Here is a 72089-nt window from a genome sequence, read left to right as displayed (position 1 = left end):
CGGCCACTATGAAAGATTTTCTCCTCCAATAATGGAACCAAGGGGAAGTGGAGGGGTCCCTGATGAGAATCTCTGGTTAAAGTGGATGAAGTACCCCTCTAGGGCCTTGGGGGAGACCAATTGTTATGTATGCTCCATTGGGCGACCGACAATGTTGACCGCCCAATGCCAAAGGCAATGTTTCCTGTGTATTTGACCTGGGGGTCCAATCAAAAAGAGCCCAATTTCACAGGGATTGGGCTGGCAAAGTTGACTTACCGCCAGCCCACCTAGATTCACTTTAACTCCTGGCGACCAGTGTTACAGACATAGAAATGGCACCCGTATCTTGGGTGATTTTGATGGCTGTAAGGAGATAATTAATGTGACTGATTTAGATAAGGAAGGGAGGGGAAAAAAGTATGAACCTTTACCATCCCTCTGACTGATGTGTGGTGGGCATGTACTAACAAAGGGAGCATTCGAACAGACATTACCAGAAGGATGGGTGGGTACTTTCCCAGTATTGTTGGTCCAAACCTGCTAAGAATTAGTCATCAAAGACCAGTGACAGGAAGAATAATCAGGAGGAGGAGAAATATAGGTCAGGAAGGAAATAGCCCAATTTGGATAGATGGTATAGGCATCCCCAGGGGTGTTCCAGACGAATACAAAGCTATGAATCAAATATGGGGAGGGTTTTACCACAACATTTTTTCTGGTGGGTGACAATAAACAAGAATGTGGATTGGATAAATTATATCTATTACAACCAACAACGATTTATTAACCAGACTAGAGATGCAGTAAAGGGGATCCTCCCGAGCGATTATCCGCCATTCCGCCATAACTTAGTAGAGGTTGGTTCTAGATCAGCAGAAAGGGCCGGTGTCTATAGAATGATAAGCCATTGTTACACATTTATCCCTAACAACACCACACTGGATGGGACAGTCACCAGAGCTCTTACAGAATTAACTGCACTAATGAAGAATGAACTAAAAACTCAGAAGTTAGTACATCGTGGATAGGGTGGTTTGATGAAATGTTTGGTAAATGGAAAACCATAGCAGCCACCATTTTAGGAGTGGTCAGTGTTGGTATGGGTATTCTTGTATTATGTGGTTGTTGTCTTGTTCCCTGTGTCCGAGGATTGGTGAGTCAGGCGTTGGTGAAATGCAGTATCTAAACAATGATGAGAGATGGACTGACTCCGGACTCTGACCAGGGGAATGTGAAAAACGATCCTCCAGGTTTGGTGGATGACGAGGATTTGGACCCTGAAAGACCGCAATTGGATGAAATGTTTATTAGTTCTGACGTAATCTCTGAGATTAATCATGCTTGTAAAATACATTTATCCTGAATGTGAAAACATTTAGTCAAAGGGGTGGATTGTTAGATTAATTAGTATTTTAAGAATAATGACTAAAGGATTTCACCCCAAATACAGTATAAATGTGTGAACGGTGTTAGAGTTATAATGTAGTGGCAACCCACTAACAGAGGGGGGCGGGACTAAACATTCCAGGGTGAAGGGGACTGAGAAAACGGGTTAAAAAAAGCCTCCTAAAGGTGGGCGGAGCAAAGTGCCTTTGTGTGTCAAGGGGTATAAAACAGTATGTATGGGTTTTTGGCACCAGAGCTCTCCATGAATAAAAATACAGATCATTCTTGCTGGTTGTGGACCTTGAATCATTTATGATTAAAACCAGAACCTTACAACCTCTGGTAATGATTCAAGCTTAGGTTGAATTAGAGATAGAAATTCTCGTGACAGTGACGCTTGGCATTCAGGCCAAGAGTTCAATCTTGGTTTCATCAGACCAGAGAATCTTGTTCCTCATGGTCTGAGAGTCCTTTAGGTGCCTTTTTACAGCCCAAATAAATGCTTCACAGAGTTCAAGTAACATACAGATCTCAACATCAACTGTTCAGAGGAGACTGTGTGAATCAGGCCTTCATGGTCGAATTGCTGCAAAGAAGACACTAATAAAGGACGCCAATAAGAAGAGACTTGCTTGGGCCAAGAAACACGAGCAATGGACATTAAACCGTTGGAAATGTGTCCTTTGGTCTGGAGTCGTGTCGTTGTGAGACGCTGTGTGGGAGAACGGATGATCTCCACATGTGTTTTTCCCATCGTAAAGCATGGAGGAGGTGGTGTTATGGTGTGGGGGTGCTTTTGGTGACACTATCTGTGATTTATTTAGAATTCAAGGCACACTTAACCAGCATGGTTACCACAGCATTCTGCAGTGATACGCCATCCCATCGGATTTAGGCTTAGTGGGACTATCAGTTGTTTTTCAACAGGACAATGACCCAACACACCTCCAGGCTGTGTAAGGGCTATTTTAACAAGAAGGAGAGTGAGAGAGTGCTGCATCAGATGACCTGGCTTCCACAACCCCCGACCTCAACCCAATTGAGATGGTTTGGGATGAGTCGGACCGCAGGAGTGAAGGAAAAGCAGCCAAGTGCTCAGCATATGTGGGAACTCCTTCAAGACTGTTGGAAAATTATTCCAGATTAGCTGGTTGAGAGAATGCCAAGAGTGTGCAAAGCTGTCATCAACGCTGTCAGAACGCTGAGTGTGGATGTGGTGCAGGGAATCAAGCGCAGAAAAGGGTGTTCGCCAACAGACTTTAGTAATCCAAAATAGTAACCCCAAACAGGTGAATAGCCAACCCAACCGGGAGGCAAGAACAGCTCACGCACACACACAACAGCGCGTAAAACAAGAAAAGGCGCATCGCAGCGCGGACTCTCGACACAAACAACACGAGAGAAAACCATCAACAGCAACAGCTGACATACCAATCACAGCAAACACCTGCCCCAACACACGATAACTAAATAGGAAACAAAATCAAACACTAACAAGGGACAGGTGTACAAACAGACAAAACCAAACAAACATGAAGCATCGAACGGGGCAGCTAGTACTCCGGGGACGACACGAAGCCTGCCCGAACAAGGAGGAGGAGCAGCCCCGGCCGAAACCGCGACAGCACCCCCCTTGGGGGACGACTCAGGACGACGCGGGAGCAGGGCGCGAGGATGACCCCATGGAACCCGGCCAGCAGGGACTGGTCTAATATGTCCCTCCTCGGCACCCAGCACCGGCCCCGACCTCCCACTCCACGAGATATTGGAGACCCCCATCCGGCGTCAATCAAGATGGACCTCAAGCAGTGACGCCGAGCCCCCTCGATGTCCAACGGGGGCGGAGGAGTCTCTTCTATCTCATAGTCCTGGAGGGACCAGCTACCACCGGCCTGAGGAGAGAATGAACGAGGGGCTCCTATTCCTGTAATCAGCGAGGCAGTTCAACCTGTAACACACCTCGTTCAACCTCCCCAGGACTTTGAATGGCCCCCACAAACCGCCGACCCAGCTTCCGGCAGGGGCAGGCGGAAGGGCAGGTTTTGGTCGAGAGCCAGACTCGACTCCAGGTGCGACACAGGCCCCTCACTGCGGTGGAGACGGCGCCTCGTATGCCGGCGGATGGCCCGCTGCAGGTGAACGCGGGCAGCCCCCATGTCTCCTCCCGAGCGCCGCACCCACTCATCCACCGCAGGGGCCTCGATCTGGCTCTCGTGCCAAGGTGCCAGAACCGGCTGGGTACCTAACACACATGGAAAGAGGGTTAGTTGCGGGAGGAGTGGCGGAGAGAGTTCTGTGCCATCTCGGCCCAAGGAAACGTATCTCGCCCACTCTCCGCCGGCTCCTGGCACTAAGACCTCAGAAACTACCCACATCCTGACACCGTTCAACCTGCCCATTACTTCCGGGTGGTAACCCGAGGTAAGGCTCACCGAAACCCCAACCCTCCAACAAACGCTCTCCACACTCTGGAGGTGAACTGGGGGCCTCGATCAGACACTATATCTCGGTACTACGCCGGAAGACATGGGTAAACAGAGCCTCAGCGGTCTGTAGGGCAGCAGGTAGACCCATGGGAAGGAGACGAAGGCCTCGAGAACCGATCCACAACGCACCAGGATGGTAGTATTCCTGAGGGGGGAAGGTCTGTAACAAAATCCACCGAGAGGTGGGACCAGGGTCCTAGGAACGGGCGGGGTTGTAGCCTACCCTGGGCAAGAAATGTCTGGGCGCCTTACACTGGGCACACACCGAACAGGAGGAAGACATAAACCCTCACATCCCTGGCTAACGCGGGCCACCAGTACTTAGTGCTAAGGGCAGTGAACTGTCCGGCCGATACTGGATGTCCAGAGGAGGGGGGACTATGAGCCCAATAAATGAGGCGATCGCAACCGAGCGGAACGCACGTCCGACCCACGGAAGTGGAGGACTTGGGTCGGACCGAACGCCCGCCCGATTCGGCATCGACCTCCCAGACCACCGGTGCAACCAGACAAGACTTTGGTAATGGGGAGTGGGCTCACCTGACCTCTCCTCCGTGTCATACCGCCGAACAGGGCATCTGCCTTCCCGTTCTGGGACCCAGGGATGGAAGTGATTTTAAAACACAAAACCGGGCTAGAAACATAGTCCAGCCGGCCTGGCGAGGATTCAGTCTCCTAGCTGCCCGGATGTATTCCAGGTTACGGTGGTCAGTGAGGAAAGGGTGTTGAGCCCCTCACATGCCCACACCTTTAGGCCCACCACGGCTAACAGCTCCCTGTCCCCACGCCTAATTCCGCTCCGCCTGACTGAGCTTCTTAGAATAAAATGCACAGGGCGCGGAGCGTGGGGTGGTGTGCCAGACCGTTGTGAGAGAACCCCCCACTACCGCCCTCGGGACGCGTCTACCTACCTGGAAAGGTAAAGCGGATCCGGATGCGCCAACACCGGCGCTGAGGCAAACAGGTCCTTCTGTTTCCCAAAAGCCCTGTCCGCTCAGCTGACCACCGCAAGCGCACCGACCCCTTCAACAGAGACGCTATGGGAGCCGCCACCTGTCCAAAACCCCGGATAAACCTCCCGTAATAATTCCCAAAACCCCAAGAACTGGTACACCTCTTTCGCAGGTGGTTGGGGTTTGCCACCACCACGCACAGCTGACACCCGGTCAACCTCCATCTTCACCCTGACGCAAAACAACTGATAACCCAAAAAGGAGACTGACTTCCGAAAGAACAGACATTTCTCTGCCCTGACATATAGGTCAATGCTCCAACAGCCCCAACACTCGGCGCACCAGGGCCGATGCTCTGCTCGGCGCAGAACTGCACACCAGAATATCGGGCTACGCACACGACTACTCCCTGTCCTGCATGTCCCGGAAAATCTCATCGACGAAGGATTGGAAGACTGAGGGGAGACATTCATTAACCCATATGGCATGACGAGATACTGTAATGTCCGGAGGTCGCACTAAACGCCGTTTCCATTCATCGCCCTCCCAACGCGCGACTAGGCAATATGCGCTCCCGAGATCCAATCTTGTGAAGAACTGAGCACCGTGTAATGACTCCTGGCCATAAGTCGCAATCAGAGGGAGTGGATAGCTGTACTTCACCGTAATCTGATTGAGACCGCGGTAATCAACACACGGGCGCAGACCTCCATCTTTTTTCTTCACAAAAAAAGAATCTTGAGGAAGCGGGTGAAGTGGAGGTCCCGCATGTATCCTGTCTCAGAGACTCGCGATGTAAGTTTCCCTGCCTTCCTCTTTTGAGACGGGGGATACACATGGTCTGCGCGGGAGGGTGCTCTGACTGGAGATCGCACAACCCCTTGTCTATGAGAGGGCAGCTGCGCCCCCTAGTCTTACTAAACACCACTTCAAATCCTCATACTCGGGGAATATGCAGTGCTGGGCATTAGATTCGGACTTCCACCGAGGTCGCCTTATGGAAACACCCAGACACAGCCCCTCACACTGAGCAGACCACCTTAAGAGCTTTCTCGCCAGAAATAGTAGGGTCATGGGTAATCAACCAGGGAAGCCCCAGCACCACCGGATACAGGAGAGCCAACCAGATAGAGCTGAATCGCCTCCTCATGACCCCCTGGCGCCACCATCTAAGGGGCCTGTGACCCCTAATCAACCCAGATCCAACTGGACGGCTATCAGTAGGGCATGCACAGGGAAAGGCTTATCAACGGGAAGGAGAGGAATCCCTAACTCTACACAGAACTGGCGATCTACAAAATCCCCAGCTGCGCCTGAATCTACTGAGCGCCTTATGCTGGGAACGAGGTGCAACCTGTGGGGAAACAAACAGGCAAGGTTATGTGAATGACAGAAAAGCTCTGGCTAAGTAGGGCGCCCCCACTCACCTGGGGGGACTCCCAATGCGTGGAGCCTGCCTTCACTTCCACCGGGGACCTTCCCCAACACCTAGCCGCGGTGGTGCCCTCCACGGCCACAGTTAGTGCAGGGAACGGCCCCCCTCGGGTTCCTACTCCTCCTTAGCGCGACCCCGAGCTCCATAGGGTCGGCCGGTGCTGGAGGGCGAAATGGGCGACCCCCACCCGGGACGCCCCACGGGTGGCGAGCAGGGTGTCCAGCCGAATGGCCATGTCGACCAGCTGGTCAAACGACAACCGTGGTGCATCCCTGCACGCCAACTCTCTTGGACGCCCCTCCCGGAGGCTGCAGCGGAATTGGTCTATGAGGGCCCGGCCCATCCACCTGCATCTGCCACTAACAACCCAGAGCAAAACCCTGGGCGCTCCTCATCCCCTGGTCGGAGGTGGGAACAGACGCTCCCCCGCCGCCTTCCCTGGTGGATGGTCAAACACGGCACGGAAGCGGCGGAGAACTCCGCATGGTAACGAGCGGCGCCCATTCTCCTCCATTCGGGCGGCCCACTCCACCGCTTCCGGAGACAGGAGATGAGGGCGGAGACGCCTGTTCCCAGGGGCCGGGTGTACGGTGGCGAGGCGAGCGGCAGGAACCTGACACCCCAGCGAGCGTGCCGGGAGCGAGAGCCGAACCCCACTGGTTTCCGGGAAGGTGGACGGAGACTGACCGATGGGGATGGTCCCGCAGGGTGGGGGGCGTGGGCACCCTGCTGCTTTCCCAATGGGTGGAGAGTGTTCATCACCACGATCCAGGCGTGGACCGACCTGGTTGATCCTGTCCTCCTGCCTACAAGACGGTCCTCCATAATCTCTGCTGGCGCGGTTGCTCCGCTGATCCATGGTGGAAGATGTGTGATTCTGTCAGAACGCTGAGTGTGGATGTGGTGCACGGAATCAAGCGCAGGAATGCGAGGGTGTTCGCCAACAGACTTTAGTAATCCAAAGTAGTAACTCCAAACAGGTGAATAGCCAACCCAACCGGGGAGGCAAGAACAAATTACGCACACACACAAACAGTGCTAAAACAAGAAAACCGCACGGGACTCTCGACACAAACAACACGAGAGAGAAAAAACCATCAACAGCAACAGCTGACATAACAATCACACAAACACCTGCCCCAACACACGAAAACTAAATAGGAAACAAAATCAAACACTAAGGCAAGGGACGGGTGTACAAACAGACAAAACCAAACAAACATGAAACATCGAACGGTGAAGCAGCTAGTACTCGGGGACGACGCGCTCTCGAAGCCTGCCCGAACAAGGAGGAGGAGCAGCCTCGGCCACGAAAACCGCGACAAACACAATTGGTGGCTGACTAAATACTTTTTTCCCCCACTGTATTTTGATTCCATATGTGTTATTTCATAGTTTTGATGTCTTCACTATTATTCTACAATGTAGAAAAAAGTAAAAATAAAGAAAAACCATTGAATGAGTAGGTGTGTCCAAACTTTTGACTGGTATTGTAGACAGGTGTGTGCCTTTCCAAATCATGTCCAATCAATTGAATTTACCACAGGTGGACTCCAATCAAATTGTATAAACATCTCAAGGGTGATCAATGGAAACAGGATGCACCTGAGCTAAATTTGAAGTCTCATAGCAAAGGGTCTGAATTCTTATGTAAATAAGGTATTTATGTTTTGTATTTTTTTAAATAAATTTGCAAAAAATTATAAAAACCTGTTTTTGCTTTGTCATTATGGGGTATTGTGTATTTGATGAGGAAAAAAATATTTAATCAATTTTAGAATAAGGCTCTAACGTAACAAAATGTGGAAAAAGTCAAGGGTTCTGAATACTTTCCGAATGCTCTGTATGTGGAGATTTTTTTATTTCTGGTGGATCTATGTACTTTTGAAGAGTTTTGCCTGTCTGTGATTTGAACCCTTCACAGGGGAAAACACACACAAAGCAGTTTACAGTATGTGAACAAGAACAACATACACTACAGTTGCAAAGCCTTGTATTGATGTTAACACAGCATGCTTTCAGATATCTTTGCTGTACTGTAAGTGACATTATTTATCACATGAAACACACCCAGTCTCCCAGAATGCGGATTATCCTGACAATCAATGGCATGGAATGTGAGCATCTTCACGAGTTAGAGACTGACAATCCAATGTCAGAGAGGACAGGTGGTGACGAATGTCAGGTAATGTCACAAGTTAAAAATGCATTGATACCATCATTACCACCCTTCTGCTCCACAAACCCTCATCTCAATCCTAATCTCGATCTGTTGCATTGTCTTGACTGTCACATTTGAGAAGTAGAGCATAACACTAGTAGTCTGGCTGACACCTACTGTAACTTGAAGTCCTCCTGACTTCAGAGTCTGGAGAGGCTATTTAGATGTTGTTGGCACGATGCGTCGATAATAAATGGGATGCGCTTTTTTACTTATTGTTTCTCCTCTGTGTCTTTCCCACTCAAACACCCACATGGACAGCCACACACAGCCCCCGAGCGCTTCCCACTTCCAATACAACGAGAGATCTCAACACCCCAGGAAAAAAATAAACTTTTCAGAGAACAAATCAAAGCTGAAGCCAAATTTTGTGCGTATACTGCACTAACAACAGACTCCTGTCCAGACCAGTGTGTCACAGCTTTCCCTCACTGTGTACCATGTGAGTTGCATCAGCCAGGCTACAACACGAGCACACGAGCAGTCACTATAACCAATGTAATAACAAAAATATAAACGCAACATGCAACAATTTCAAAGATTTGACTGAGTTACAGTTCATACAAGGAAATCAGTCAATTGAAATACATTCATTAGGCTCTAATCTATGGATTTCACATTACTGGGAATATAGATATGCATCTGTTGGTCACAGATACCTTTAAAAAAAATTAGGGGCGTGGATCAATAACCAGTCAGAATCTGGTGTGACCACCATTTGCCTAATGCAGCCCGACACATCTCCTTCGTGTAGAATTGATCAGGCTGTTGATTGTGGCCTGTGGAATGTTGTCCCACTCCTCTTCAATGGCTGTGTGAAGTTACTGGATATTGGCGGGAACTGGAACATGCTGTCGTACACGTCAATTCAGAGCATCCCAAACATGCTCAATGGGTGACATGTCTGGTGAGTATGCAGGCCATGGAAGAACTGGGACATTTTCAGCTTCTAGGAATTGTGTATAGATCCTTGCGACATGGGGCCGTGCATTTTCATGCTGAAACATGAGGTGATGGCGGCGGATGAATGGCACGACAATGGGCCTCAGGATCTCATAACGGTATCTCTGTGCATTCAAATTGCCATCTATAAAATGCAATTGTGGTCATTGTCCGTAGCTTATGCCTGCCCATACCATAACCCCACCACCACCATGGGGCACTCTGTTTACAACATTGACATCAGCAAACCGCTCGCCCACACGACGACATATACGTTGTTGCCATCTGCACGGTACAGTTAAAACTGGGATTAATCCGTGAAGAGCACACTTTTCCAGCGTGCCAGTGGCCATCGAAGGTGAGCATTTGCCCACTAAAGTCGGTTACGAAGCCGAACTTCAGTCAGGTCAAGACCCTTGTGAGGATGACAAGCATGCAGATGAGCTTCCCTGAGACGCTTTCTGACAGTTTGGCAGAATTTATTTTGCTGTGCAAACCCACAGTTTCATCAGCTCTCCGGGAGGGTGGTCTCAGACGATCCAGCAGATGAAGAAGCCGGATGTGGAGGTCCTGGGCTGGCGTGGTTACACATGGTCTGTGGTTGTGAGGCCGGTTTGATGTACTGCCAAATTCTCTAAAGCGATGTTGAATCAAATTAAATCAAATGCATTATTATCTAAATGTTGAAAAAATGTGGGCTACAGAGAGAAACAAAATAGTACAATTTGAAGATATATGGCATAAAATATTACAAGCACTGGAGATATTCAAAGGCTGAGGAAGGAGAGAAAATATTATTGTGAGACGGGTAGGATGGGTGTGGATACGATGGAAAAACGTGGACCTGAGCAAGTGTGACGTTATTAAGGTTGGTAGAAAAAAATTGGTATGTTAAGTTGACTGTTGTAAAAATAAAATTGTACAATAAAAAAACTGGTTTGACATTGGGAATGTTATCAAATAGTTCAGAGAACATTAAGAAACAAAGTTCTTCTGTGGGAATTTCAGTACTTCAGCAATATGTTTCCTACAAGTTTCCTCATGCTTATATTTAAAGTCATGTTCTCAAATGTTAAGAAAACTTTCCATAAAAAAACACAACAAAACTATAGTAATGTTCAGAGAAAGTTCTAAGAATGTTATTTAAAAACATTTATACAACGGTTGGGTCGAAGCCTGAATGCTGATAGGTTAAAACCGCATTCCAGCCGGTGTCTATTCCACAAGTTACCACCGGCTAAATCTGACGTTAAAATGCCTATTTACTCTGTTCCATCTGACTGCGCAGTCCACTGTCTCATCAGCCCAGCCAGGCAATTTATAAACTTGTTCTCTACTATAAAAAGCATCTAGGCATTATCTCATATTTCTTTTAGACTAACATTTCGTTTTCAATAGCAGAGATTTGTATAAACCTTGCTTTCTGTCTCTCCAACATTTGCAACATTGTTTCAATATCCAAATTCAATCTCCAGCTGTCCCATAGTAATGAATGTCGGGACGAGACAGACAGGCAGGCAGCGTTTCTCAGTCAGTCGAAATCATGAATCACCTGGCATCATTTCTATTGGTATATACAAAGAAATGTAAATTGAAAAAAGGTAAAACGAAATGAAGTGCAGCTAGTTTGCGGTCTTTCCAGCTTCAGTTTGAAGTCATTGTGTTAGCTGTGTTGTTGACTAGCTCCTCTGAACAACAGTCTCCTGACGAGAGAGCACATTTCCTATGCCAGGCGAAATTGCGCCTTATTAGCTCAATGTTATAAATGTCACTAGAAAACAGCTTAAACAAATGCAAATGCAGCTACTGATGTTATTCTGGCTGCACTGTTTGACATGGCTGTAAGTTAGCTGTAGTTGGCTAGCTAGCAAGCAAGGGATAAGAACGTTGCCAGCCAGTATGGCAATGGAACAATTAGAACGAACAACTGGGTTGCGTCCATAGATACAGAACAAAAAGACTAAACGACTGTGGTGTCTCTGGCAACCGAACCGATAGAACGAACAACCAGCCGGCTTGGGTAGCAACCCTGGATTTGTGTCAGGACTATATCTTGTGGAAAGGATGAAATAGTATGAATAAATTAATCAAAATAATGGTTTTCCTAACAACACCCATGCAAATATATCCTCCAAACACCGGCTTCTCTGGCTTTTTTCACTTAAATACTTTCCGTTCTCAGCATCAATAAAATTCTTGTCGCATTCCACTGCTTAGATGTTGCCAGATCTTAAAACGCCTGGATAGGTAAAATACCTATCAGCTAACCACATCATGTTATAGCAATCTGTCAGTCGATGACACAGTCGATGACGTGGCACACAACCATTGGTTGATCCATGCAATGTCTAAGCAGTGGAACGCGACCTCTCTCTTTCCTCTTTCTTGTTAAGTGTGTTCAGGTGTGTTGACCGCGCCCACTAATTGGCCACACCTGATCTTAATGAGCGCTTGATTCATTTGAAATGGGGTGTTTGAATAGACTAAAATTAACAGCTTTGTATGCGTAAAATGGTATGTGCGCTCCATCCTGGTGGCGCAGTGGACTAATTCCATGACTAGAGAACAGAAGATTATAGTTTCGATTTTCACTGATGCTGTTTCACAATAATGTTTGCATGATTAATGCCTTAGGAAATGAATTTCAATGTGTCCTGTCTGTGCTTGGAATAAAAAAAAGTAAACCCAAAATAAGTTAGTAGTGTTATCAACAGTCTCACTGAAACATTCAGGGAAAGTTTTAAGGAAGTTGTTAAAAAACTCAAAATAACCTATAATTTATTTTCTCAGAGCGTTAATGAAACTTCCTAGGACAACTTTCAAGGAACCAGAGTAAAACGTTCTAAGAACCCCCTTGCAACCTTAAACAAAATGTTCCCAGAACAGGCAAAAATGTCACTTCTGTTCTCAGAATGTTTAAAAAATGTTCAGTTGTATCGGTTAGGAAACTTATGGTTTTGTTCCCACAACCAATGTGAAACCAAAAACATACACTACCGTTCAAAAGTTTGGGGTCACTTAGAAATGTCCTTGTTTTCCATGAAAACATACATGAAATGAGTTTGAATAGGATATATAGCAAAAGCATAGGAAATGTAGTCATTGACAAGGTTAGAAATAACGATTTTTAATAAAAATAATAATTGTGTCCTTCAAACTTTGCTTTCGTCAAAGAATCCTCCATTTGCAGCAATTACAGCCTTGCAGACCTTTGGCATTCTAGTTGTCAATTTGTTGAGGTAATCTGAAGAGATTTCACCCCATGCTTCCTGAAGCACCTCCCACAAGTTGGATTGGCTTGATGGGCACTTCTTACTTACCATACGGTCAAGCTGCTCCCACAACAGCTCAATAGGGTTGAGATCCGGTGACTGTGCTGGCCACTCAATTATAGACAGAATACCAGCTGACTGCTTCTTCCCTAAATAGTTATTGCATAGTTTGGAGCTGTGCTTTGGGTCATTGTCCTGTTGTAGGAGGAAATTGGCTCCAATCAAGCGCCGTCCACAGGGTATGGCATGGCGTTGCAAAATGCAGTGATAGCCTTCCTTCTTCAAGATCCCTTTTACCCTGTACAAATCTCCCACGTTACCACCACTAAAGCACCCCCAGACCATCACATTGCCTCCACCATGCTTGACAGAAGGCATCAAGCACTCCTCCAGCATCTTTTCATTTGGTCTGCGTCTCACAAATGTTCCTCTTTGTGATCCGAACACCTCAAACTTTGATTCGTCTGTCCATAACACTTTTTTTCCCAATCTTCCTCTGTCCAGTGTCTGTGTTCTTTTGCCCATCTTAATATTTTCTTTTTATTGGCCAGTCTGAGATATGGCTTTTTCTTTGCAACTCTGCCTAGAAGGTCAGCATCCCGGAGTCGTCTCTTCACTGTTGAAGCTGCCAGTTGAGGACCTGTGAGGCGTCTGTTTCTCAAACTAGACACTCTAATGTATTTGTCCTCTTGCTCAGTCGTGCACCGGGGCCTCCCACTCCTCTTTCTGTTCTGTTTAGAGCCAGTTTGCGCTGTTCTGTTAAGGGAGTAGTACACAGCGTTGTACGAGATCTTTAGTTTCTTGGCAATTTCTCGCATGGAATAGCTTTCATTTCTCAGAACAAGAATAGACTTACAAGTTTCAGAAGAAAGTTATTTGTTTCTGGCCATTTTGAGCCTGTAATAGAACCCACAATTGCTGATGCTCCAGATACTTAACTAGTCTCAAGAAGGCCAGTTTTATTGCTTCTTTAATCAGCACAACAGTTTTCAGCTGTGCTAACATAATTGCAAAAGGGTTTTCTAATGATCAATTAGCCATTTAAAATGATAAACTTGGATTAGCAAACACAACGTGCCATTGGAACACAGGACTGATGGTTGCTGATAATGGGCCTCTGTATGCCTATGTAGATATTCCATTAGAAATCAGCCGTTTCCAGCTACAATAGCCATTTAGAACATTAACAATGTCTACACTGTATTTCTGATCAATTTGATGTTATTTTAATTTAGAAAACAAGGACATTTCTAAGTGACCCCAAACTTTTGAATGGTAGTGTATGTTCCCACAACTTCCAAGGAAGCAAATGTGCTAGCTGCGAAGGAAAGTCCATCGTAGTCACATGATTGCATGTGACAGTGCAGGGCAAGACACAGACTGGTCATCCTTTATCATAGGATGTGAAAGAATAATGAACAACATGTTATTTTCTTAATAGAATAAGAAATTAGGAAGAAATGCTTGTTTTGAAGCTGGTCAGTTTGTCTTCTGAAGAGAGCAAACATGCTTTTTTATCCAATAGGAGGTCAAGGAGTGTGAAGATATTCCCCTAATCTACAGTATATTAATCTACTCAGTTTGTGTGTATTTTGTCTGGAGCAATGTTTTGTTTAAAACACTTATGAACTGTAGCCCAAATAGCCTACTGTTGAATCATGTCACTTTATTTAGGTTGTGAAGCTATGAGGACTACTCTGAACAGTCAATATTTTTGCTAAAGCTGTACTGTTACACTTCTCTTAAGGTCTCAGTTAGTCTTGAGTTACTGTTATTGCCACAGGTACTGCAAAACTTTCCTTTCAAAACTCACCTAACTTTCTGCCTTGTCAAATGGGCGTTCTTTTTAAAGTATTACACATCTTTGAACCCACAACTTAAACCCCCCCGGCCGTATTAAAAAATGAGGCGTGTTTATCTTACCCAATGGAGGCTGGACTCAAAGGCTACTTTGATTTAGGGCATATGCCCGCCGCAGATGTCATCTTTGGATGGGCTAAATAATGTAACGCTATTTTGTGACAATGTATTTTTGTTGTAAATTGCTATAGGCCTACACAATTGCATTGAAAGAAATTCATAGAGCCAATGATTTACCGTCCATAAGCTATAGGACAGGGTGCCACTTCATGGTTTGATGAGTCTTCGCGGGATTTGTGGGCTTCGCCTCTGATAAACGGTAATCCCTTGTTAAGCTGGAACAGCCTCAGCTCATATATTTAGGCCTATAGTAAGCTCCTATGTCTGCTCATGATGACATTTATAATGCTTATTTGTGGAGATGTTGCCTGAACAAAACGTGTGCGCTATAGGCTTGCTTATAACCAATTTGTTTACCATCTCAGGCACTGGCCCCAAATTGGCACCCGATTGTGGTTAGCTATTTTACCTGTATTCGATTTGTATTTTGACAGGTTCAGGATCCTGAACAGCGTCGATAAATGACTCACATGATGAGAGTTCAGGATGAGAGGCAACGGGCAAGAATATTATAAAGTCTCTATTATAGTTGAGATAGGCAGTGCTTGCCACTGGGTGTGCTATTGTTTTGGAGAGCTTGTTCCCTCTGCAGGTCTCGACACGGAAGTCTTGTCAGCAGACCTCCACCTCGCGTTTCTACATTGACTGTTTCCCTGCATAATTAAAAGGCTGCGTTTCAAAACCGAGGCGCACAACTCCAGGGAGGAGAAACATGACCGCTGCTCCGAGCCCAGGACAAGAGACTATAGGATGCAAAACTCTACTGTAGATGCATGGTCATTTCCGAACCTACCTACTAATAAAGCATGAGCCATTTAGGCTAGGTCATCCTGTGTATCCAGTTGACTTTTATACCAGGCTTTTCACTGTCCCTCTAGCCTCCGCATTGCCTGCTAGCCTAATGTCGAGTAAGTCGACACACGAATGCCACACGAACAGGCCGCCTCTCCAACACCCAGACACGGATCTCCACTTTGAATCTCAGAACACCACTAGGGCTACTACCCGTGACAGCAGCCGTCCAGACAACGCTCTCTAGTCCTGCTAAAAGGGAGATCTTCCAGGTAGGCCTACCTGGCTCAAACTTTGGCATGAGTAAGCTACTATTAGGCCTATTCATAATTTCATCCAGACAATTGCACTCTCCTGTGTCGCTGGAAATTCAGGAAGCGTGGAATTCTTGAAAACAGCTGCTGGTTGTCAGTGAAAGAGCAGTGCAGAGAGTCTGTTTTAAGTTGTTCGATATCCACCTTGTAGGTGTAGGCCACTTTTTATCCATCTTATATGGTGAGCTGCTCTGTGCCCCTGCAACGGCATAGTAGCCTACATAATTGGACAAATAAACATTGTAAACCATAGCCTAGCCTACCTCATTGCCAATTTAGTTTTCGAAGTGTGAGGCACTTTTTCCCGGCACCGTCTGGAGAACACTGAAGGTGACGCAGTCCAGGAGATGCCGACACGGATCAGGGCCTCGCTTGCCAGTTGCGATGTAACTTAAGCATTACGATAGTCGTACCAGATGCATAATAATAATATAATATGCCATTTAGCAGACGCTTTTATCCAAAGCGACTTACAGTCATGCGTGCATACATATTTTTTTTGTGTATGGGTGGTCCCGGGATCGAACCCACTACCTTGGCGTTACAAGCGCCGTGCTCTACCAGCCGAGCTACATCATTATTTACGTCCAACTTTTTAAGAGTGTTTCCCAAACAAGCATGTTGTAGAGTGAACCTGTAAGAGCCACAGCTAAGAACGTCGTTGGGGGCATGTTTGGTTTTTCAAATGATCCCGTTGGGGGAGCTGTCCAGTTCCCTGGTGCTGTAATCAATGCCGCTTGCGTCATATGCAAACACCACTAATAGCTCCCACATTTAATGTGAAACGTAGGCCAGGCCTATACATTCCGCAGACTAGTTTTTATGAATGGAAATACAGCGCATTCGGAAAGTACTCAGTTTTCCCACAATTTGTTATGTTACAGCCTTATTCTAAAATGGATTAAATTGTTTTCCCCCTCATCAATCTATACACAATACCCCATAATGACAAAGCCAAATCAGGTTTTTATAATTTTTTGCAAATTTATAAAAAATAAAAAAACGGAAATATCACATTTACATAAGTATTCAGACCCTTTTACTCAGTACTTTGTTGAAGCACCTTTGGCAGCAATTACAGCCTTGAGTCTTCTTGGGTATGACACTACAAGCTTGGCACACATGTATTTGGGGACTCTGCAGATCCTGTCAAGCTCTGTCAGGTTGGATGGGGAGCATCCCTGCACAGCTATTTTCAGGTCCCTCCAGAGATGTTCAATCGGGTTCAAGTCCGGGCTCTGGCTGGGCCACTCAAGGACATTCAGAGACTTGTCCCGAAGCCACTCCTGCGTTGTCTTGGATGTGTGCTTAGGGTTGTTGTCCTGTTGGAAGGTGAACCTTCGCCCCAGTCTGAGGTCCTGAGCGCTCTGGAGCATGTTTTCATCAAGGATCTCTCTGTACTTTGCTCCGTTCATCTTTCCCTCGATCCTGACTAGTCTCCCAGTCCCTGCAGCTGAAAAACATGCCCACAGCATGATGCTTCCACCACCATTCTTCACCGTAGGGATGGTGCTTGGCATTCAGGCCAAAGAGTTCAATCTAGGTTTCATCAGACCAGAGAATCTTGTTTCTCATGGAATGAGAGTCCTTTAGATGCCTTTTGGCAAACTCCAAGCGGGCTATCATGTGCCTTTTATTGAGGAGTTGCTTCCGTCTGGCCACTCTACCATAAAGGCCTGATTAGTGGAGTGCTGCAGAGATGGTTGTCCTTCTGGAAGGTTTTCCCGTCTCCACAGAGAAACTCTAGAGCTCTTTCAGAGTGACCATCGGGTTCTTGGTATTTCTGTTTTTTATTTGTAATACGTTTGCAAAAAAATCGAAAAACCTGTTTTTGCTTTGTCATTATGGGGTATTATATGTAGATTGATGAGAAAAAAAATGTATTTAATACATTTTAGAATAAGGCTGTAACGTAACAAAATGTGGAAAAAGTCAAGGAGTCTGAATACTTTCCGAATGCACTGTAGGTACCTCAATTACCTTTTACCCTGCACATCGACTCAGTACTGGTACTCCCTGTATATAGCCATGTTTTTTAAAATCGTTATTTGTTACTCACAGTGTATTTATTCCTTGTGTCACTATGTCTGGTTTTTCTGCATTGTTGGAATAGCACGGTTAGTCTACACCGGTTCTACAAAGCATGTGACAAATACGATTTGATGATGAAAAGATCCTGTGGTTGAAATTTCACCCTCAAAACAACAGTTTTGATAATTTTTTTCAAATCCAATTTATTTTCCACGCACTGTAGTTTCCACCTCACAATAAGTTGACAAATTATGTTCAAACAACGTTGATTCAACCAGTTTGTGCCCTGTGGGCTGTTCCGCATGTGTGTGTCAGGTGCTCTGAAAAACACATCAAGGTGGTGGTATCTTACACAACTAACTGCAGTGTACATCATCCTTCTGTCTTCTCTTCTGCATAACTTCACATTGAATGTGCTTAAACCGATCATGTCATTTAGAAATTCTCTGTACGTCTGTCTCACCCTGTCTCGTTCACAGGTTAACGTTTTTCGTCATGATTCTTGTTCTAGAGGCAGCTCTGCAGAGTGGTCACTAGCTAGCACAGCCACAAAGTTAATAACATCTGATTTTAAATCTAACCCTACTCACTGAGCACACACTGGTTGAATCAACGTTGTGGAACCAACGTGGAATAGACGTTGAATTGACGTCTGTACCCAGTACGTAATCTTAACCCTAACCACACTGCTAACCCTAATGCCTAACCCTAATATTAAATGAAGACCAAAAAACAAATTTTTGTTTTAATGAATTTTTACAATATAACTAATTTTGACTTTGCAGCTGGCCCATCAAGCGGAATTCGCTCAGTTCTGCCTCCAGGGCAAAATTCATGACAATAAACGTCGACCTGCGTCTGTCTTTTTCATTAACCTTTTTCCTCCTCTACCTCTTCCTTTTAAAGGCCAGCTAGTTCTCACATAATAGGCAAAGGTTTCTGCAATAGGCCTACACAAAATGGACTACCTTAAGTAACAACGACGCCTAAGAATGTTGCAGAATATTTTTATTTATAAAAGGGCTCAATCATCTCTGGCTTCTGTGATCTTTCAAACCCAGTAACCAAATGAGGCAGGTAATCATGGATAATTGTCACGATCGTCTAAGGAGGAGGACCAATGCGCAGCGTTGAAGGTGAACATATTTATTTAGAGAATGATCACACGATCAAAACAACAGACGATAACGTGATGTCTACGGTTGAACACAAACCAAATAAGAACAAGAAACCACAATGAATGAGTGCCAAACGGCTACCTAAGTATGACTCCCAATCAGAGACAACGAGCTACAGCCGTCTCTGATTGGGAGCCACCCTGGCCAACATAGAAAAGCAAAACTAGACCCACAACCTACAACACAAAACATAGAAACTAACACCCTGGCTCAACATACGAGAGTCCCCCGAGCCAGGGCGTGACAGTACCCCCCCCTAAAGGCGCGGACTCCGACCGCGCCAACCAAACACAACAGTGGAGGGACCGGGTGGGCACTCCGCCTAGGCGGTGGATCCGGCTCCGGGCATGATCCCCACTCGCTCTCTAACCCCCCAAAGTACCCCTGGTCCGGTCTGGCCCTGCTGACCGGAGCTGGACTGCACACTGGTGGAGCGGATTGCTCTAGCTCCGGCGTGAAGCAGCTGACCCGTGCCGAACCAGGCACCAGTGGAACAGGCCCGGGCTGTGCCGGACTGACGACGCACACCACTGGCCTGGTGTGGGGAGCAGGGACGGCCCGAGCCGGGCTGACGAAACGCACCCCTGACTTGGTGCGGGGAGCAGGAGCGGGCCAAACCGGGCTGACGGAACGCACCACTGACTTGGTGCGGGGAGCAGGAACGGGCCGAGCCGGGCTGACGAGCGCACCACTGACTTGGTGCGGGGAGCAGGAACGGGCCGAGCCGGAGCTGACGAGCGCACCACTGACTTGGTGCGGGAGCAGGAACGGGCCGAGCTGGGCTGACGAAGCGCACCACTGACTTGGTGCGGGGAGCAGGAACGGGCCGAGCCGGGCTGACGAAGCGCACCACTGACTTGGTGCGGGGAGCAGGAACGGGCCGGACCGTACTGGGGACACACACCACTGGCCCTACACCGGGATCTGGAACGGGCCGGACCGGACTGGTAACACACCCCAGTACCTCTCGCCGTGCCTCTCCACCTTCCATCCCCTCTTCGACCAGTGGCCCCCGTAACCTGGCGGCCTCCTCTGCCAACCCACTGGACCGCCTATCGCGGCCTCCTGCTGCCCCACGTCGTGAGCCCCCCTAAAAATTTTCTGGGGGTCTCTCCTCCCCCGTGGGCCAGGCCTCCATAGTTCTCGCCCAACTCTCGCTCTTCTGTCTCCAACTCCCGCTATTCAGCTCCTCAATGGGCTTGACCCAGTCGAAGCTCTTCCTCCATTGTTCCCAAGTCCACTCTCTCTGCTCTTCACTCGGCTTGACCCAGTCGAGGCTGCCACGGAGATCTGCTAGGGATTTCCCTGGCGATGGCTCCTCGACTCGCTGCTTGGTCCAGTTGTGGTGGTTTCTTCTGTCACGATCGTCTAAGGAGGAGGACCAATGCGCAGCGTTGAAGGTGAACATATTTATTTAGAGAATGATCACACGATCAAAACAACAGACGATAACGTGATGTCTACGGTTGAACACAAACCAAATAAGAACAAGAAACCACAATGAATGAGTGCCAAACGGCTACCTAAGTATGACTCCCAATCAGAGACAACGAGCTACAGCCGTCTCTGATTGGGAGCCACCCTGGCCAACATAGAAAAGCAAAACTAGACCCACAACCTACAACACAAAACATAGAAACTAACACCCTGGCTCAACATACGAGAGTCCCCCGAGCCAGGGCGTGACAATAATATTCTAGAGGGATGCTGGCATGCTACACTGAGGTGTTATGGAAACTGGTATTTATGGGAGCTACTATTCACAATTAACCCTGCAGCTGCCCATTTCTCTGTCTCTACCTCGATCTCTCTCGCTCTTTTTTTTTTTTTTTTTTACATTTTAGTCATTTAGCAGACGCTCTTATCCAGAGCGACTTACAGTTAGTGAGTGCATACATTTTTCATACTCTCATAAGACTATCTGTGATCATTAATGTATTTGTTTAGTATTTATAATCTATTGTGAAATTAAAGGGGCAATCTGCGATGATACACTCTTAGAAAAAAGGGTTCCAAAAGGGTTCTTTGGCTGTCCCCATAGGAGAACCCTTTTTGGTTCCAGGTGGAACTCTTTTGGGTTCCCTGTCGAACTCTCTGGGGAACGGGTTCAACATGGAACCCAATAGTGTTCTAACTTGAAAAAAAAGGGTTCTTCAAAGGGTTCTCCTATGGGGACAGCCGAAGAACCCGTTTAGGTTCTAGATAAAAACCTTTTTTTCTAAGAGTGTACATAAATGTTTTGGACTTTCTGATTAATGATACTGTGTATACCCAATGATTCTTGAAGTTATAACTTGTAAATGCCGCATGCACTTAGTTTAACTGTCATAGCCCATCAGAACCCAAAATATAAGCTTGTTATACTCCAATGTTTGTAAACAATGTAACTGTAATCAAACACTGTCTAGCCTCAAAACATGGTTAAAACTATAACTTTGATCTCATGGATGGTAAGTCCTTGCATGCATAGATTTGCCTATACATTTGAGAGTGGTTACATTTCTTCAGCCCCATCCCTCAGCTGTTTACCAAACAGTGGTGGGTTATTGTTTGAACTGCAGTTTGAAAGCAGGCATTCTGAAGAAATGCATTGACAGATTTTGGTCGAATCGCTGCATGTGGATACTTCACATTTGTACATTTTCTCACTACTGATCCATGCCTCGCAGAGCTGAGCCAAACTGTGCTGCAATGGCATGGTTACGCATCCGCCATAGTTGCAGGAACCATGCTGGAAAGGACAATGTGAACGCGAAATAGCCAAGCCAGCTCAGAGGGTCGGCACAATAATAAGGCAATTAGGCGTCACTGGACAGTCTCAGTTTGAAATGACTAACTGCTGGTAGAGGAACCAACTTTCTCTAAAGAAATGTCTTCTTAATTCAAATAAAGAGTTAATCACTCTAAGTATTGATTATGACTATGAGATTTAGTATTTTTTATAAAGTAATGTGAAACATAGTATTTAACAAACAATGTTAAATGTTGCAAGATGGCGCCGACAGATATGGCAGCTCTGCTTCTAGCTCCTAAGCAACTTTGCAGTATTATTTTCTGTGTGTGTTATTTCTTACATTATTAGGCCTGAATTTTTTTGTGTTATTACATACAGCCGTAAATAACTTTTGGATATCAGAGCGCCGGTAACTCACCAGCATTACGACAGGAATACAACTTTCCCGTGTCAGCTTCCTGCTTCCCCTGTTTGTCTCCTGGCCTCTAGAGGTCAGCTGTGTTCCCCTTTGCCTTAGTTCTTCCTCATGTGTCCTAATTAGCTTATCCAGGTCACCTGTGCCTTGTTTCCCCTTGTGTATTTTAGCTGTGTGTTTTCCCCTTGTTTGTCACTTGGTTATTGCGTCCTGACTGTGTGTCTCCTGCTTTGTCTCACCGTGTCTGTCCTAGTAAGTTTTTGAAGTTATCTTTAGTTTGTTTTTCTCCCCTCGTGGAGTTGTTTTGTTTTGCCTCCTGTTTTGTGAACATTAAATCTACTTGCCTGGAGTATTGCCTTGGGTGTTTCATTTGGGTCCTACAACATCTCCTCTGTGGCTAAGGGGTAGTACCCCCAGCTCTACACTTCTGAGACCGGAGTTCTAACCCGGATTGTGACAGAATAACCAAGTCCATCATGGACCCAGAAACACTCAGTTCCCAGGACCTGTTGGCGGTGATCATTCGACATGAGGCTTCTTTCCAGCGCCATGAAGCCGTTCTCAGCCGACAAGAGGAGCTGATGGCTAGACATTCTCAACTCCTGGCCGAAATGATGAGTTCCCTTCACCAGCTCTTTGAACGCCTCCTTGGTCCTCCCCCCTTCCCCCGGTCACCTCCCAGTGACGACAGGCCTTCTCGGTTGGCGGAGCCCCGACTACCACCTCCCAAGCCCTTTTCTGGGGATCCAAGCTCTTGCCAGGGTTTCCTCACCCAATGCTCCCTCACCTTCGAGCTCCAACCCTCAAGTTTTCCCACAGACCGTTCCAAGATTGCCTACCTCATTACCCTTCTTTCAGACAAGGCGCTCGCCTGGGCCTCTGCGGTGTGGCAGTCCCAGGAGGCCTGTTGTGACTCCCACGCTGCATTTGTAGAAGAGTTCAAGCGGGTGTTCGATCATCCTGTCAGTGGGCGGGAGGCTTCCAAGCGCCTACTGTCTCTCCGTCAGGGCCCCCGAAGCACGGCAGATTTTGCCATTGAGTTCCGAACCATGGCAGCAAGGAGCGGATGGAATGATGAAGCGCTGAGGGTCTGCTTTCAGGGAGGGTTATCTGAGCCCCTTCAAGATGAGTTAGCCACCCGTGAACCAGCTGAAGATCTCGAGTCCCTCATAGCCTTGGCCATCCGCCTGGACAATCGTCTAAGAGAGCGGAGAACGGCTCGCCGTCAGGTGTCTCAGTCCCAAGTTCCTCTGAGCAGCTCTGTTTCTCCTGTTTGGACTCCGTCATTCAGAGCTGCCCCGGCTCCTGAACTGCCCCAGGATTCCCCGGAGAGCATGCAGTTAGGCCGTTCCAGGCTTTCTTCCAACGAAAGGGAACGTCGCATGAGGAGCGTCGGTGCCTCTACTGCGGGGTTGCCGGCCACTTCCGCTCCACTTGCCCCGAGCTTTCGGGAAACGCCTGTCCCCGCCCAGCTACAGGAGGGTTGTGATGGGGAAAATTAGAGCTCCTCCTACTAACGCGGTCCTAGCTATTCCAGCCACTCTGTCCTGGGAGGGCCACCAGCATCGGGTCCAGGCTATGATCGATTCCGGTGCCGCAGGTGATTTTATGGATGTAACCTTGGCTAAGGAACTTAAGATCCCTACCCAACTACTTCCTCAACCCCAGGCAGTTACAGCCTTAGATGGCAGACCTCTGGAACCAGGAAAAGTTACTGAGGCGACTCAGTCCCTGCGACTTACCATCTCTCAACACCAGCAGGAGGAGACCTTCTATCTCATTGACTCTCCCGAGTATCCTATTATCCTGGGTCACCCTTGGCTATGCAGACATAATCCCCAGATCGACTGGCCTACTGGCACCATTCTTAGCTGGGGTCCCACTTGCCAACTCACCTGCATGCTTCAGAGTTCCTCAGCCCCTAGTACCCAGTTTCAAGAGTCTGTTGACGTCTCCCGAGTCCCCAGTGTTTACCATCGGTTCAAGGCAGTGTTCAGCAAGGCCCGGGCTACTGCCTTACCGCCTCATCGCACTTATGACTGTGCCATTGATCTACTCCCTGGGTGCTGCCCTCCTAGAGGTCGGATCTTTTCCTTGTCCTCCCTCGAGCACGCAGCTATGGACACCTACATTAAGGAGTCCTTGGCAGCCGGCCTCATCTATGCCTCTACTTCCCCGGCTGGGGCGGGCTTCTTTTTTGTTGAAAAGAAAGACGGGGGTCTGAGGCCTTGTATTGATTACCGGGGACTCAACAAGATCACGGTTCGGAATCGATACCCTCTTCCTCTCATGGCCACTGCTTTTGAGCTGCTTCAAGGGGCTTCCATTTTTACTAAGCTGGATCTCCGCAATGCTTACCATCTCGTGCGGATCCGGCCAGGAGACGAATGGAAGACGGCGTTCAACACGCCCACGGGACACTATGAATATCGGGTGATGCCGTTCGGGCTCACCAATGCCCCCCGCAGTATTCCAAGCCCTGATTAATGATGTTCTCCGGGATATGCTTAATCTGTTCGTCGATCGTGTACCTGGACGATATCCTCATCTTCTCGAGGTCACTGAAGGAACATGAGGGGCATGTTAGCCGGGTTCTCCAGAGGCTCCTTGACAATCACCTCTACGTTAAGCCTGAGAAGTGTGAATTTCATGTTTCTCAGACTCAGTTTCTCGGGTTTATTGTCACTCCCGGGCACCTAGAGATGGATCCCAAGAAGGTCAAGGCGGTCCACGATTGGCCCACACCTGCCACGGTCAAGGAGGTTCAACGGTTCATTGGCTTTTCTAACTTCTATCGGAAGTTCATTAAGAATTTCAGCTCGGTGGTAGCCCCCCTTGACGACGCTTACCAAGGGAGGAGGGACCAAGATTCACTGGGGTCCGGAAGCAGCAGGGGCCTTCGAGGATCTCAAGCGCCGCTTCACTTCTGCTCCGATTCTGGTGACCCCTGACCCAGAGAGACCTTTCGTGGTGGAGGTGGACGCCTCAGAGGTGGGGGGTGGGAGCCGTCCTGTCACAGAGGGGTGCGGATGGGAGATTACACCCTTGTGCCTTCATGTCTCGCCGCCTGTCTGAGGCCGAGCGCAACTACCACGTGGGGGATCTAGAGTTGCTTGCGGTAAAACTGGCCTTGGAAGAGTGGCGCCACTGGCTTGAGGGGGCTCAGCACCCTTTCCAGGTTCTCACAGACCACAAGAACCTGGAATATCTCCAACAGGCTAAGCGGATGAACCCTCGGCAAGCACGATGGTCCCTTTTCTTTAATCGATTCCAGTTCCTCCTGACTTACCGACCTGGCACCAAGAACGTCAAGCCGGATGCTCTGTCTCGAGTCTATTCTCCCGAGGTACAAGAGAAGCCCTTGGCATCGATTATTCCGAGGTCTAGGATCGTCGCACCTCTTCAGTGGGAACTAGAAAGAGGGGTGCGAGAAGCTCTTGCCCATGAGCCCGATCCAGGCGGTGGTCCTGCCGGTCGCCTGTACGTTCCTCTCTCGGTTCGGGCCCGCGTCTTGCAGTGGGGTCATGAGTCGCCCTTGACATGCCATCCTGGCAGTGCTCGCACACTGGAGTTCCTCCGACGGCGGTTTTGGTGGCCGTCCATCAAGAAGGACGTGCAGGTCTATGTTGAGGCCTGCCCTGTGTGCAACCAGGGAAAGTCGACACGCCAGCGACCCCAGGGACTGCTCCATCCCTTACCTGTTCCTCGAAGGCCATGGTCACACCTTTCTCTGGACTTTGTTACGGGACTTCCTCTATCCCAGGGCAACACCGTCATCCTTGTGGTGGTAGACCGTTTCTCTAAGGCTGCCCGGTTTATTCCCCTGCCCAAGCTGCCCTCGGCTAAGGAGACTGCTGAGCTCCTCATGAACCATGTCTTCCGGATATTTGGCATTCCCCTGGACGTGGTCTCTGACCGAGGTCCCCAATTCTCGTCCCGGTTTTGGGGGGCCTTCTGCAGGCTTATTGGGGCCACAGCCAGCCTATCGTCAGGATTCCATCCAGAGTCTAATGGCCAAACGGAACGGATTAATCAGGATCTGGAGACCACCCTGCGGTGTATGGCGGCCAGTAATCCCACGTCTTGGGCCACCTATATCATTTGGGCTGAATATGCCCACAACACCCTCCAGTCCTCAGCCACCGGATTGTCCCCCTTCGAATGCCAGTTCGGTTACAACCCTCCATTATTTCCAGAGGAAGAGGCGCAAGTTGGTGTTCCCTCGGCCCAGCGCTTTGTCCAACGCTGTAGGCGGACCTGGAAGAAGGCCAGGTGTACCCTCCTTCGGACCTCCCAGAGATACCAAAGTCAGGCTAATCGCCACCGCCGGACGGCCCCTAGTTTCCGAGCTGGTCAGAGAGTTTGGTTGGCCACTAAGAACTTGCCCCTCCGGGTCGAATCCAAGAAGCTTTCCCAGAGATACATCGGCCCTTTCCGCATTGCTAGAAAGGTTAACCCTGTTTCGTATCGTTTAGTTCTGCCTCGCTCCCTTAGAGTTAACCCCACTTTCCATGTTTCACTCCTTAAACCTGTCTTGTCTTCTCCTTTTGCCCCCCCCACAGACCCCCGCCACCTCCCAGGATCATAGACGGCCAGCCAGCCTACACAGTCCGCCGGATACTGGACTCCCGGAGGGTCCAGAACTCTCTGCAGTATCTGGTGGACTGGGAGGGCTACGGGCCAGAGGGAGCGCTCCTGGGTTCCAGCCAGGGACATCCTGGACCCAGGGTTGATCCGAGATTTTCGCACCCTGGGGCCAGGGTGTTCTGGAAGGAACGTCAGGAGTCGTTCCTAGAGGAGGGGGTCCTGTCAGCTTCCTGCTTCCCCTGTTTGTCTCCTGGCCTCTAGAGGTCAGCTGTGTTCCCCTTTGCCTTAGTTCTTCCTCATGTGTCCTAATTAGCTTATCCAGGTCACCTGTGCCTTGTTTCCCCTTGTGTATTTTAGCTGTGTGTTTTCCCCTTGTTTGTCACTTGGTTATTGCGTCCTGACTGTGTGTCTCCTGCTTTGTCTCACCGTGTCTGTCCTAGTAAGTTTTTGAAGTTATCTTTAGTTTGTTTTTCTCCCCTCGTGGAGTTGTTTTGTTTTGCCTCCTGTTTTGTGAACATTAAATCTACTTGCCTGGAGTATTGCCTTGGGTGTTTCATTTGGGTCCTACAACATCTCCTCTGTGGCTAAGGGGTAGTACCCCCAGCTCTACACTTCTGAGACCGGAGTTCTAACCCGGATTGTGACATCCCGAATTGGATCCTTTGTTCGTACCCCCCTGGGCAATATAACTGATTCCAGAGGCTGATCCAAAACACCACCGGCGGAGAAGAGGTATCCGGAGTGGACTTCTAGTCCGACTCAGGAGGCGCACACACCATCCACCGCTTCCGAGTATATCACTTACTAATGTTCAGTCTCTGGATAATAAAGTAGACGAGCTCAGGGCGAGAATCTCCTTCCTGAGAGACATCAGGGATTGTGACATACTCTGTTTCATGGAAACGCTCTCTTGGGATATACTATCTTCCTCCATACAGCCAGCTGGGTTCTCAGTACATCGCACAGACAGGAATAAGGAACTCTCTGGGAAGAAGAAAGGCAGGGGGTGTTTGTTTCATGATTAACTACTCATGGTGTGATTGTGATAACATACAGAAACTCAAGTCCTTTTGTTCACCCGACCTAGAATACCTCCCAATCAAATGCAGACCGTATTACCTCCCAAGAGAATTCTCTTCGGCTATAATCACAGCCGTGTATATCCCCCTCAAGCCGATACCACGACGGCCCTCAAAGAACTACACTACACTAAACTGGAAACCACATATCCTGAGGACACATTTATTGTAGCTGGGGATTTTAACAAAGCAAATTTGAGGAAAACGCTACTGAAGTTCTACTAACACATTGACTGTAGCACTCGCTCTGAGAAAACATTAGACCACTGCTACTCAGCTTTTTTTGAAATGCCTACAAGGCCCTCCCCCGCCCTCCCTTCAGAAAATCTGATCACAACTCCATTTTGCTCCTCCCTTCCTATAGGCGGAAACTAAAACAGGAAGTACCCGTGCTAAGGACTATTCAATGCTGGTCTGACCAATCGGAATCCATGCTTCAAGATTGTTTTGATCACGCGGACTGGGCTATGTTCCGGGTAGCCTCTGAGAATAACATTGATAAATACACGGATATGGTGACTGAGTTCATCAGGAAGTGTATAGGAGATGTTGTACCCACTGTGACTATTAAAATCTACCCAAACCAGAAACCGTGGATAGATGGCAGCATTCGTGCAAAACTGAAAGCGCAAACCACCGCATTTAATCATGGCAAGGTGACTGGGAATATGGCTGAATACAAACAGTGTAGTTATTCCCGCCGTAAGGCAATCAAACAGGCAAAATGTCAGTATAGAGACAAAGTGGAGTCGCAATTCAACGGCTCAGATACAAGACGTATGTGGCAGGTTCTATAGACTACAATGGGAAAACCAGCCACATCTCGGACACCGACGTCTTGATTCTGGACAAGCTAAACACCTTCTTTGCCTACTTTGAGGATAACACAGTGCCACCAACGTGGCCCGCTACCAAGGACTGTGGGCTCTCCTTCTCCGTGTCCGACGTGAGTAAGACATTTAAGCGTTTCAACCCTCTCAAGGCTGCCGGCCCAAACGACATCCCTAGCCGCGTCCTCAGAGCATGCGCAGACCAGCTGGCTGGAGTGTTTACGGACATATTCAATCTCTCCCTATCCCAGTTATCCCACTTGCTTCAAGATGTCCACCATTGTTCCTGTTCCCAAGAAAGCAAAGGTAACTGAATTACTAACGCCCCGTAGCACTCACTTCTTACATCATGAAGTGCTTTGAGAGGCTAGTTAAGGATCATATCACCTCTACCTTACCTGACACCCTAGACCCACTTCAATTTGCTTACCGCCCCAATAGATCCACAGACGATGCAATCGCCATCGCACTGCACACTGACCTATCCCATCTGGACAAGAGGAATACCTACAGTGAGGGAAAAAAGTATTTGATCCCCTGCAGATTTTGTACGTTTGCCCACTGACAAAGAAATGATCAGTCTATCATTTTAATGGTAGGTTTATTTTAACAGTGAGATACAGAATAACAACAAAAGAATCCAGAAAAACATATGTAAAAAATGTTATAAATTGATTTGCATTTTAATGAGGGAAATAAGTATTTGACCCCCTCTCAATCAGAAAGATTTCTGGCTCCCAGGATTCTTTTGTACAGGTAACGAGCTGAGATTAGGAGCACACTCTTAAAGGGAGTGCTCCTAATCTCACCTTGTTACCTGTATAAAAGACACCTGTCCACAGAAGCAATTAATCAATCAGATTCCAAACTCTCCACCATGGCCAAGACCAAAGAGCTCTCCAAGGATGTCAGGGACAAGATTGTAGACCTACACAAGGCTGGAATGGGCTACAAGACCTTCGCCAAGCAGCTTGGTGAGAAGGTGACAACAGTTGGTGCGATTATTCGCAAATGGAAGAAACACAAAATAACTGTCAATCTTCCTCGGCCTGGGGCTCCATGCAAGATCTCATTTTACATTTATGTCATTTAGCAGACACTCTTATCCAGAGCGACATACAGTTAATGAGTGCATACATTATTTTTTTTCATACCCCCTGTGGGAATCAAACCCACAACCCTGCCGTTGCAAATGCCATGCTCTACCTACTGAGCTACATCCCTGCCGGCCATTCCCTCCACTACCCTGGACGACGCTGGGCCAATTGTGCGCCGCCCCATGGGTCTCCCAGTCGCGGCCGGCTACGACAGAGCCTGGATTCGAACCAGGATCTCTAGTGGCACAGCTAGCACTGCGATGCAGTGCCTTAGACCACTGTGCCAGTCGGGAGGCCACTGTGCCACTCGGGATCTCACCTCGTGGAGTTGCAATGATCATGAGAACGGTGAGGAATCAGCCCAGAATTAGACGGGAGGATCTTGTCAATGATCTCAAGGCAGCTGGGACCATAGTCACCAAGAAAACAATTGGTAACACACTACGCCGTGAAGGACTGAAATCCTGCAGCACCCGCAAGGTCCCCCTGCTCAAGAAAGCACATATACAGGGCCGTCTGAAGTTTGCCAAATAACATCTGAATGATTCAGAGGAGAACTGGGTGGAAGTGTTGTGGTCAGATGAGACCAAAATTGAGCTCTTTGGCATCAACTCAACTCGCCGTGTTTGGAGGAGGAGGAATGCTGCCTATAACCCCAAGAACACCATCCCCACCGTCAAACATGGAGGTGGAAACATTATGCTTTGGGGGTGTTTTTCTGCTAAGGGGACAGGACAACTTCACCGCATCAAAAGGAAGATGGACGGGGCCATGTACCGTCAAATCTTGGGTGAGAACCTCCTTCCCACAGCCAGGGCATTGAAAATGGGTCGTGGATGGGTATTCCAGCATGACAATGACCCAAAACACACGGCCAAGGCAACAAAGGAGTGGCTCAAGAAGAAGCACATTAAGGTCCTGGAGTGGCCTAGCCAGTCTCCAGACCTTAATCCCATAGAAAATCTGTGGAGGGATCTGAAGGTTCGAGTTGCCAAACGTCAGCCTCGATACCTTAATTACTTGGAGAAGATCTGCAAAGAGGAGTGGAACAAAATCCCTCCTGAGATGTGTGCAAACCTGGTGGCCAACTACAAGAAACGTCTGACCTCTGATTGCCAACAAGGGATTTGCCACCAAGTACTAAGTCATGTTTTGCAGAGGGGGTCAAATACTTATTTCCCTCATTAAAATGCAAATCAATTTACAACATTTTTGACATGCGTTTTTCTGGATTTTGTTGTTGTTATTCTGTCTCTCACTGTTCAAATAAACCTACCATTAAAATTATAGACATATCATGTCTCTGTCAGTGGGCAAACGTACAAAATCAGCAGGGGATCAAATACTTTTTTCCTTCACTGTATACACTGTATTCTATTCTACTGTATTTTAGTCTATGCCACTCTGACATTGCTCGTCCTAATATTATTCATATATTTCTTAATTCCATTATTTAACTTTTGTGTTTATTGTGTATATTGTTGTGAATTGTTCGACATTACTGCACTGTTGGAGCTAGAAACACAAGCATTTCGCTACACTTGCAACGACATCTGCTTAACATGTGTATGTGACCAATAACATGTGATTTGATTTGATGTACTGTATCTACCCCTATGACCTATGATGGTCTCTACCCAATGGAGTCAGTTCAGCTAAACCAAGGGTATGGCAAAGTGGGGTGAGGGGGGTAATATAACTCAATCACTGTTAGCAAAACAGACAGTTTTGAACAATGCAGGAAAGAAAACAATATTGTTTTCAAAAACTAAAATATACATTTCATTTTAAAAGTAATCTAATTGTTGTTTAATTGTCCTTTGTCATCCCCAGATTTATGTTCAAATTATTTTATAAAGGGCAGACTGCAATCTTTGTATACCGTACCTGAAACAATTTATGCAATGGTGAATTATGTAATGATTTTGTATGGTATAATAAATCATCTTCATCATCATCATCATACATTTGATTTATAAAATGTTTATTTTGTGGTCAATTACCATTTCTTTGTGTATTTTGATGTGTGCTTGGGGTTATTTTCTTGCTGTAAGATCCACTTGTGGTCAAGTTTCAGCCTTCTGGCAGAGGCAACCAGGTTTTTGGATAAAATGTCCTGGTTCTCAACCTAGTCTCAGAGCATTTCGTATTATTCTGTACGTCAAACTGAGACACTCCATTTAGTATGATATGTTACGTTTCGTATGGTGTTTATTAATTTGTGGATGTCCATCACCCATTTCGTATGATATGTTACAAATTTGCAAAATGTATGATATGTTACGAATTCTAGCTAGGTGGCTAACGTTAGCTAGCTGGATAACGTTAGCTAGACTAGGGGTTAAGGTTAGGGTTAACTAAAAGAGTTAAGGTTAGGGTTAGGAGAAGGGTTAGCTAAAAGGGTTAAGGTTAGGATTAGGGGAAGGGTTAGCTAACATGCTAAGTAGTTGCAAAGTAGCAAGTAGCTGAAGAGTTGCTAATTAGCTAAAATGATAAAGTTGTCCATGATTAGATTCAAACTCACAACCTTTGGGTTGCTAGATGTTCGCGTTGTATGCCTACCCATCCACCCTGACCAACCACCCTACTTAGTTTTTTTCTTAAGTAACCATCCGTCTCATGTAACCATGCAAAACGTAACATATCATACTAATTTGAGTGTCCTGGAATTACTTTTACTATGTTACGTCTAGTCTATGAGACCAGGCTGTGGTACTGGGTAAAGTTCATGATGCCTTGACCTTAACAAGGGCCCCAGGACCAGTAGAAATAAAATAGCCCCATAACATGAAAGAACCACTAGCATATTTTACAGTAGATATGGGTGTTCTTTTCGGCATATGCATATTTCTTTTGATGCAAAACCCACCACTGATGTGCGTGGCAAAAGAGCTCTATTTTCATGTCATCCAACGCCTGGAGTTTGCTAAACGTCATTGGCACTTGGATTGGAACCGGTGATATGATCAGATGACATGAAAAGCTCTTTGCCCATGCACACCAGTGGTGGGTTTTGTGTTGAAGAAAGATGCATATGCAGAAAACAACCCCATACCTGACAATCAATGCCATGGAATGTGAGTATCTTCACAAGTTAGACACTGACAATCCAATGTCAGAGAGGAGAGGTGGTGGCGAAGGTCAAGACAGGTGATGTCACAAGTTTAAAATGCATTGATACCATCATTACTGCCTTTCTATGTCTCTCTCTCCCTCCCCCTCTTGACAACACCTTGTTATTCCCCAAAACCTTATCTCACTCCTAATCTCAATCCATTTGTTGCATTGTCTTGACTGTCACATGTACATTCCAGGAGAGATATCTGAATATTTGAGAAGTAGAGCGCGACACTGGCAGTCTGGCTGACACCCAACTTGAAGTGCCCCTGACTTCACTCAAACACCCACATGGACAGCCACACATCCCCCCAGTGCTGCCCCTTCCAATTCAACTGTTGGATTTTCAAATCCAAACAACGAGAGGTCTTTTTTTTGTTGTTGTTGAGAGAACCAATCAAAGCTGAAGCCAAATTCTGTGCATATACTGCACTAACAACAGACTCCTGTCCAGACCAGTGTGTCACAGCTTTCCCTCACTGTGTACCATGTGAGTTGCATCAGCCAGGCTACAACACGAGCAGTCACTGTAGCCAATGTAATAACAAAACTACATTGAATTTATCAATCATAACTCTCAAGTAAATTGACATTCTTTATTGACGTCATGCTCTGGCTTAGTTTACAGTCATCATTGGTAGCAAACTCAGTAACCTGGGGCTATATTTGCCAACCAAGGATGAAATATTGTAGTACATTTTAGTTACAGACACTTTGTTAGTAATCTGAAAAGAATGACTAACAACACAGCCAAAATGTCATTCAAGTTAGGGAATTTGGAAAGTGGGTGGCTGATGTATCTGCATTGTGCCATGGGCTTAACAGTATGCTTTGTATTTGATGAAGTCTGAAACACTGTACTGAGGGTTTGACACTATCTGCCCTGACGATGACTCAGATTGTTGCAATGGATCATAAATAATAAGATGACTTCCAGTACGCATTGACATGCATCTTCAATTGGATCTGCAAATCTCAGCCGAGAACCATTTTTCTAATGAAAATCTCAGGGATGATTGATTCACTTGGCATATAATGGTATCTGCCTGGATTGCCTTGCTTCTATTTCAATATTTTGTTCTTTTAATTCTTCCCACAGTTCATATCAGTGAGTGGTGTAGGTTGCACTTGAATGGAAAAGGTGGAGACAACCAAGCTAGGACATAAACAAAACAAAAAACATTTAGCAGACACTTTTATCCAAAGCGACTTACAGTCATGTGTGAACACATTTTTACGTATGGGTGGTCCCGGGGATCGAACCCACTACCCTGGTGTTACAAGCACCATGCTCTACCAATTGAGCTACAGAGGACGACATAACGTTCTGAGAACCAAATATTTATCCAAGCTTGGTGAGAGCGTGGTTGTCCTATGGTTATTTAGCATACAACCTTCCCACAACTTTCTGGGAATGGTGCAGGATAGGTGCTTGGCTTTGGAACATTCTCAGAATTCTTAGTACAAAAAAACATTATTTTCTTGGTATTTCATTACTTTAACAGGTTTCCCAAAAGTTCTAAACATGGTTACATTTAATTAAAATTGTTTGTAATGTTGTAGGAACATTCTGCAACTGCCTTGACATTGGGAATGTTCTCAAATAGTTCAGAGAATGTTAAGAAACAACGTTCTTCTGTGGGAATTTCAGTACTTCAGCATAACGTTTCCTACAGGCAGGAACGTAACCAGGGTTTAATTTTTAGTGAAGTCAGGAAGGCCGGAAAGGAGGAAGGAATGCTTCTTTTAAAGCTGGCCAGTTTTTCTTCTGAAGAGAGCAAACATGCTTTTATTCAAATGGGAGTCAAGGAGTGTGAAGAGATTCCCCCAATCTATATATTTATCTATTCAGTTTGTCTATGTCAGATTGCAAATAAAGTGCCATTTTGGATGTATTTTGTGTGGAGCAGTTGTATTAGGTTGACTGGTTGTGCCGCTATGAGGACTACTCTGAAGTCAAGATTTTTGAGTTAGCTAAGCTGTACTGTTTCATTTTTCTTAAGGTCCCAGTTAGTCTTTCATTACTGTCATTGCCACAGGTACTGTATAACGTTCCTGGCAAAACTCATCTAACTTTCTGCCTTGCCAAATGGGCGTTCTTTTTACAGTATTACACAACTTTGAACCCACAACTTGCAACCCTCCGGCTGGGTGAAAAAGGAGGTGTGTTTATTATTTCTAGTTGAGGTGTGCCACTGAATAAATAGAGTGAGGATGGGAGGCTGAGCGTACAGGACGGAGAGGTGAAGACAGGTGCGGCTTCAAGGTAAGGATTCTGGCATTGATGCAAAGAGACATATGGCACAATATGGCCTGCTTTTAAGATATGACATGTATTAAGTGGCGCACATCTCATTGACTAGGCTGGGCTAAGAAGTTAGCTGTTTCACTGCAATTATGACAAATCATGTGATGGGAAGCCAGTGACTATTTATTTTCTTGTTTTCATGCTGCCTAGTAATTTACCAAGGTATGAATTGCAGAGAGTGTGAGGTTGGGGTATCGAACATACATTGTTTATGGACGTTGAAAATACTTTTCTGGATGTTGAAAATACATATTATTTTGGTAATTGTTTCTATGGCCAAATTTCAGCCATACATAATCACTTATATCTACATGTCAATGAAGAAAGAATTTTGTGCAAGTAAAAAAAGTGTTGATAGGGGACAGAATGCGGTCGGACCATCATATAATAGGCATATACATTACTCTTTCTGAATTCCCACGTGGACGAGGATATTGGAAATTTAATCAAAGCCCATTGGATGATAATTTATTTATAATTAGAACAAAGGAATTTATAACTGATTGTTTCCAACATAACATAGGTACAGCGAATCCCCTTATTGTATGGGACACCTTTAAATGTGCCTTTAGAGGCCATGCAATTTAGTACTCATCTCGAAAACAAAAGCAATTTAGGTCAAAAGAGTTTATACTAAGAAAGGAAATAGAAAGTCTAACAGAACAGATAGATGGCAATAAAAACTGTAACATAGAGGCTCAGAATAAATTAGAGGAAAAACAAAAAGAAATGGAGAAACTTATTCAAGAAAGATCAAGTGTAATATACTATAAAAATAAAGCAAACTGGATGGAATATGGGGAAAAATACACAAAATTATTTTTTAATCTTCAACATAGGAATGCTACCAAAAAGAACTTAATGAAACTGGTTACAATTGACGGAGTCACCCATAATTCACCAAATGATATTTTGAAGGAAGAAACAAAGTACTTTAAGCATATGTTTTATTTTCAGTCGCCTCCATCTCCTCTAACTGAAGCTAATTGTAGAGATTTTTTTTCTATTGATAATGTCAAATTAACAGCCACACAGAAAGATAAGTATTTGGTCACCTACAAACAAGCAAGATTTCTGGCTCTCACAGACCTGTAACTTCTTCTTTAAGAGGCTCCTCTGTCCTCCACTCGTTACCTGTATTAATGGCACCTGTTTGAACTTGTTATCAGTATAAAAGACACCTGTCCACAACCTCAAACGGTCACACTCCAAACTCCACTATGGCCAAGACCAAAGAGCTGTCAAAGGACACCAGAAACCAGAAACAAAATTGTAGACCTGCACCAGGCTGGGAAGACTGAATCTGCAATAGGTAAGCAGCTTGGTTTGAAGAAATCAACTGTGGGAGCAATTATTAGGAAATGGAAGACATACAAGACCACTGATAATCTCCCTCGATCTGGGGCTCCACGCAAGATCTCACCCCGTGGGGTCAAAATGATCACAAGAACGGTGAACAAAAATCCCAGAACCACACGGGGGGACCTAGTGAATGACCTGCAGAGAGCTGGGACCAAAGTAACAAAGCCTACCATCAGTAACACACTACGCCGCCAGGGACTCAAATCCTGCAGTGCCAGACGTGTCCCCCTGCTTAAGCCAGTACATGTCCAGGCCCGTCTGAAGTTTGCTAGAGTGCATTTGGATGATCCAGAAGAGGATTGGGAGAATGTCATATGGTCAGATGAAACCAAAATAGAACTTTTTGGTAAAAACTCAACTCGTCGTGTTTGGAGGACAAAGAATGCAGAGTTGCATCCAAAGAACACCATACCTACTGTGAAGCATGGGGGTGGAAACATCATGCTTTGGGGCTGTTTTTCTGCAAAAGGACCAGAACGACTGATCCGTGTAAAGGAAAGAATGAATGGGGCCATGTATCGTGAGATTTTGAGTGAAAACCTCCTTCCATCAGCAAGGGCATTGAAGATGAAACGTGGCTGGGTCTTTCAGCATGACAATGATCCCAAACACACCGCCCGGGCAATGAAGGAGTGGCTTCGTAAGAAGCATTTCAAGGTCCTGGTTTACCTATTTGCTTATGGTCTTGCCAACGCCTAGCAAACATTTTTTTAAATTATATGAGAAAAAAATATTCAATTTTATTTGGAACGGCAAGCCAGACAAAATTAAAAGAGCATATTTATATAATGAATATGAATTCGGAGGACAGAAATTATTAAATATTAAAGCATTAGACCTATCACTAAAAGCTTCAGTCATACAAAAGTTATACTTAAATCCGAACTGGTTCTCAAGCAAATTAGTAAGATTGTCTCACCCAATGTTCAAGAAAGGCCTATTTCCCTTTATTCAGATTACAACCTCTCACTTTCAGTTATTTGAAAAGGAAATAATCTCCCAAATGTCACTATTTCTAAAAGAAGCCATAGAAAGTTAGTTGCAATTTCAATTTAATCCTCCAGAAATGACAGAACAAATAATGCAACAAATATTGTGGTTAAATTCAAATATACTAATTGACAAAAAAACATTATTTTTTGACAGAATGTTTAAAAAAGGTGTAATCTTCGTAAATGATATCATCGGTAGGACTGGTGGAGTTATGTCGCACATGCAGCTAACAAAAACATATGGAAATGTCTGCTCTACCCAAAATTACAACCAAATAATTGCAGCCTTACCGCAAAAGTGGAAGAGGAAAGTGGAAGGGGGAGAAAGTAAGGAACTTGTCTGTCGGCCTTGCATTAAAGAACATAATTGGTTAAGGAAAACTGTGATAAATAAAAAAGTATATCAGTTCCACTTAAGGACCAAAGGATTGACAGCCGTCCCGTATAGATTGCAAAATAGTTGGGAAGAGATCTTTGACGTACCGATCCCATGGCATAGTGTTTATGAACTGACACGCAAAACGACACCGGATTCAAAAAATAGAATCTTTCAATTTAAATTATTATATAAAATTCTTGCTACCAATATAATGTTATTTATATGGGGGATACAATCTTCCCAGCTCTGCAGATTTTGCTGTGAAGAGACAGAATCATTAGATCATTTGTTTTGGTTCTGTCCATTTGTAGCTTGTTTTTGGACACAGGTCCAGGAATGGCTAAAGGATTGCAATATTTACCTGGAACTAACCTTGCAGATAGCATTACTGGGTGATCTGAAAAGTCATAGTCAATCAATCAATAATATAATAATACTTTTAGCAAAATTTTTTATTTTTAATTCACAATCTGTAGAAGCAATGAGAATAGAAAGGTTTAGAACTTTTGTAAAACATCACAGTACGGTTGAAATATATATGGCAAATAGAAATCCTATATGGGTGGTGTTAAGAGATAGATGGGAGGTATTGAATAGAGTTGAAGGATGGGACTAATAACAAAAAACAACAAATAATAACAAATATATCTAATAATGTAAGCATACTGTGTCCATAATAAGTATATAGGTTGTATGTTGGGAGCTTTTGGGAAAGAGCACAGTTAGAAAGATATGGCATATAGAAGCAAACCGGATGGACATCATGAAAATGATCGTAGAGGTTGAGAGTAGAAGAAGTTCAGGAGCAAAAAAATAAAAAAATAAAAAAATAAGAAAATTATAATATATATATATATATATATATATATACATTTACATTTTAGTCATTTAGCAGACGCTCTTATCCAGAGCGACTTACAGTTAGTGAATACATATTTTTTTATACTGGCCCCCCGTGGGAATCAAACCCACAACCCTGGCGTTGCAAACGCCATGCTCTATCAACTGAGCTACATCCCTACCGGCCATTCCCTCCCCTACCCTGGACGACGCTGGGCCAATTGTGCGCCGCCCATGAGTCTCCCGGTCGCGGCCGGCTGCGACAGAGCCTGGATTCGAACCAGGATCTCTAGTGGCACAGTTAGCACTGCGATGCAGTGCCTTAGACCACTGCGCCACTCAGGAGACTATATATATGTATATATATAATAGAATTATTGTAAAATTAACTCTGTCCATAAGGTGTAGATAGTAATTATAGACCGGAAGTAGAGGCCTGGGCATTGTTGTTCACTAATTTACTCCAAGTAGGGAAAGGATGGTGGGTTTGAAAAGTAATAAAGGGGAGTATATATACAGTGGGGAAAAAAGTATTTAGTCAGCCACCAATTGTGCAAGTTCTCCCACTTAAAAAGATGAGAGAGGCCTGTAATTTTCATCATAGGTACACGTCAACTATGACAGACAAATTGAGGAAAAAAATCCAGAAAATCCCATTGTAGGATTTTTAATGAATTTATTTGCAAATTATGGTGGAAAATAAGTATTTGGTCACCTACAAACAAGCAAGATTTCTGGCTCTCACAGACCTGTAACTTCTTCTTTCAGAGGCTCCTCTGTCCTCCACTCGTTACCTGTATTAATGGCACCTGTTTGAACTTGTTATCAGTATAAAATACACCTGTCCACAACCTCAAACAGTCACACTCCAAACTTCACAATGGCCAAGACCAAAGAGCTGTCAAAGGACACCAAAAACAAAATTGTAGACATGCACCAGGCTGGGAAGACTGAATCTGCAATAGGTAAGCAGCTTGGTTTGAAGAAATCAACTGTGGGAGCAATTATTAGGAAATGGAAGACATACAAGACCACTGATAATCTCCCTCGATCTGGGGCTCACGCAAAGATCTCACCCCGTGGGGTCAAAATGATCACAAGAACGGTGAGCAAAAATCCCAGAACCACACAGGGGGACCTAGTGAATGACCTGCAGAGAGCTGGGACCAAAGTAACAAAGCCAACCATCAGTAACACACTACGCCGCCAGGGACTCAAATCCTGCAGTGCGAGACGTGTCCCCCTGCTTAAGCCAGTACATGTCCAGGCCCGTCTGAAGTGCATTTGGATGATCCAGAAGAGGATTGGGGAGAATGTCATATGGTCAGATGAAACCAAAATATAACTTTTTTGGTAAAAACTCAACTCGTCATGTTTGGAGGACAAAGAATGCTGAGTTGCATCCAAAGAACACCATACCTACTGTGAAGCATGGGGTTGGAAACATCATGCTTTGGGGCTGTTTTTCTGCCAAAGGGACCAGGACGACTGATCCGTGTAAAGGAAAGAATGAATGGGGCCATGTATCGTGAGATTTTGAGTGAAAACCTCCTTCCATCAGCAAGGGCATTGAAGATGAAACGTGGCTGGGTCTTTCAGCATGACAATGATCCCAAACACACCGCCCGGGCAATAAAGGAGTGGCTTCGTAGAAAGCATTTCAAGGTCCTGGTTTACCTATTTGCTTATGGTCTTGCCAACGCCTAGCAAACATTTTTTTAAATTATATGAGAAAAAAATATTCAATTTTATTTGGACGGCAAGCCAGACAAAATTAAAAGAGCATATTTATATAATGAATATGAATTCGGAGGACAGAAATTATTAAATATTAAAGCATTAGACCTATCACTAAAAGCTTCAGTCATACAAAAGTTATACTTAAATCCGAACTGGTTCTCAAGCAAATTAGTAAGATTGTCTCACCCAATGTTCAAGAAAGGCCTATTTCCCTTTATTCAGATTACAACCTCTCACTTTCAGTTATTTGAAAAGGAAATAATCTCCCAAATGTCACTATTTCTAAAAGAAGCCATAGAAAGTTAGTTGCAATTTCAATTTAATCCTCCAGAAATGACAGAACAAATAATGCAACAAATATTGTGGTTAAATTCAAATATACTAATTGACAAAAAAACATTATTTTTTTGACAGAATGTTTAAAAAAGGTGTAATCTTCGTAAATGATATCATCGGTAGGACTGGTGGAGTTATGTCGCACATGCAGCTAACAAAAACATATGGAAATGTCTGCTCTACCCAAAATTACAACCAAATAATTGCAGCCTTACCCAAAAGTGGAAGAGGAAAGTGGAAGGGGGAAAGTAAGGAACTTGTCTGTCGGCCTTGCATTAAAGAACATAATTGGTTAAGGAAAACTGTGATAAATAAAAAGTATATCAGTTCCACTTAAGGACCAAAGGATTGACAGCCGTCCGTTATAGATTGCAAAATAGTTGGGAAGAGATCTTTGACGTACCGATCCCATGGCATAGTGTTTATGAACCGACACGCAAAACGACACCGGATTCAAAAATAGAATCTTTCAATTTAAATTATTATATAAAATTCTTGCTACCAATATAATGTTATTTATATGGGGGATACAATCTTCCCAGCTCTGCAGATTTTGCTGTGAAGAGACAGAATCATTAGATCATTTGTTTTGGTTCTGTCCATTTGTAGCTTGTTTTTGGACACAGGTCCAGGAATGGCTAAAGGATTGCAATATTTACCTGGAACTAACCTTGCAGATAGCATTACTGGGTGATCTGAAAAGTCATAGTCAATCAATCAATAATATAATAATACTTTTAGCAATTTTTTTTATTTTTAATTCACAATCTGTAGAAGCAATGAGAATAGAAAGGTTTAGAACTTTTGTAAAACATCACAGTACGGTTGAAATATATATGGCAAATAGAAATCCTATATGGGTGGTGTTAAGAGATAGATGGGAGGTATTGAATAGAGTTGAAGGATGGGACTAATAACAAAAAACAACAAATAATAACAAATATATCTAATAATGTAAGCATACTGTGTCCATAATAAGTATATAGGTTGTATGTTGGGAGCTTTTGGGAAAGAGCACAGTTAGAAAGATATGGCATATAGAAGCAAACTGGATGGACATCATGAAAATGATCGTAGAGGTTGAGAGTAGAAGAAGTTCAGGAGCAAAAAAATAAAAAAATAAAAAATAAAAAATAATAATATATATATATATTAGAATTATTGTAAAATTAACTCTGTCCATAAGGTGTAGATAGTAATTATAGACCGGAAGTAGAGGCCCGGGCATTGTTGTTCACTAATTTACTCCAAGTAGGGAAAGGATGGTGGGTTTGAAAAGTAATAAAGGGGAGTATATACAGTGGGGAAAAAAGTATTTAGTCAGCCACCAATTGTGCAAGTTCTCCCACTTAAAAAAGATGAGAGAGGCCTGTAATTTTCATCATAGGTACACGTCAACTATGACAGACAAATTGAGGAAAAAAAATCCAGAAAATCCCATTGTAGGATTTTTTAATGAATTTATTTGCAAATTATGGTGGAAAATAAGTATTTGGTCACCTACAAACAAGCAAGATTTCTGGCTCTCACAGACCTGTAACTTCTTCTTTCAGAGGCTCCTCTGTCCTCCACTCGTTACCTGTATTAATGGCACCTGTTTGAACTTGTTATCAGTATAAAATACACCTGTCCACAACCTCAAACAGTCACACTCCAAACTTCACAATGGCCAAGACCAAAGAGCTGTCAAAGGACACCAAAAACAAAATTGTAGACATGCACCAGGCTGGGAAGACTGAATCTGCAATAGGTAAGCAGCTTGGTTTGAAGAAATCAACTGTGGGAGCAATTGTTAGGAAATGGAAGACATACAAGACCACTGATAATCTCCCTCGATCTGAGGCTCACGCAAGATCTCACCCCGTGGGGGTCAAAATGATCACAAGAACGGTGAGCAAAAATCCCAGAACCACACAGGGGGACCTAGTGAATGACCTGCAGAGAGCTGGGACCAAAGTAACAAAGCCAACCATCAGTAACACACTACGCCGCCAGGGACTCAAATCCTGCAGTGCGAGACGTGTCCCCCTGCTTAAGCCAGTACATGTCCAGGCCCGTCTGAAGTGCATTTGGATGATCCAGAAGAGGATTGGGAGAATGTCATATGGTCAGATGAAACCAAAATATAACTTTTTGGTAAAAACTCAACTGCGTCATGTTTGGAGGACAAAGAATGCTGGTTGCATCCAAGAACACCATACCTACTGTGAAGCATGGGGTTGGAAACATCATGCTTTGGGGCCTGTTTTTCTGCAAAGGGACCAGGGCGACTGATCCGTGTAAAGGAAAGAATGAATGGGGCCATGTATCGTGAGATTTTTGAGTGAAAACCTCCTTCCATCAGCAAGGGCATTGAAGATGAAACGTGGCTGGGTCTTTCAGCATGACAATGATCCCAAACACACCGCCCGGGCAATGAAGGAGTGGCTTCGTAAGAAGCATTTCAAGGTCCTGGTTTACCTATTTGCTTATGGTCTTGCCAACGCCTAGAAACTTTTTTTAAATTATATGAGAAAAAAATATTCAATTTTATTTGGAGCGGCCCAAAATTAGAGCATATTTATATAATAATATATTCGGAGGACAAAATTATTAAATATTAAAGCATTAGACCTATCACTAAAAGCTTCAGTCATACAAAGTTATACTTAAATCCGAACTGGTTCTCAACCAAATTAGTAAGATTGTCTCACCAATGTTCAAGAAGGCCTATTTCCCTTTATTCAATTACAACCTCTCACTTTCAGTTATTTGAAAAGGAAATAATCTCCCAAATGTCACTATTTCTAAAAGAAGCCATAGAGAGTTATTGCAATTTCAATTTAATCCTCCAAAATACAGAACAAATAATGCAACAATATTGTGGTTAAATTCAAATATACTAATTACAAAAAAACCATTATTTTTGACAGATGTTTTTAAAAAAGGTTAATCTTCGTAAATATATCATCTAGGACTGGTGGAGTTATATCGCACATCAGCTAACAAAAACATATGGAAATGTCTGCTCTACCCAAAATTACACCATAATTGCACCTTACCTAAAAGTGGAAGAGGAAAGTGGAAGGGGGAGAAAGTAAGGAACTTGTCTGTCGGCCTTGCATTAAAGAACATAATTGGTTAAGGAAAACTGTGATAAATAAAAAAGTATATCAGTTCCCCTTAAGGACCAAAGGATTACCCGTCCATTATAGATTGCAAAATAGTTGGGAAATCTTTGGCGTACCGATCCCATGGCATAGTGTTTATGAGCTGACCATAAAAAGCGACTCGGATTCAAAAAATAGAATCTTTCAATTTAAATTATTATATAAAATTCTTGCTACCAATATAATGTTATTTATATGGGGGATACAATCTTCCCAGCTCTGCAGATTTTTGCTGTGAAGAGACAGAATCATTAGATCATTTTTTTGGTTCTGTCCATTTGTGCTTGTTTTTGGACCAGGTCCAGGAATGGCTAAAGGATTGCAATATTTACCTCTCCTTGCAGATAGCATTACTGGGTGATCTGAAATCATATCAATCAATCAATAATTAATAATACTTTTAGCAATTTTTTTATTTTAATTCACAATCTGTAGAAGCAATGAGAATAGAAAGGTTTAGAACTTTTGTAAAACATCACAGTACGGTTGAAATATATATGGCAAATAGAAATCCTATATGGGTGGTGTTAAGAGATAGATGGGAGGTATTGAATAGAGTTGAAGGATGGGACTAATAACAAAAAAACAACAAATAATAACAAATATATCTAATAATGTATGCATACTGTGTCCATAATAATATATAGGTTGTATGTTGGGAGCTTTTGGGAAAGAGCACAGTTAGAAAGATATGGCATATAGAAGCAAACCGGATGGACATCATGAAAATGATCGTAGAGGTTGAGAGTAGAAGAAGTTCAGGAGCAAAAAAATAAAAAAATAAAAAATAAAATATATATATATTATTAGAATTATTGTAAAATTAACTCTGTCCATAAGGTGTAGATAGTAATTATAGACCGGAAGTAGAGGCCCTGGGCATTGTTGTTCACTAATTTACTCCAAGTAGGGAAAGGATGGTGGGTTTGAAAAGTAATAAAGGGGAGTATATATACAGTGGGGAAAAAAAGTATTTAGTCAGCCACCAATTGTGCAAGTTCTCCCACTTAAAAAGATGAGAGAGGCCTGTAATTTTCATCATAGGTACACGTCAACTATGACAGACAAATTGAGGAAAAAAAATCCAGAAAATCCCATTGTAGGATTTTTAATGAATTTATTTGCAAATTATGGTGGAAAATAAGTATTTGGTCACCTACAAACAAGCAAGATTTCTGGCTCTCACAGACCTGTAACTTCTTCTTTCAGAGGCTCCTCTGTCCCTCCACTCGTTACCTGTATTAATGGCACCTGTTTGAACTTGTTATCAGTATAAAATACACCTGTCCACAACCTCAAACAGTCACACTCCAAACTTCACAATGGCCAAGACCAAAGAGCTGTCAAAGGACACCAAAAACAAAATTGTAGACATGCACCAGGCTGGGAAGACTGAATCTGCAATAGGTAAGCAGCTTGGTTTGAAGAAATCAACTGTGGGAGCAATTATTAGGAAATGGAAGACATACAAGACCACTGATAATCTCCCTCGATCTGGGGCTCCACGCAAGATCTCACCCCGTGGGAGTCAAAATGATCACAAGAACGGTGAGCAAAAATCCCAGAACCACACAGGGGGGACCTAGTGAATGACCTGCAGAGAGCTGGGACCAAAGTAACAAAGCCAACCATCAGTAACACACTACGCCGCCAGGGACTCAAATCCTGCAGTGCGAGGCGTGTCCCCCTGCTTAAGCCAGTACATGTCCAGGCCCGTCTGAAAGTGCATTTGGATGATCCAGAAGAGGATTGGGAGAATGTCATATGGTCAGATGAAACCAAAATATAACTTTTTGGTAAAAACTCAACTCGTCATGTTTGGAGGACAAAGAATGCTGAGTTGCATCCAAAGAACACCATACCTACTGTGAAGCATGGGGTTGGAAACATCATGCTTTGGGGCTGTTTTTCTGCAAAGGGACCAGGACGACTGATCCGTGTAAAGGAAAGAATGAATGGGGCCATGTATCGTGAGATTTTGAGTGAAAACCTCCTTCCATCAGCAAGGGCATTGAAGATGAAACGTGGCTGGGTCTTTCAGCATGACAATGATCCCAAACACACCGCCCGGGCAATAAAGGAGTGGCTTCGTAAGAAGCATTTCAAGGTCCTGGTTTACCTATTTGCTTATGGTCTTGCCAACGCCTAGCAAACTTTTTTTTAAATTATATGAGAAAAAAATATTCAATTTTATTTGAACGGCAAGCCAGACAAAATTAAAAGAGCATATTTATATAATGAATATGAATTCGGAGGACAGAAATTATTAAATATTAAAGCATTAGACCTATCACTAAAAGCTTCAGTCATACAAAAGTTATACTTAAATCCGAACTGGTTCTCAAGCAAATTAGTAAGATTGTCTCACCCAATGTTCAAGAAAGGCCTATTTCCCTTTATTCAGATTACAACCTCTCACTTTCAGTTATTTGAAAAGGAAATAATCTCCCAAATGTCACTATTTCTAAAAGAAGCCATAGAAAGTTAGTTGCAATTTCAATTTAATCCTCCAGAAATGACAGAACAAATAATGCAACAAATATTGTGGTTAAATTCAAATATACTAATTGACAAAAAAACATTATTTTTTGACAGAATGTTTAAAAAAGGTGTAATCTTCGTAAATGATATCATCGGTAGGACTGGTGGGTTATGTCGCACATGCAGCTAACAAAAACATATGGAAATGTCTGCTCTACCCAAAATTACAACCAAATAATTGCAGCCTTACCGCAAAAGTGGAAGAGGAAAGTGGAAGGGGGAGAAAGTAAGGAACTTGTCTGTCGGCCTTGCATTAAAGAACATAATTGGTTAAGGAAAACTGTGATAAATAAAAAAGTATATCAGTTCCACTTAAGGACCAAAGGATTGACAGCCGTCCCAGTATAGATTGCAAAATAGTTGGGAAGAGATCTTTGACGTGCCGATCCCATGGCATAGTGTTTATGAACTGACACGCAAAAACGACACGGATTCAAAAAATAGAATCTTTCAATTTAAATTATTATATAAAATTCTTGCTACCAATATAATGTTATTTATATGGGGGATTCAATCTTCCCAGCTCTGCAGATTTTGCTGTGAAGAGACAGAATCATTAGATCATTTGTTTTGGTTCTGTCCATTTGTAGCTTGTTTTTGGACACAGGTCCAGGAATGGCTAAAGGATTGCAATATTTACCTGGAACTAACCTTGCAGATAGCATTACTGGGTGATCTGAAAAGTCATAGTCAATCAATCAATAATATAATAATACTTTTAGCAAATTTTTTTTATTTTTAATTCACAATCTGTAGAAGCAATGAGAATAGAAAGGTTTAGAACTTTTTGTAAAACATCACAGTACGGTTGAAATATATATGGCAAATAGAAATCCTATATGGGTGGTGTTAAGAGATAGATGGGAGGTATTGAATAGAGTTGAAGGATGGGACTAATAACAAAAAACAACAAATAATAACAAATATATCTAATAATGTAAGCATACTGTGTCCATAATAAGTATATAGGTTGTATGTTGGGAGCTTTTGGGAAAGAGCACAGTTAGAAAGATATGGCATATAGAAGCAAACCGGATGGACATCATGAAAATGATCGTAGAGGTTGAGAGTAGAAGAAGTTCAGGAGCAAAAAAATAAAAAAATAAAAAAATAAAAAAATAATAATATATATATATATTAGAATTATTGTAAAATTAACTCTGTCCATAAGGTGTAGATAGTAATTATAGACCGGAAGTAGAGGCCCGGGCATTGTTGTTCACTAATTTACTCCAAGTAGGGAAAGGATGGTGGGTTTGAAAAGTAATAAAGGGGAGTATATATACAGTGGGGAAAAAAAGTATTTAGTCAGCCACCAATTGTGCAAGTTCTCCCACTTAAAAAGATGAGAGAGGCCTGTAATTTTCATCATAGGTACACGTCAACTATGACAGACAAATTGAGGAAAAAAAATCCAGAAAATCCCATTGTAGGATTTTTAATGAATTTATTTGCAAATTATGGTGGAAAATAAGTATTTGGTCACCTACAAACAAGCAAGATTTCTGGCTCTCACAGACCTGTAACTTCTTCTTTCAGAGGCTCCTCTGTCCTCCACTCGTTACCTGTATTAATGGCACCTGTTTGAACTTGTTATCAGTATAAAATACACCTGTCCACAACCTCAAACAGTCACACTCCAAACTTCACAATGGCCAAGACCAAAGAGCTGTCAAAGGACACCAAAAACAAAATTGTAGACATGCACCAGGCTGGGAAGACTGAATCTGCAATAGGTAAGCAGCTTGGTTTGAAGAAATCAACTGTGGGAGCAATTATTAGGAAATGGAAGACATACAAGACCACTGATAATCTCCCTCGATCTGGGGCTCCACGCAAGATCTCACCCCGTGGGGTCAAAATGATCACAAGAACGGTGAGCAAAAATCCCAGAACCACACAGGGGGACCTAGTGAATGACCTGCAGAGAGCTGGGACCAAAGTAACAAAGCCAACCATCAGTAACACACTACGCCGCCAGGGACTCAAATCCTGCAGTGCGAGACGTGTCCCCCCTGCTTAAGCCAGTACATGTCCAGGCCCGTCTGAAGTGCATTTGGATGATCCAGAAGAGGATTGGGAGAATGTCATATGGTCAGATGAAACCAAAATATAACTTTTTGGTAAAAACTCAACTCGTCATGTTTGGAGGACAAAGAATGCTGAGTTGCATCCAAGAACACCATACCTACTGTGAAGCATGGGGTTGGAAACATCATGCTTTGGGGCTGTTTTTCTGCAAAGGGACCAGGACGACTGATCCGTGTAAAGGAAAGAATGAATGGGGCCATGTATCGTGAGATTTTGAGTGAAACCCTCCTTCCATCAGCAAGGGCATTGAAGATGAAACGTGGCTGGGTCTTTCAGCATGACAATGATCCCAAACACACCGCCCGGGCAACGAAGGAGTGGCTTCGTAAGAAGCATTTCAAGGTCCTGGAGTGGCCTAGCCAGTCTCCAGATCTCAACCCCCATAGAAAATCTTTGGAGGGAGGTGAAAGTCTGTGTTGCCCAGCGACAGCCCCAAAACATCACTGCTCTAGAGGAGATCTGCATGGAGGAATGGGCCAAAATACCAGCAACAGTGTGTGAAAACCTTGTGAAGACTTACAGAAAACGTTTGACCTGTGTCATTGCCAACAAAGGGTTTATAACAAAGTATTGAGAAACTTTTGTTATTGACCAAATACTTATTTTCCACCATCATATGCCAATAAATTCATTAAAAAATCCTACAATGTGATTTTCTGGATTTTTTTTCCTCATTTTGTCTGTCATAGTTGACGTGTACCTATGATGAAAATTACAGGCCTCTCTCATCTTTTTAAGTGGGAGAACTTGCACAATTGGTGGCTGACTAAATACTTTTTTTCCCCACTGTATATATAAAACAAAAAAACATGGGGGATTGGAAGTGATGCAGACAATTAAATTGATAGAAGATACAATCTCTCTGCAATATTAAGCTGATCCACCCCCACCCCCCAAAAAAAAAATAACAAAAAATAAAAATAATAATAATAATAAAAATAAAAATAAGATTTATGTGCATGTTCAAAAGCTACATTTCCAATTAAAATAGGATTTCAGTATGGAATAAAAAATTTGATTGCAGTAGGCCTATGGAATATTTGTAATTGCTCCCATCTGTCACTTGCACTTATCAAAAGCATCAGAACTGGCAGTGGCCATCTGCAAAGTTCTGAAGAACCAACATAACACTTCTACAACATTCTCAGTAACAGTTAACAATCAGAATTCATCCCTATAGTTTCAACATTACATAATTTATTCTACCTCCGACCGGAAATAATTAACTCCGGAATTCATTCATAAATAAAAGAGATAGTAAATGGAGCAAAATAAGAAAGGAACATTTGCTCCTGGAGCTGCATATACGTTTATAAACATTCGTGAGGCAACTCAAAACAACCATTTGCATCAGTGAAAACAGTCAAACAAAAATGCATGTCTATTTACTCACGTTTGCTTCTTGGATGCACACAAAGTAAACTGAAAGGATTCAGTTTTACTGGAGAACCTGACAGATATCCAACAACAGGTGAAGGTGGAGTTTAATGCCAGCCTTTCCCGACATACATTTTGGTCGCACTCCCCTGGTCAGATGTTGCATGCATCAACCAATGGTTTCATTCCATGTCAAAGACTGTGTCATCGACTGACAGATTGCTATAACATATGTGGTTAGTTGGTACGTAAAAATCCTATTTGGGTCAAATTAAGATCTTACATTTATTTTTTTATTTTTTATTTAACCTTTATTTAACCAGGTAAGCCAGTTGAGAACAAGTTCTCATTTACAACTGCAACCTGGCCAAGATAAAGCAAAGCAGTGCAATAAAAACAACAAAACAGAGTTACATATGGGGTAAAAAAATATAAGGTCAAAAAACAATATATACAACAGAAAATATATATACAGTGTGTGCGAATGTAGCAAGTTATGGAGGTAAGGCAATAAATGGGCTATAGTGCAAAATAATTACAATTAGTATTAACACTGGAATGCTAGATGTGCAAGAGATGATGTGCAAATAGAGATACTGGGGTGCAAAAGAGCAAAATAAATAACAATATAGGGATGAGGTAGTTGGGTGGGCTAATTTCAGATGGGCTGTGTAGAGGTCCAGTGATCGGTAAGGTGCTCTGACAACTGATGCTTAAAGTTAGTGAGGGAGATAAGAGTCTCCAGCTTCAGAGATTTTTGCAATTCGTTCCAGTCATTGGCAGCAGAGAACTGGAAGGAATGGCGGCCAAAGGAGGTGTTGGCTTTGGGGATGACCAGTGAGATATACCTGCTGGAGCGCAGACTACGGGTGGGTGCTGCTATGGTGACCAATGAACTAAGATAAGGTGGGGATTTGCCTAGCAGTGATTTATAGATGGCCTGGAGCCAGTGGGTTTGACGACGAACATGTAGTGAGGACCAGCCAACAAGAGCGTACAGGTCACAGTGGTGGGTAGTGTATGGGGCTTTGGAGACAAACTGGATGGCACTGTGATAGACTACATACAATTTGCTGAGTAGAGTGTTGGAGGCTATTTTGTAAATGACATCGCCGAAGTCAAGGATCGGTAGGATAGTCAGTATTACGAGGGCATGTTTGGCAGCATGAGTGAAGGAGGCTTTGTTGCGAAATAGGAAGCCGATTCTAGATTTAACTTTGGATTGGAGATGCTTAATGTGAGTCTGGAAGGAGAGTTTACAGTCTAACCAGACACCTCCGATTTGACACATTGAACTCTATCTGAGAAGTAGTTGGTGAACCAGGCGAGGCAGTCATTTGAGAAACCAAGGCTATTTAGTCTGCCAATAAGAATGCGATGGTTGACAGAGTCGAAAGCCTTGCCCAGGTCGATGAAGACGGCTGCACAGTACTGTCTATTATCGATCGCGGTTACAATATCGTTTAGGACCTTGAGCGTGGCTGAAGTGCACCCATGACCAGCTCTGAAACCGGATTGCATAGCGGAGAAGGTACGGTGGGATTCGAAATGGTCGGTGATCAGTTTTTTTAACTTGGCTTTCAAATACTTTCGAAAGGCAGGGCAGGATGGATATAGGTCTGTAACAGTTTGGATCTAGAGTGTCACCCCCTTTGAAGAGGGGGATGACCGCGGCAGCTTTCCAATCTCTGGGGATCTCAGACGTTACGAAAGAGAGGTTGAACAGGCTAGTAATAGGGGTTGCGACAATTTCGGCGGCTAGTTTTAGAAAGAAAGGGTCCAGATTGTCTAGCCCAGCTGATTTGTAGGGGTCCAGATTTTGCAGCTCTTTCAGAACATCAGCTGTCTGAATTTGTGTGAAGGAGAAGCGGAGCGGGGGGGGCATGGGCAAGTTGCCGCGGATGGTGCAGAGTTGGTGGCCGGGGTAGTGGTAGCCAGGTGGCTACATCTGTACCAGGACACCGGGGTTAACACCCCAACTCGATATGACTGTGACATTGTATGTGGTTGTTTATCTATCTTAGTTGAATGCACCGACTGTAAGTCACTTTGGACAAGAGTGTGTTCTAAATGACCAAAATGTAAAAATTAACACTTTCAAAGCACACTGGGTATTATTCTAATGTGCTCCGCCCCCAAACAAGACCAAATTTGGTCAGTCTGGACCAAATCTGAACCAATCATAGATGTCTATGTTTCACAGGTTTAGACAGCACAGTACAGTACAGCACAGTATAGTAGAGCATAGTAGAGTACAGTAGTGTCCAAACTTGTGAAATATCGATGTCTATGTTTGGGTAAAATCAAGGCCAGTATGGACTGGACCAAATCGTAACCAATTATAGATGTCTATGTTTGTGGACGTTGAAATCAAGGGCCGGTCAAGACCGGACCAAAACCTCCTTCTGTGGATGTTGAAATCAAGGCCAGGACGGACTGACCAAATTTTAACCACTTTTCTATGTGCATTGATGTCCGGCGTCGGTCGGTGCTCAGTGGGCTCTCCATTCATAATTGCCTTTATCTCGCTTTCAGATGAATCGACTTGTGGTTATCGTTGCGACACTCTTTGTCCCCACTGCATACAGTGCTGCAGGTGGTTGTAAGTGATTATTTTATTATTTTGTTGGCCTGTGACTCTTCTATCCATTTTGTGACTCTGCATAACTTTTCCCTTCTTCAATTTTAACAGTGTGGTGTTACCATGATCCTAGTTGTGGTAAGTATTGGTTTTACCCCCTGGTTACGTTGGAATTTCTATTCATAATTTGAAGTGATTGTGATGCCAGTGTATAATAGACTATAGAATTGATGTATTAGCATATTATATTACCCTTATAAAACTATGGTACATTGACACCATGGTATGATTGATTCCATGTTAAGATGACACCACTTGGTCCACCATTGCCAGTGAACATTGCAATGGATCCCGTCAGTCTCCCATCAACATCGTCTCTGCATCGGCAGTGGGCGACACAACCCTGACTGCCTTCACCTTCACCAAATACGGAGACAACTCTACAATGAAGACTATCAAGAACACAGGCAACACTGGTGAGGAGAATGGATGGATGCCTTGCCTTCTCAATCCATACACACAAAGTCCCCACTTGAGGATAATGTAAAAACCAAACCAGGAACCCTAATGTGAGAAATGGAACCAATTCCTCTTTTTTCTTTCCTCCTCTCTTTCTTTCAGTCAAAGTGGAGCTTATGAGTGGCGTCCAGGTTGCAGGTGGGGCCCTGTTTGAGGCCTATGACAGCCTGCAGTTTCACCTCCACTGGGGCAACGGTACCTCAGTCCCTGGGTCGGAGCACACAGTGGATGGAACCCGCTACCCCATGGAGGTATGGGAAGGTTCAACACAACATTGCTGTGTTCCGATTCTCTACCCTTCTCCAGAAGTGTGCCCTCATTCACTCCCCCTTTCATGGATTGATGCAAGCATGGCTGGAGGGAGTTTCCACCATATTCCAAACACTAATCCATTCCTTTTAAAGTTATGAGTGGAAGTGTATTAGTACACTTTGGGAGAAGGGTAGAGAATCTGAATGTAGCCCATGTCACATGGGGTGACACTTCTCATACTGATGCACATATAACATACTGCAATGGATCAATGTCAAGGTCTTCATTTAGCCAAACAGCAGCCCCGCCACTTGGTTTACTATAAAGCTGACGGATGGGGAATTGTAACCACTCTCAAATTCATAGATGCAATAGTGCAATAGTCTGACTGTTGTACTGAGCTCATGAGGCATTTATAAGTTCTGTTCCTCAAGAATCAGTGGGCATATACCATTAATTGAAATTACCCTTGAACAGCTGTAAATATGGCAGATTGTAGGCTACCTTTTTAAATGTATCATTCCAACGTTTGTATTTTCCAATGGATTCAGATAACTTTTTAGACCAACTGTTATGCTTTACCTTTCAGTTGCACATAGTAAATGCCAAGTCTTCGCACAACGGTAACACGACCTCGGCCATTGCAGACAGCACGGGACTCGCTGCTCTTGGCTTCTTCATAGAGGTGAGCGGATGCTTAACCTTCCTAGAAATGTTATCAATTTTTCCATAGTAGATTGGCATTTAAATGTTTTATTGCAGTTTTTTATGACTGAAGTCTTTGTTTTCAAACAGGCCATGCCGGGTAATGCAACTGGTTCACCAGCAGCCTGGAATACTCTGACATCCTACTTGGCCAACATCACACTAAAAGGTGAGAGCAGAAATTTGACTGGCTCTGATTTGATCAAGAACTAGTTTCTCAAAATAAAGTTTGGAAGAGGATTTGGGATTAGTTTTTCTCTTTTGAATTCAAAATAAGTAATTTTCTTGTTCCATTTCAGTAGCATATGATTTTAGTATAAATTGTATCTCTCTCTCTTCCTCAAGATGAGCATGTAAACATTACTCATGCTATTTCATTGGATGAGCTCCTGGAAGGGGTGGACCGTACCAAATACTACCGTTACCTTGGCTCCCTGACCACTCCAAATTGCAATGAGGCTGTGGTTTGGACCGTGTTCAAGGACCCTATCAAAGTCAGCAAGGACTTGGTGAGTTTGTGCAACAATTTCATAATAAACTGAACACCATTTCTACTTACCAGAAAAATAACATTCCTCCGACATGAAACATGGACTACATTCAAATATCTTTAAGTGCAGGCTCCATTCCTTATCCATTCTGCTTTTGAAACATTATATAAGTAATGATTCAGAAATATTACCCAACATGGTCTTAGTAAGGGATTCGACAGAAAGGGAGAATATATACTATCATTTGGGGTGGTACAACAAAAGAGATTGTGATATATTAATTGGCTCTGCAACAAGTCATGAACATACAGATCCCATATCTCAAATTGAGGCAGTTTCACACAGCAGGAAATAGACCTGCAGCAAAAGGAAATATGGATTGTTATGTGTATTATAATTAAAGGAAATTTTTTATAAGGGCTGCAAAAAAAATTGTTAGGGCAAATCAAGTCAGAAATGTTAATGTGGAGATTAAACTTTAGAAGCCTTTTTAAACCTTGAGTACACTAAAAGTTAGCATTTCGCTCTGTGCAGGAAAATTCATATGTACGGCATATGTACACACATTTCAGGAATTTCTTATTTTCATCAAATTTTTTTCCAAAATGCAATGACATGCCTTAAAGTTATTTTTGTGATCTATTTATGTATTTACTTGGAGAGCAATTGCCTCAAAGTTTAGTTGATTTCACATTACTTGGCAGCTCAACTAAAACTAGATGTTGAACTGACGTCTATGCCCAGTGGGTAAAGCCATTGGGCCAGCACTTATGTCTTTGCAATTAATTAACCTTCTCCACTCAGATTGATCTGTTCAGCACAACAGTGCACATTGACCACAACACCACCTCTGCCTTGATGACCAACACCTTCAGGAACATCCAGCCTGTCAACGACTGGGTGGTGACAACCCAGGGCCGCACAGCGTCGGGAGCCTCCACAACGTGCTCCTCTCTGGGCCTTATGGCCCTGGCCTGCATGCTGCTGAGGGTTTAGTGTCGGAAAGTAACGCCTCACCTGAAGTGCACTTCCATATCTCCATGAACCCTCAAGCTACCAACATATATATCTTACATCGATTACCAAAAGGGGTCATCTTGACCCCAAGGAGAAACTATTGGAAAAAGCAACAATCATAGCGAAATGTGTTAACTTATTTATCTTCAAAACAGAATTATTTATAAATGTAATTAATGTTATCTGAAATAAAATGACCTAAACCGACTGTTATTTTAGCAAAAATAAAAAATACATGTGTCCTTTACATAATGTGCAGCTTGAGTACAATCCACCTTAGTACTAAAACACATATCTACCATCATTTGATTAAAGTATCATTTAGTTTTCAGAATTTTGAAGTAGATATTAGTGTTGTCATATTAATGTGGTAGAAATGAATGCCATTTAAAGGGGCAGTACACAAACATTCAACATAATACATTTTACAGACAAAAGTAATTCAATTCACTTTTAAAAGTGATCCTGATAGACATTGACCAAAGATATGGCTTAGTTTTTTTTTGTTTTATTAGCTTTGCTGTTGGTGAAACAATGGGAGTGGTAGGGGCCATGGCAACATGCTTGAAAATACATGCCAGAATCCTCTAAGTCACTTCAAATCAAATGGTATAGCACCCACAATGTCATTACAAGTTGCACATACATAATACTGGAGAATATTAAAAGGAATTCAGGTATTCATATAACATTTTCAGTAGAATAGAAAAATATCTGAGAATACACACCAATACACACACTGTGTACATTCAGAGTGTAGCTGGTTTCTGTATTACAGTTCCTCCAAATATTCATACCACCGACAGACTTTTATGAGTTGGTTTGATTGCAACTAAGCATACATCTAAGGTAGTTTTGATTTTGATGGGGATGTTTTATTATTATGCTAACTCTATTTCTACGGGGCTGTGGAAATCGACTCTAGGGGGTTAAGCAGTATAATCCAGCCAACCACCTGCAGCTGTATGCAAGGTTCTTTATATCAAGTAGCCAGCAAAGACGGCAACGTAGCCTATTGACCACACCTGACGCCATCATAACAAACTAAAATGGGGCATGGTACTGGCATGTAAACGTATACTATCTTCGTCCATACAGCAAGCTGGGTTCTCGCACAGACAGGAATAAGGAACTCTCCGGGAAGAAGAAAGGCGGGGGAGTTTGTTTCATGATTAACTACTCATGGTGTGATTGTGATAACATACAGAAACTCAAGTCCTTTTGTTCACCCGACCTAGAATACCTCCCAATCAAATGCCGACCATATTTTCTCCCAAGAGAATTATCTTTGGCTATAGTCACAGACGTCTATATCCCCCTCAAGCCGATAACACGACGGCCCTCAAAGAACTACACTACACTAAACTGGAAACCACATATCCTGAGGACGCATTTATTGTAGCTGGGGATTTTAACAAAGCAAATTTGAGGAAAACGCTACTGAAGTTCTACTAACACATTGACTGTAGCACTCGCTCTGAGAAAACATTAGACCACTGCTACTCAGCTTTTTTCGAAATGCCTACAAGGCCCTCCCCAGCCCTCCCTTCAGAAAATCTGATCACGACTCCATTTTGCTCCTCCCTTCCTATAGGCGAAAACTAAAACAGGAAGTACCCGTGCTAAGGACTATACAACGCTGGTCTGACCAATCGGAATCCATGCTTCAGGATTGTTTTGATCACGCGGACTGGGCTATGTTCCGGGAAGCCTCTGAGAATAACGTCGACAAATACACAGATATGGTGACTGAGTTAATCAGGAAGTGTATAGGAGATGTTGTACCCACTGTGACTATTAAAACCTACTCAAAACAGAAACCGTGGATAGATGGCAGCATTCGTGCAAAACTGAAAGCGCAAACCACCGCATTTAATCATGGCAAGGTGACTGGGAATATGGCTGAATAGAAACAGTGTAGTTATTCCCGCTGTAAGGCAATCAAACAGGCAAAACGTCAGTATAGAGACAAAGTGGAGTCGCAATTCAACGGCTCAGACACAAGATGTATGTGGCAGGTTCTACAGACAATCACGGACAACAATGGGAAAACCAGCCACATCTCGGACACCGACGTCTTGATTCCGGACAAGCTAAACACCTTCTGATAGATTAATTTGTGTATAAAAAATAATGACTAAAGGATTTCACCCCAAATACAGTAGAAATGTGTATACGATATTCGAATTATCATGTAGTGTCAACCCACTAACAGAGGGGGTACTAAACATTCAAGGGTAAAGGAGAAGGCGGGAACTGTTTAAAAAAGCCACCTAAAGGTGGGAGGAGCATAGTGCCTTTGTTTGTCAAGAGGTATAAAAACAGTATGTATCTGTTTTTAGCGCCAGAGCTCTCTCCATGAATAAAAATACAGATAAGACTTGTGGGTTGTGGACCTTGAATCATTGATGATTAAAACCAGAGCCTTACAACCTCTGGTAATGATTCAAGCTTAGGTTGAAGTAGAGATAGAAATTCACGTAACAGTGTGGTCCTTTGAGCGGAGCTTAATACATCTTTATCGTTCTAAGGACACCGAAACCCGTGCACGGGCGGGTGATAGCATCCGTGAAAGAGTCCTGGCCTTCGACGTTAAGGTTATCAACAGGCCGGTGATTACTCTTTATGAACGATAAAGACGTTAACAAGTTTGAAAAAGCATTTAAATCCAAACTGCAAGGAAAAGGTCAGTAATTTTTATTCATGGATTTTGGTGAAATGATTTGAACTTGTATGAGAATAGTAATTCTTGTGAGAGGGCATAGAATAGTTACCAAAATCTCAAAGGAAGTAATAATTATTACGAAACGGGGAGGGTCCGCAATTGACCCTAGGTAAATAGCTATTACCAGAATAATCTAGTCCGAAATGACAAGGGGTGAAGGCCATCACCAATGTAAACTAGTTTTTCATTGAGACTGTACTGGGTACAGTACTACGATAAACAGGGAAAGTGATGATTTTCGTCGTGTGCTATGGATAAACAGGTCAAAAGTCGCGTATACGACTGGGGATTTGCTAAAACTCTGTGTTTCATGAAACTAGAGCAGTTACGACCTCTAGGTTACAAATAGGTTTAGCAAATGACTGTATAATGTTGTGTACGTGTGAGACTTGAGAATCCATCAGTATACGTGATAATTGTTTCAAGGAAGGAGCAAAAAAAATAAGTCGCGTGAGAAAAAATGGTTATCTAACTCTTTTCATGAAACCGGAGTTTTAAATAAAAGCTCTGGGTTAGGGGTTAAATAATTTTAAATGGTTAATTACAAAAGCAGATCATACATTGGCTCAAGAGACGCACTAAAATAATAGCTCCTAGAAGAATAATTCTGGGAATTATTACTAAAGGGGGGATTTTTATTTTTCCACCATGGGAAATAAATCTTCTAAAGAGGTCCGACAATTAACGGGGGATGAATGATATATGTTAGGAAGAGATCGAAGAAATGTGTTTTATGGATCCATTTGGGAGAAGAAGTATGGATTTATTGGGCATCTCGAAGTAGAAAAATTAGAACTTATGATCAAACAGATGCATGTACACTGTGGAACTAATTTGAAAAAAACAGCGAAAGGAGGGGCTAGAGACAGCGAGGGTATGGCTTTTTGAGGCGCGAAAGAGAGAGGAAGGACAAAAGGAAAAATTATTAGAGATGCAAAGAGAAAGGGACAGAAAAAAAGAAGTTTCAGGGTCTCCCCCAGAGCAAAGAGCAGAGAGGTTATATCCAGAGTTGGTAGAGCAAGCTTGGAAAGAAAGCCCAGATGATACCGTTGTCATGTGTAGGAGAAGATTAGGGGTGATCCCCGTCCCTCCCCCACCATATGACGGCCAAGCCGGAATGTTGGAAGGGCGGGAAGAGGGGGGGGCAGAGTAAAGAGGCCAGTAAAGAGAACAAAGAGGGGGAAGTTTTACAAAAGGAAATAATCAGGTTAAGGGTAGAATTGGATAGAGAGAAAGAGGCAGGAAAAGCTAGAGAGAGTAAACACAGAGAGTTTAAAAACAGGGAGTTAAAAAGATTAGAAAACTACAATAAGCCAGGGAAGAAAGAGTGGTTAGATGATGAGGAAGGGGATGACCAGTACCCTTTGATAGCCTTGCCGAACCCAAGGGCTGGGGAGGAGCATGCACCAGACACACTGGGTGTATATAGGGCATGGACACAACGAGATGTAGTGAGAGCTATAGAGGGTGTAGTGCACCCTAAAACAGGAATAGAGGGGTTCAGGAGGGATTTGGAGAGTCTAGCAGCAAGCTTTAAGCTAAACACAGGGGAAATTGAGAGGGCAGTCAGAACCCTAGTTGGGAAAGATTGGGCAGCTGTTTGGGGGCAGTGGGTTTCAGGGGATGCCAATGGAGCAGTCCTACCATGGGCAGATGATGGGCAATATGTTGGGAAAATAACTAAATTGTGTAATAATTTAAGGGAACATTACCATCGACATACTGACTTCTCCAAAGTACATGAATGTAAACAGGAAGACAGTGAGACCATCAGCCAATACTTAGAGAGACTGAGAAATGTATTTAACGCAAATAGTGGGATACCTGAGCCTCCCCAAGGGCAGGGAAATGATACTCCGTACCATCAGCAGTTAGTGGAATGAGACCAGAAATAAGCAGGAATATTAAGAGGACTTTAGTGGGATGGGGAACTACATCGTTAGTCGATGTCAAGAGATATGCAATCCATCATGAGCAGAATAGTAGACAGGATAGAGTAAGAAAGGAACAAAAGGGAGCAGAGTATTTAATGGTTACTCTAGGGGAGATAGCTGGTAGAGGTAGAACTCCAGAAGAGGGGGGCGAGGCCTCGCTCTTTCCTGCCCTATGGGAAAGGGAGTAGGTGTTTTAACTGTGACAAAGAAGGACACTTTGCAAGAGAATGTTGTGCCCCATGTAAATACTGTAACGAGACAGGTCATAACCATCGCAGCTGCGGCAATAAAAGAAGGGGCAAGCAAGATAATCGGGGTGGAAAAAGAGAGAGGGCCTACAAACACCCATCACCCAGTTCCGGTAGGGAGGAAGAGGAAGATGAGGCTTGACTAGAACAAGGGGAAGATAGTAAGACAGATAGTGGAGGAGAGGGGTCAGAGGAACCCAGTGATATGGGGTGTGAAGTATTTGAGTTGGAAACAATTGAATTGGCTCTGCAGCAAGAACAGAAACCATACATCACCTTAACAATATTGGGGAAAAAAATAAATTATTGTGTGACACAGGGGCATGTCGAACAGCGATCTGTGTAGCCGACATACCCAAAGGAATCAGAATTAATGGGGGAAAAATCATGGTACGCTCGGCCTCGGGCCATCAATTTATAGAGCGATTATCGGCCCCTGTGACTTTACAACATGAAGATTCAGGGGGAGAGGTATGCATACATGTACTTGTATCAAGCCTGTGTCCAGTCAATTTGCTAGGAAGGGATGCCATGACTCAGTTGAACGTAGCTGTAAAGCCGACGCTGAGGGGTATGAAGGCCTATGTCGTAAGGGATAATATGGTATTGAGCGGGGAGGGAAAACCATGCTATTGGTATAGCCAGGATCTGCTAAGAGGGGGACTTACAGACATACCAAAATCACTAATAGACCTAAGTAATGAGTTAGTGATTGGATCAACCAAGATGACAGTAGACGACTTACACTGTACATTATGGTGTAATGAGCACCCAGGCCCTAACCCAGATTATGAGGAAGAATTGTTAAAAACCACAGAAAAAACAATTGGGTTAAAATGGGTTCACTATGATAAGAAACGGGCAGCTGTAGAGGTGGAGTTAGGACCACAAAGCCAGAGACTGTACAGAGAAAGGTGGAGCCCCCATGTTTCCCTAGTGAAAGAACCTTCAGAGGAAGGGTTATCACTAGGTAAATGGGTAAAACAGGGGAAAACATCACTGACTGGCAAAATACACCAAATGGGGATCAGTATAGCCACTCCACGGGGAGATATAGAAGAAAATTGAATTGGAGAGCAAAAACCCAGCCCGGGGTCCACCTGGAGACAAATTTTAACGGATGACAGGAAGAGATTTTCTTAACTCAGGAACAGGAGGATGAGTTGGCAGCAATTCCGTTCAAATTATGGTCACAAGGACCAGCCGATGTGGGACTAATTAAGGGGGTAGCTCCAGTACAAGTGATTCCTCGATCCGATCATAGACCATACCAAAAGCAATACCCTATGAAACCAGAATCAATAAAAGGGATAACACCTACATTTGAGCATTTACTTAAGGGAGGGGTGATAATTCCTGGAGATGAGGCACAATGCAACTCTCCAGTATTTCCTGTTAAAAAGGCGGCACCTAGCGCCGACTGGAGGATGGTAATGGACTTGCAGGGGGTTAATAGAAATATAATTCCCAGAGCTCCATGTGTACCAGATCCACATACATTGCTGAACCAATTGAAACCAGAAAACTCCTATTTTACAGTGATATATTTAGCTAATGCTTTCTTTAGTATCCCAGTTCATCCGGATAGTCAGGGGTGGTTTGGCTTTACTTTTCAGGGAAGGAAATGGACATACGCTAGGATGCCTCAAGGCTACTCGGAAAGTCCTACAATCTTTGCCCAGGCTATAACTAGGAATTTGGGAAAGTTTGAACCTCAGGAGGGAAGCCAAATGTTGGTTTATGTAGATGATATTCTATTGGCTAATCCCACTCAGGAGGGATGTAAGAGGGATACAATCCAATTGTTAACCTTCCTGGCAGAACAGGGACACAAAGTGAGCAAAAATGAACTTCAACTTTGGCAGAGCAAGGTAATTTACCTAGGACACGCTATAACTCAGGAAGGGCGAATGTTAAACTCATCCAGGAAAACTGCTATACTTGAAGCGCCAAAACCGTTGAACAAAAAACAAATGATGAGCTTTTTGGGGATGATAAACTACTGTAGAGCTTGGGTACCGCATTATGCACTGCATACTGGGAAGTTAAGTGATCTTATCTATGGGAAGGCAATGGCAGCCCATGATAAAATCATTTGGAACTCTGAGGCGGAGGAACAATTTATAGAGATAAAAAAGTTGCTCACTTCCCAAACAGCCTTAGCTTTTCCTAGATATGACAGGCCTTTTACCCAAACGGTAGACTGTAGGGAAGGATATATGACATCGGTCTTAACTCAAAAACATGGAGATAAGAACAAACCCATTGCATATTATTCATCTAAATTAGACCAGGTAGCACAAGCAATGCCACTATGTTTACAATCTGTGGTGGCTGCAGCTCAGGCGGTGCAAGATTCGGCATCAATAGTTTTGTACCACGATTTAACCCTAAAGGTTCCGCATGCAGTATCCATACTGTTGTTGGAGCATAAGATGGCCTATATGTCACCCGCTAGACATTTGTCTTGTATGATAATCCTGTTAAATATGCCTAATTTGACTATTGAAAGGTGTACAACTCTGAACCCCTCTACTCTGGTTCCTATTGCAATAGATGGCAGCCCACATGATTGTATAACTGAAACTGAGAAACGTGTGTTACCAAGACCTGACTTGAAAGACCTAGCCTTAGTGGATGGGGAAGTGACTATGTTTGTTGATGGTTCATCAAGAAAGAACCGTGATGGTACGAATGCTACAGGATATGCAGTTGTAACAGAGACTGAAGTTTTGGAAGTTGAATCATTACCTAAAAATTATTCTGCACAACAGGCAGAGATAGTGGCTCTCACTCGGGCATGTCATTTGGGGAAAGGGAAAAAGGTTACTATTTACACCGATAGTGCCTATGCATTTAATACAGTACATGTATTTGCTGCACAATGGAGAAACAGGGGAATGGTAACCACTTCTGGCAAAACCATTACACATGCCCAGTTAATTTTGGATCTTTTAGATGCTGTACTCCTACCAGAGAAGTTAGCTATCTGTAAATGTGATGCTCATACTAAAGGTGTAGATGGCATAAGCAACGGCAACAGAAAGGCAGACGAGGAAGCGAAAAAGGCAGGTCTCAAACCACAAACACCCACATTATTACATCTGAAAGAAGAGGTGGACATTGATAAAGCATTACTGATGGAAAGCCAGTTGAGAGCACCAATGAAGGAAGTGACTAGATGGGAAAAAATGGGAGCAGTCAAGAAGGGGGAAATTTGGTATCAGGGTAATTTACCTATACTACCAAAATCTCTGTTTAGATATGCAGCAATTTTGATACATGGGCAAAGTCACGTATCAACCGGGGGGATGGTGGAAATAATTAGAAAGCACTTTGTAGCGTACGGGATAACAAATTACTTTAAAAACTTTTGTTCTAGGTGTGTTATATGTGCACAAAGTAATCATCAAGGAAAGCAGAGAGCACCAAAAGGAGAATTTCCCCAGGCCAGGTATCCATTCCAACAGTTGGAAATGGATTTTATAGAACTTACAAGAAGTGAAGGGAAAAAATGGTGTTTGACTGTGATAGACAAGTATACCAAATGGGTAGAAGTCTTTCCAACCCCCTCCGCTGATGCATTCACAGTAGCTAAAGCTTTATGTCAGGAAATAATCAGTCGATTCGGATTGCCAGAAACTATATATTCCGACAATGGGTCTCACTTCGCCAACCAGGTAATAGATAATATTGGACAGAAGTTACATATTAATATGAAGAAACATTGTTCATATCATCCGGAATCAGCGGGTTTGATTGAACGCACTAATTCGATGATTAAATCACGTCTGAGTAAAACGCACATGAGTACAGGAAGAAATTGGGTACAATGTCTACCAATAGTATTAATGACGATTAGGGTAACACCGGATAAAGATGGGTTATCCCCCTTTGAAAAAGTGTTTGGGAGACCATATAGAATGCCCGAGTTAGGCAGACTAGAGCAGGCAGATATAGAAGTAGAAGGGACGTTGGCAGGACATATGAGAAGACTGTTCATTAACCAAACACGTATGTCAAAGATTCTGTGCCCCACAGGAGAACTAAAGGAGAGGGTAACCCACTCTATCCAACCAGGAGACTGGGTGTGGATACAATCCCTAAAGAAGAAAGACTGGAAGCAGCCCCGTTGGGAAGGCCCCTACCAGGTTCTATTGGTCACCGCCTTTGCCATTAGAATAGCAGAGAGAGGAACCTGGGTCCATGTTAACCACTGCAAGAAGGTAGGACCACATACAAGCACCACTTAGCACACGCAGAGTTGAAGAGCAGAACTGGGGCACAGGGTCCGGGGGTCGCCTCTGTCAACGAAGATCTCCTACCCAGACCTATCATCACTGTAGTGTGTTCCTAGGGTGTGAGTATGGGGTGGTACCGAGCAGAAGGACTCAAGACAGGAGAGGGTTGGCGGTTTTTGGGAATATGGGTGACCCTGAGCTGCATCATAGTCTCGGCAATAGTCGTGGTATGTCAAGATCCACCACCACCTCGCACCAATTATGCTATGGCCTTACCATTATTAAGAAATAAAAGGGAAGCGACCCGACATACTGACCGTCAAGGGCGAGTGATCTACAAAATAGGAGTCAGAGAGGGGTGGGGAGTAAGATTCAAAATTAGGATTAGGGATCTTATCAGAGCGGATAAGCAAGCAACATGGGATTATAAGATCCCGTTGTATTTATGTTCAGCTCCCTCGGCAGATTGTTCCTGGGATCAGGTATTTAGACATACTGGGGGACGGAGATATGAGACGGGGGGGCTGGACGTCCAGATGGAGGATAAGAAGGTATAACGACATCCCCACGGAAATGGTAGTAACGATAGTAAAAGTCACTAAAGAGGACATGAAAATAACTTACTGGGCTTGCGCGGACGTATACGGACGGGATACTTGTCTAAGATTACTTTTAATGGAGTCAAAAGATATAGAGGGAGCAGGTACTGTCATTAATCCATTAATGGCAATAGACCGAGTAAATCAGTCAAGGGATGACGGAGTCAATTCGACTAACCCGTCCACTATGAAAGATTTTCTCCTCCAAGAATGGAACAATGGGGAAGTGGAGGGGGTCCCTGATGAGAATCTCTGGTTAAAGTGGATGAAATACACCGCTAGGGCCTTGGGGGAGACCAATTGTTATGCATGCTCCATTGGGCGACCGACAATGTTGACCGCCCCAATGCCAAAGGCAATGTTTCCCTGTGTATTAGACCTGGGGTCCAATCAAAAAGAGCCCAATTGCACAGGGATTGGGCTGGCAAAATTGACATACTCGGCCAGCCCACCTAGATTCTGTCAGCTTCCTGCTTCCCCTGTTTGTCTCCTGGCCTCTAGAGGTCAGCTGTGTTCCCCTTTGCCTTAGTTCTTCCTCATGTGTCCTAATTAGCTTATCCAGGTCACCTGTGCCTTGTTTCCCCTTGTGTATTTTAGCTGTGTGTTTTCCCCTTGTTTCTCACTTGGTTATTGCGTCCTGACTGTGTGTCTCCTGCTTTGTCTCACCGTGTCTGTCCTAGTAAGTTTTTGAAGTTATCTTTAGTTTGTTTTTCTCCCCTCGTGGAGTTGTTTTGTTTTGCCTCCTGTTTTGGAACATTAAATCTACTTGCCTGGAGTATTGCCTTGGGTGTTTCATTTGGGTCCTACAACATCTCCTCTGTGGCTAAGGGGTAGTACCCCCAGCTCTACACTTCTGAGACCGGAGTTCTAACCCGGATTGTGACAGATTCACTTTAACTCCTGGCGAATACCAGTGTTACAGACATAGAAATGGCACCCGTAACTTGGGTGATTTTGATGGCTGTAAGGAGATAATTAATGTGACTGATTTAGATAAGGAAGGAAGGAAAAAAATTAGGAACCTAACCATCCCTCTGACTGATGTGTGGTGGGCATGCACTAACAAAGGGAGCATTCGACAGACATTACCAGAGGGATGGGTGGGTACTTGTGCACCAGTATTGTTGGTCCAGCCTGTAAGAATTAATCAAATCAAATCAAATCAAATCAAATTTTATTGGTCACATGCGCCGAATACAACAGGTGCAGACATTACAGTGAAATGCTTACTTACAGCCCTTAACCAACAGTGCATTTATTTTAAACAAAAAAAGTAAGAATAAAACAACAACAAAAAAGTGTTGAGAAAAAAAGAGCAGAAGTAAAAATAAAGTGACAGTAGGGAGGCTATATATACAATAGAATAAAGTGACAGTAGGGAGGCTATATATACAGGGGGGTACCGTTGCATAGTCAATGTGCGGGGGGCACCGGCTAGTTGAGGTAGTTGAGGTAATATGTACATGTGGGTAGAGTTAAAGTGACTATGCATAAATACTTAACAGAGTAGCAGCAGCGTAAAAAGTATGGGGTGGGGGGGCAGTGCAAATAGTCCGGGTAGCCATGATTAGCTGTTCAGGAGTCTTATGGCTTGGGGGTAGAAGCTGTTGAGAAGTCTTTTGGACCTAGACTTGGCACTCCGGTACCGCTTGCCGTGCGGTAGCAGAGAGAACAGTCTATGACTAGGGTGACTGGAGTCTTTGACAATTTTGAGGGCCTTCCTCTGACACCGCCTGGTATAGAGGTCCTGGATGGCAGGGAGCTTTGCCCCTGTGATGTACTGGGCCGTACGCACTACCCTCTGTAGTGCCTTGCGGTCAGAGGCCAAGCAGTTGCCATACCAGGCGGTGATGCAACCAGTCAGGATGCTCTCGATGGTGCAGCTGTAGAATTTTTTGAGGATCTGAGGACCCATGCCAAATCTTTTTAGTCTCCTGAGGGGGAATAGGCTTTGTCGTGCCCTCTTCACGACTGTCTTGGTGTGTTTGGACCATGATAGTTCGTTGGTGATGTGGACACCAAGGAACTTGAAGCTCTCAACCTGTTCCACTACAGCCCCGTCGATGAGAATGGGGGCGTGCTCAGTCCTCTTTTTTTTCCTGTAGTCCACAATCATCTCCTTTGTCTTGGTCACGTTGAGGGAGAGGTTGTTGTCCTGGCACCACACGGCCAGATCTCTGACCTCCTCCCCTATAGGCTGTCTCATCGTTGTCGGTGATCAGGCCTACCACTGTTGTGTCGTCGGCAAACTTAGTGATGGTGTTGGAGTCGTGCCTGGCCATGCAGTCATGGGTGAACAGAGAGTACAGGAGGGGGACTGAGCACGCACCCCTGAGGGGCCCCCCGTGTTGAGGATCAGTGTGGCAGATGTGTTGTTACCTACCCTTACCACCTGGGGGCGGCCCGTCAGGAAGTCCAGGATCCAGTTGCAGAGGGAGGTGTTTAGTCCCAGGATCCTTAGCTTAGTGATGAGCTTTGAGGGCACTATGGTGTTGAATGCTGAGCTGTAGTCAATGAATAGCATTCTCACGTAGGTGTTCCTCTTGTCCAGGTGGGAAAGGGCAGTGTGGAGTGCGATAGAGATTGCATCATCTGTGGATCTGTTGGGGCGGTATGCAAATTGGAGTGGGTCTAGGGTTTCTGGGATTATGCTGTTGATGTGAGCCATGACCAGTCTTTCAAAGCACTTCATGGCTACAGACGTCAGTGCCACGGGTCGGTAGTCATTTAGGCAGGTTATCTTAGAGTTCTTGGGCACGGGGACTATGGTGGTCTGCTGGTGGTCTGCTGGTGGTCAAAGACCAGTGACAGGAAGAATAATCAGAAGGAAAAGAAATATAGGTCAGGAAGGAAATAGCCCAATTTGGATAGATGGTATAGGCATCCCCAGGGGTGTTCCAGATGAATACAAAGATATGAATCAAATATGGGAGGGGTTTACCACAACATTTTTCTGGTGGGTGACAATAAACAAAAATGTGTATTGGATTAATTATATCTATTACAACCAACAACGATTTATTAACCAGACTAGAGATGCAGTAAAGGGGATCTCCGAGCAATTATCCGCCACCTCACTTATGACCTGGGAAAATCGGTTAGCTCTGGATATGTTGCTGGCAGAAAGGGGTGGAGTCTGTAAAATGGTGGGGGGCCATTGTTGCACATTTATCCCTAACAACACCGCACCGGAGGGGACGGTCACCAGAGCTCTTGCAGGATTAACTGCGCTAAGTGAAGAATGGGCTGAAAACTCAGGAATTAGTACATCTTGGACAGGATGGTTTGATACCATGTTTGGTAAATGGAAAACCATAGCAGCAACCATCTTAGGGGCAGTCAGTGTTTGTATGGGAATTCTTGTATTATGTGGTTGTTGTCTTGTTCCCTGTGTCCGAGGATTGGTGAGCAAGGCGTTGGTGAATGCAGTATCTCACCAAATGATAAGAGATGGACCGACTCCAGACTCTGACCAGGAGAGCGGGAAATACGATCCTCCAGGCTTGGGGGATAACGACGACTTTGACCCTGAAAGACCGCAATTGGATGAAACGTTTATTGGTTCTGATGTATGAAGGTCATAGGGAAAATCCTAAAAAGAAGACCTATGATTGGAAGTAGATAAATAGAACTGATCTCTGAGATTAAACATGTTTGTAAATACATTTATCCTGAAGATGAAACCATTTAGTCAAAAGGGTGGATTGATAGATTAATTTGTGTATTAAAAATAATGACTAAAGGATTTCACCCCAAATACAGTAGAAATGTGTATACGATATTCAAATTATCATGTAGTGTCAACCCACTAACAGAGGGGGTACTAAACATTCAAGGGTAAAGGAGAAGGCGGGAACTGTTTAAAAAAGCCAACTAAAGGTGGGAGGAGCATAGTGCCTTTGTTTGTCAAGAGGTATAAAAACAGTATGTATGTGTTTTTAGCGCCAGAGCTCTCTCCATGAATAAAAATACAGATAAGACTTGTGGGTTGTGGACCTTGAATCATTGATGATTAAAACCAGAGCCTTACAACCTCTGGTAATGATTCAAGCTTAGGTTGAAGTAGAGATAGAAATTCACGTAACACCTTCTTTGCCCGCTTTGAGGATAACACAGTGCCACCGACGCGGCCCGCTACCAAGGACTGTGGGCTCTCCTTCGTGAGTAAGACATTTAAGCGTGTTAACCCTCTCAAGGGTGCCGGCCCAAACGGCATCCCTAGCATACATCTAAGGTAGTTTTGATTTTGATGGGGATTTTTTATTATTATGCTAACTTGATTTCTACGGGGCCGTGGAAATCGACTCTAGGGGGTTAAGCAATATAATCCAGCCAACCACCTGCAGCTGTATGCAAGGTTCTTTATATCAAGTAACCAGCAAAGACGGCAACATGTAGCCTATTGACCACACCTGACGCCGTCATAACAAACTAAAATGGGGCATGGTACTGGCATGTAAACTCATTTCCGTATAGGTGAAGGTCATTCTACCATTACATGACTGTCTACTAGGCCTATGTGTGAAAACAAACTATGTGTAGCATGAGCTAATGCAGAAGTATGTCCATTTCTCGTATGTCACATCGCCAGGTACCCTAGATGAGGAAAGATGAGCTGTCATGGGAAGTATTCTACCTATCTAATTAGGCAACCATAAATAGTATGAACCCGCCTGCCATGAACCTAGCCAACCGCCTGCAATCAGATGCACCGCCGGGTGGCTTCGCTGAGGCAGGATGAGCTGTCATATTGGTATATCAGGATATTCTACCTATGCAACATAGCTACTGAACCACAGGGCTGACACAATCATGATCATATAGCAATACTGCACGAACTCATGTAGGCTCCACAATCTCAGAATCAATCAAATGTAATGTTGTAGCAGTAGAGGATCATGGGGCCATGATCTTGAGAGTAGCAGTGCCGATGTAGAATTGGGCGGCCCATAGCTAGCCCGCAGCGCTGACGAAGGAACCAGAGCTGTGATTAGTTCCAGTATCTTGTCATTAGTTACCAGCATCAATGTTGAACAGAGGTTCGCCAGGTGCTGCCCGTGCTCAGCATGCAGGCAGCATAACATGAAAGAGGACAAAGCAGTGTTAGTTATGGTGATGACGACTGATGTTCCATGCTAATTGTTTCATCTAGGGGTGTATGAGAGTATGGTTAAAATGTGAGCATCCATTATGCAAACATAACTTAAGAGATCATGCAAGACTAAAGGGAAGGAACATTTAGTGTATTTCAGACTGAAGAACCCATAAAAGCCATCATACCTCTGGAAAAGCGTAATGTAAACCCAACACTGTTGCCTTAGAATGAACTCAAACTTGTGCTACAGAGAGACACTCATAGAAACGCATGTTGGTTGCTTCTCGGTAGGCCATGAAGAGTAGGCGGACAGATGGATTGCTGAGCAGACTGCACGCCGAAGGGTCCTGACGCCCAATATAAACTGAATCCCTGCTATCGGACCATGATAAGAAAAGGCAGAATTTACCTGACTGAAATTGGTATAGAAAGGCATTCGTGGTTACATAACAGAATACATTGTGCAGAGAGAAGAGCAGGCAGTAAATACAGTATACTAACAAATCCCCAAAACTGCAACTAAACATTAGCTACGTAACCACCTAAATAGACTAATGTCCTACTGATACTGCTCAGCAGTAGCTGATGCATCTGCAGCATGCACAGTGAGAGTGACATGATAATCTAAAACCTACAATAAAGTCTACCTGAGCTGAAGGCTTATGTCTAATGGTATATGCCAGTAAGCCATGAGAGAAGAATATACCTGATAATGAGAGAAATAGACCCTATATATTACTAGAATAAGCCTGCAAATAAGTGTCTGAAATAAGCTCTCTAACAGACATTTCATTAGAGGCATTGAACGCTTGATCACCCATCAGCTGATCGCGATGTGGGTGTTTAGCAAGCCCACCACATTCTAGGTAATGCTGAAAGCTATAGCGTGCCTTGATTGGTCATCGCACAGCTATACAACATCCCCACTAAGGTCCAAGGTGATAACTTGTAATCTGAGGAAGAAAGTTTAGGGTTAGGAAGTAGCATCAATTTAAAATGAGGCTGTACTTCTGTGAATATATGCTTACTGATGGAAAGACCCAGTAATGTTTAGCCGACGACAGACTAACGCCATCCGAGTAGCAAAAGATATCATGTTGCTGGACATCGCATGTAGCAGCCCACAGCATTTGGGCCAGCATGATGGCGGTAGATATGAGTCACGCTCAGCTAAAATCACTGTAGCAGAGTGAGCTGAATCAGGGTATAAGGTGTATTGCATACGCACTATGTACAAGCATGCATGATAACGTGCGTAAATGTTCTTACTACTATCCTAAAATATAGTATACTCCTATGATATTGCCTAACCTTATGCGTATGATCACAGGTGACGCTCCTAGTGGCCAGTGATTTTAATGCAGGAAAACTGAAATCCATTTTACCTCATTTCTACCAGCATGTGTAACAGGGTTGAAATAGACATCCTTGTTTGTATGAGTTTTGCCATAATTAAGCAGCCAGGTTATGAAGATGTATGTATAGTTGTAGAGCCACCTGCTGTATTATTTGTGCTACTGCATCTCTATGCATACATGTGCGCATGATCGCGCAGGATCCAGCCAAAGAGTTGGTAAACTTTGATGGAGGTATGTATCTTGATCCATGCTGCACCCAGTGTTTTCTCTTTTAAAATTATATCTAATGTATGTTAGGCTGAAAACGATATTGTTTTATAATCACTATCGATGTTGACATGTTATGTGAGTGTTAGAGTTTTGTCCTGTATTTACAAT

At 43.8% G+C, this 72089-nt stretch overlaps 2 protein-coding genes across 2 annotated transcripts in view; one reads left to right on the top strand and one right to left on the bottom strand.

Annotated features, from left to right (window-relative positions):
• ptprsb (protein tyrosine phosphatase receptor type Sb) overlaps positions 1–3524 on the bottom strand; it is a 121108-nt gene extending 117584 nt beyond the window's left edge. The window contains exon 1 of the mRNA XM_045206040.1: positions 3376–3524. Within this exon, the coding sequence (XP_045061975.1) occupies positions 3376–3524 (149 nt within the window). The remainder of the gene's footprint in view (positions 1–3375) is intronic.
• Positions 3525–35068: 31544 nt separating this feature from the next.
• On the top strand, positions 35069–55758 carry LOC121535542 (carbonic anhydrase 4-like). Its single transcript, XM_045206093.1, has 9 exons — positions 35069–35097; positions 52482–52548; positions 52639–52665; positions 52833–53003; positions 53149–53297; positions 53888–53983; positions 54094–54172; positions 54349–54512; positions 55299–55758. The coding sequence occupies exons 2-9, from the start codon at positions 52482–52484 to the stop codon at positions 55488–55490; spliced, it is 945 nt and encodes a 314-aa protein (XP_045062028.1). The 5' UTR covers positions 35069–35097; the 3' UTR covers positions 55491–55758.
• The last annotated feature ends 16331 nt before the right edge of the window (positions 55759–72089 follow it).

This window comes from Coregonus clupeaformis, chromosome 21, assembly GCF_020615455.1.
Source record: "Coregonus clupeaformis isolate EN_2021a chromosome 21, ASM2061545v1, whole genome shotgun sequence".
Classification (NCBI taxonomy): Eukaryota; Metazoa; Chordata; class Actinopteri; order Salmoniformes; family Salmonidae; genus Coregonus; species Coregonus clupeaformis.
This window is presented reverse-complemented; position numbering and strand designations above follow the sequence as displayed.

Coding starts and splice junctions, on each gene's coding strand:
- LOC121535542 (XM_045206093.1), top strand. CDS start 52,482: ATGAATCGACTTGTGGTTATCGTTGCGACACTCTTTGTCCCCACTGCA. Junction 53,298..53,887: donor GAACCCGCTACCCCATGGAG/GTATGGGAAGGT, acceptor TTTACCTTTCAG/TTGCACATAGTAAATGCCAA. Junction 54,513..55,298: donor TCAAAGTCAGCAAGGACTTG/GTGAGTTTGTGC, acceptor TTCTCCACTCAG/ATTGATCTGTTCAGCACAAC.